This window comes from Podarcis bocagei (assembly GCF_964188305.1).
Source record: "Podarcis bocagei genome assembly, chromosome: 2".
NCBI classification, from domain to species: Eukaryota; Metazoa; Chordata; class Lepidosauria; order Squamata; family Lacertidae; genus Podarcis; species Podarcis bocagei.
The window spans coordinates 45,594,317-45,655,264 of NC_138126.1; the positions used below are offsets into that span (position 1 = coordinate 45,594,317).

Below are 60,948 nucleotides of genomic sequence, written 5' to 3' on the forward strand. Positions count from 1 at the left end.
ATGCCCTGTATACTTATTCACCCCAAGAGAGACAGCAGAGCTTATTTCTGATAAGACCTGCATAGAATTGGGAATTCTAATCTGAGGTAGCCATGGTGCAGGGCAATCTTTATTTTAGATTAGTTAATCCAGAACACCTTTGTCTCCGATTCTGCACTCTGCAGCATCCTCCACACCACCACCCCAACAGATTACTCTTGAGGGAGCATGGCCCTTGAGGGGAAAAGAAGGTTGTCAACCTACTGGTAGAGCATCACAGGTAGAAGGTCACAGGCTCAGCCACCGACATCTTCAAGTAGGGCTGGGAGAGGTCCCTTGTGTGGAAACCTGGGAACTGCTGTCTGTCACTATAGACAATACTGAGCTGGATGGATCAGTGGTTTAACTCATTATAAGGCAGCTGCCTATGTCCCCTGCTGTAAGACATTCACCTACCTGCATCAGACCATTGACTTATTTCTTGGTTTGGCTTTTGATTAAGATAACCACCAGCCAGGATTGCTCCATTTGCCTCTTCTGCATTTCCAATCATTTTGCCACTTAGAGAGACATGACATCCGTCAGGTCTGACACTGCCTTTTCCCAAGCAGTTTTTACAGCCCCCCCACCCCACCCCCCCAAAAAAATAATTAAGAAGAACTAGGGAGAAAGTAGGAAATTAATTTTGATGGCTTTAAAGATTCCAGGCATACAACTTCAGAAACATCAGCAGCTGAAAGTCTGGGGCTTCATTAGCACAGGACGATAGAAGATAGAGACATTAAGGAAGGAAATGTGTGACTCACAGGGGAAAATGGGAAAAACAACACACAAAGTAGCAGCTGTTACATTTACTTCAATTAAAGAACAGCTCAAAGGGTATGTTAGGGAGGTAGAGAAAGAGTGCAGATGAAACAATCGGTACCCTAAAGCCCCACAACGACCTGACTAAGGAATGTGAACACTCAGGCAGGGTTCTTTGTCCTAAATTTCAAAATGTTTCTCGTTTTTATTTTTATTTTTTATTTTTTGCGTGAGCCCAATTTAGCAAGGGGATACTGACGGACCAAAAAAAGGCATTGGCACTGCTTGAGAGGCATGGAAAGTAATGCGAGGCAGATGGGTTGCCTTTTGTTGGAAACACTGCTGCTTCGCTTCAAAGAGGGACCCAGACAGCCTGCTACAGCATGCCATGGTATTTTAAGGCGTTCCGAGACAGATTTGCAAGAAAGATCAGCTCCTGTTTAAACTCTAGCAAAGTCCCCATAAAAGTGAGAAGGGTGCATGGAGGAAGGACTCATTGCATTGAAGGGACCGGGAAGCGGGATGAGATTCCTGTGCCCACCTCCACCCCACCCCCTTGGACTGAAGACAGGATTCGCCCTCACCACAGTTTTGCAGTGTGCATCTTTCCTTTTCCTCATAGTAATGAGTAGCAGCAGTACAACCTATAAGGGGGGAGGTTAAGCCTGATCTCTGCCAAGTGATTCATGGAGGCGTACCTGTTGTTGTTTAGTCGTTTAGTCATTTCCGACTCTTTGTGACCCCATGGACCAGAGCACGCCAGGCACTTCTGTCTTCCACTGCCTCCCGCAGCTTGGTCACAATCAAATTCAAGAGAAGCTTCCTGTCCTTGCACTGTGGCACAAAGGTGTGCAATCCCCTCCCCTTTCTCCTCATCTCACCCTTAATCCAGAAACTTTGAGTACTTGGATCACATAAAATTGTAGTAATTTCTCATGTGGCTATTGCGGCAAAGTGGTTTTTTCCCGTTGTGGGGGGTGCCGATACAGCTCCTTGCCAAGGGCAAAAGGAACCCTCGGTACACCTCTGGTGATTCCAGCCTGCCAAGAACATGGCACCATCCTCAAACTGCTTCTTGAGCCTTCTTCAGAAGTTTTATCCACACATCCACCACATGCATGAGGGAGGAGCAAACCCATTTTCCATGTGAACACTCCCACAGGCCTTGCTGCGCTGAATCCTGCAGGATTGGTGGGGGTGTTATGGGGAAGTTCAAACACACACTGCTGTACTTGTGAAGACTTCCTCTGCAAAGCTTCCTCTAAACCAGGGGTCAGCAAACTTCTTTAGCTGGGGGCCAGTCCACTGTCCCTCAGACCTTGTGGGGGCGGACTATATTGGGGGGGGATGAACGAATTCCTATGCCCCACACATAACCCAGAGATGCATTTTAAATAAAAGCACACATTCTACTCATGTAAAAACACACTGATTCCTGAACCGTCTGCGGGCCAGATTTTGAGGGCGATTGTACCAGATCTGGGCCCCGGGCCTTAGTTTGCCTACCTATGCTCTAGACTGTGCAGGAACAAGGAAGTGAAGCTGTTGAGAACATTCACTTCCCCTTTCTTACAATCGCTGAGGGCTTTGGTCATGTTGCAATGTGGTGGAATGTTGGGAGACTGGGACAGAAGGCTGAGAATTGTTTTTTTACATACGTACATTGCAGTATTCACAAACTGTAACTGGCAGCAAAGCTGGTGCTTTTGGATGTGGCAGACCTTTGAAAATTTGCTCCTGGTGTGTAAGGTGCTAGGTTTTCTTCATGAACATAAGACTTAGCAAGTCTCTGGAATCCACAAGGTTCTTCAGGCAAAAGAACCTTTTAGGCCTGCAGACTGAAATATCTGGGTCTGACAAGAGACGTCATTCTGTTGAGAACGCAACAAAATCTCGGCTGGATCAAACAAAAGTCTCTATTCCCATAGAAGCCTATGGGAAGGCTGCAAGCAGGACATGAGCAAAATAGCCTCTCCTGCTTGTGTTCCCTAGCAACTGGCATTTGGAGGCACACTATCTCTGATATTGAGGGTGATACATAATCATCATGTTTGGTAACCATTGATAGGTTTTTCTTCCCTGACCAAAAGAAATAAAGTATCTTAGAGGGAAAGCTGGTGCCTACCTGATGTTCTCAAATGTAGTTTTAAACAGTGCATCCATTCAAGCATAAGTGTTTCAAAAAAAAAAATGGTAAAGAGAGACGATAACAGTATCTCTGCAAGCGCATCACTAGAGGGCATCAATGGGGATGGAATCACTGTTCTAATTTCACAATAGAAATAGATTCATGAGAATGGCAGCAGAAAATAGGAAGAGGACAAAACAACCTTAAGGTCCAATGCAAAAACAAACTTCCGGGATCCTGAACTTCTGATTCATAAGCATAATCAGAGAGAGAGAGAGAGAGAGAGAGAGAGAAAGGAAGGAAGGAAGGAAGCCTATATAGGTGAGCCTCTACAGATTCTGCAACAGTCAGAAGTCAAACATATTTCCACCACCCTTTTTGTCCACCTGCTGCAGAATCTGCAGTGTTTTCGACAGAATTTTCCTATAGCTGGGGCAACGACCAAGCTACCAAGAGAGGGGTCTAAAAAGGAGCCAGGCAGACACATGTTTCATCTTGAGCAAGACACCCCTGCCCCAATTTGACCGGGGCTTCATACTACACATTTAGCAAAATGTTTAATGGAGCCCTTAACACCACAAGCCTGACAGCACGGCAGATTTGTCTTTTCAGCTGCTACTTTTCACCTTCACAGGCCAAGTCGTGATGCAAAGGCAGATAAATGAGAGGGGGGTGATTTCTGTAAAGCAGAATGGCTGCAAGAACTGGTTTTTGCCTCTGGCTCAGAAATCAGAATCATACCATTTAATACTGTCCCCTGACTGCAGTTTAAAATAGTGCAAAGGGCCTTACTGTCAACTCTCATCCTCTTTGCCACTTCTGTCTTAACCTTGACTTTGACCCCACCGATTCCCCACCTTGCCTTTGACCCCTCTGGTTGGTGGGATAGAGCGGTATACAGGTGAGGCAGCAGCAAGGGTGGTGCAGTTCAAGCACACAAGCAAAGCCAATCTAGTGCTCCTGCCTGCTGCCTTGCTGTTCACCCTCTGCCTCCCAGGAAGCAGCTGCAACGCAACCAGCCAGAGGCCAGGCGAGAGGCAGCACCTCACCCTCCCACCTGCTACTGTTTGAACTATGGAATTCACGCCCACAAGAGGTAATGATAACCACCAAATTGGACGCCTCTGAATTTGGCTTTCAAGTGATGATGTTCACCCCACAGTCAGTGACAGTATGGCTCTGAATGCTAGTTGTTGAGAATCACAAGTGCTGAGAGTACGGCTGCACTAAAGTCCTGCTTGTGTCTTCTCATTAGGGCATCTAGTTGCCCACTGTGAGAGCAGGATGTTAGTTTGCTATTTATGTTGTCCTGCTTCCCTCCTCCCTTTCTAGCAGTTCCTTTAATTTTTATTAAACTATTCCAAAACATGTCATTTTTTCCTTTCGAATCACAGACATTTCAAAACTGCAAATATATACAAAACGAAGCAGGTGCTACAACACTTGGACCAGCATTAAATCATCAGTTACAACTGGCTCTAACAGGTTTGTTGGTTTGTTGGTTGGTTTCAAATGTAAATAACAGCTTCTTCAGGAAGCCTCTTTTCCACCCACTTCAAACTAGGAAACATGGCCCAATCAGCTGTGTACTCGTTCCTCAAAGTCAGGCAGCTGGCCTCTCTGCAGGCCCACAGTCTACAAACAAATTGAATTTGTTTTACTGTGTAGGAATGTGAGCAAGGGATAACTGCAGGTAGGGTTCCCAACTCTTGAGATGATAATTTAAAAATGCGTTTTGGGGAGAGGAGTGCTTTAGAACCAAGCTCAACAGGATTTAACAGTTTGAGGAGAGCTCATGAGTTTTTGAATGTTCAAGGGCAGAGCCTAGAAGGGGCTCTAGGGTGAGACGCAGCAGTTTTTGCAAGGACTGTAAGCACTGCCTGATGCAAAGTTTGTTGGTTCAGAATGGCTGGTGGGAAGCAGAGGAGAGGAGAGAAGGAGACAGCCTTGCAGCTTGCTTTTTTGGCAAATGGGTAAACAGAAAGAAAGCATCCAGGTTTTGTTTTTTGTTTTTTTGGCCAGTTGGCAGTCCTACAAGTGTAGAAACTGTTCGTTGATTTTGGAGGAGATATATCATCCAACAATCCCTTTAAATTATTGCATGCCTTCCCATAAAAAGCTCACAGCAATATCTTCCAGAATGAGAGTTTAATTCAATCAAGCATCTTTACAATTACAGTAAGGGCGCACCACACAACCAAACATGGCATTAGGGGAAATCAGAGGTTAGTTCCTGCAGTGATGTTGCTCTTGACTATCTAACTACTTGAATGGAATACACCACTTCTTATGCAGGTGAGGAGAATGAACGCAGTGAATTTGACAGAGGCAGTAGCTCTTTCACATTGCAGATTTTCTCCTGCCCTGCCCCAATTTCCATGCATTATGAGTGGACATCAGAGCTGCAGAGGTCTATGCATGTGGACCTCTACATGTTCAGGGATCCCTTGCAATCTGTGCTCCAGAGTGCATGGAAACTTACATGCTTAGGTATGTAGGCTTCCCTGCTGCAGGTTCATTGTCATTGGGGCCAGTACTGTCTGGAGTGGTGGTGTGCAGCCATGGAGCTGCCCTCCCAACACAGATGTTGTTGCAGCTTACCTAGACAGGGCTGGGGCAGAGCACTGTCAAGTTGCACAGATACACCGGCTAAAGCACCTGTGTATTCATGCAGTCCTGACCTGCTATGCTCCAGTCCTGACCAGGTAAGCTGCAGAAACATCAGTGTTGGGAAGAAAGCTCCACCCCATCTCAGCAGCCAGTACTTCGGGCTATTTTCTACCTCCACTGTTGGGTGCAGTATGCCTCTGATTACCAGCTGCTGAGAATCGCAAGTGGGGTGGGGTGAAATGTTAGTGATAGTCCCTTTCAAGGCACAGGCATCCTTTAAATAAAGCATGCTGGGAGGCTAGATATAGTCTGCTATGTCCACCTAAGCATACATTCTTAATGCAAACAATAATGAAGTATGGATGGTATTAGAGCATCGTGCTTATGGAGCCCTAATTTCCCAAGGCAGAGTCTTGATTCTTGTCAATAGAAAAGGATTCCCCTCCTCCCTGTTTCCTTTGACAGCAGATGGGGAGGAGGAAACCTTTAATCAGGTCAAATACCTTTCCAGAATATTATGAACTATACTGACAATGTGTTGCCCCATTTTGACACTCGGTGATTCAAGTGAGAAGTTGGGAGGCAGGCATAAGGTTGACAGTCAATTTCTTGACATGGCCATGAAGTTTTAACAAAGCTGTGGAGATAATCACAGCTGTCAAGAATGCTCCTCTATAGGAACATGATGACAAGGGACAGGAGTCCCCCACCTGTAAGCTGCAATGAAGACAAGTTAGTCAATAGTGCCCAAGCATTGCCATGATCTTTTGACCATTTCCTGCACAATTTTGTATGCATCTGCTCAGAAGTAGGATTGTAACCTTAGTGTTTTTGTCATTTCTCTTATTTTTTGTTTGAAATCTCAGTTTAAGAGAGCATCACAGTTTAGCATCAACCAAAAACGAAGGATTTTTCTATGAATCTAAAAGTTGATTCTCTTTCCCTTCAATGAAGCAGTTGTCTGGAATGCAGCTTTTAAACAAGGTTAGAGTTACTCAGTTCTAACGCTTAGGATTGAACCCAATGAAGTAGTCCCATTAGTGCCAGGACTTCTGTCTGTGCAATGGGACTTTCTCTCCTCTCCTTACCCCGCATGTCCCCTGAACACATACAAACACAATTTGGCTCTGGAGGTTTTGGGGGAAACCCAGAACACATTGTGAGGAAAGAACGTGGAGAACCGAACTTAATGTGTAGAACTGAACTTAAGACTGAGGAAATGAGAAATTGAGAGAAACTAAAAATGACAGGTTGGCTCCTCCCTGGCTGTTGGAACCAAGTGTTTCTGGCAGGGAGAAGGAAGTAAGCTCCCTGAGGCTGCTGCTTCTCTGGCCAGTGGCTGTGGGGATTTGTGTTTCAAAATGGCCTCCAATCCCCCTCAGGGCATGATACTGCTTTAGTGCTGTCCACAGTCCCACCCCTCAAAAAACAGCAGGTGCAGACCCTCCAAATGTCCCTATTTTCCAGGGTCAGTCCTGGATTTACAGAAATCATCCTAGTTTCTGATTTGATCTTGGAATGTCCTGCTTTTCTTTAGGATGTCCCTATTTTCATCAGAGAAATGTTGGAGGGCATGGAGTTATGCGATCCCAGAGCCAAGGAGATAAGTAACTACACAACCTTTGGAAGACACCTGAAGGCAGCCCTGTATAGGAAAGTTTTTAAATGTGTAATGCTTTATGTTTTTATGTATGTTGGAAGCAGCCTAGAGCCGCTAGGGCAAGCCAGTCAGAGGGGTGGAGTATCATCATCATTATTCATTATCATTCAAAGTCCCTATTACTATTGGAGAAACGTTGGAGGGTATTCAGATGGGAATGTGCATCCCAGATCACACTGGACAGTTTTCTTTCAGATTTGCATCACCATGTTCATCAACAGTCCATCTGTGCAAGCATGCTTTATTCCAGAAAGAAAAACTGCACACAAGAAAAGCTGTCACTCAAGCGTCTCTTTTGCTGGACCAGGACACAAAAGGAAGAGCTATAGCTAAGCATCTCTATCTCTGGTTCAGACTTCAATGATGATTCTGTTCAAATCACATCTAGTCTTAATAATTTAAATGGGGGAATCCTTATTTTAATCTTGGTTGTTATTCCATTCCCTAGCCAGAGCAGGCTTTCCCCCAATCCTTGCCGTTGTGTGAACCTTTGAAGGCTCTGTAAAACAAGCCTTGGCCCAGAATGCATCACAAAGTCCTGTGGATCCGGGGATAATTGCCTGCCTCAAAGCCTCAGATGGAACACTCCGATACAAGAAACTCCAAAACTTCTGACATTTATCACTCTAAAAAGCAGCTAGTGGAAAAGCAAGCCCTATCAGATAAGATGTGTCAGTCAAGATTTTGATGCAGTTGGCTGCGGCTTGAAAAGGGCACATCACAATAGATCTGCAGAACAAAGTGCAAAGAATGTTAGATCTCCTGCAGCCTGAGAATTTTCACAATGGGAACAATCTCTGTAATTGATAATGAGCACTCATGGTTCCCGCATGTGAACTTTAGTTGGGAGCAGCAACCGTGAGTGCACTGAGAACCAGCAATAGCTCATTCAATTTATCCCCAGAGATCAGCTTATGTTAAAATACTCGGCTGAATTATGCATGGCACACACATACAAACACACGCCAAATCAGGAATCACCATTTTCTAGATCTGACTGATAAAATGAGCAGAGTAACTTAAATGTTTGGGTAGGGGGTGGAGATGCCAACACTGAAATGCAAAGTTCAATTCTTTCCAGCTTTTGATCTTAAAATAATACTCTAATTTATATGTACAGGTGCAAACGTACAAATAATTGCTATAATTTAAGTTGAAATACACCACGGGCACAACCACATCATACGTCTAGAGCACATTTAGCTCACATTTAAAGCACATGGTTTTCCCCAAAGAATCTATGGAACCATAATTTCACCTTCAAAAACCTACAGTTCTCAGCTCTCTTAAAAAGCTACAGTTCCCAGAATTCTTTGGGGAAGTCATGTATGTGCACACAGTCTTTGTTCTGGGTTTATTGGGCCAGGCCTAGACACAGTTCTTCTGATGAGACCTTTGCTAATTTATTGCATTTATATTCCTCCTTTTCTTCCACAGGAGTTCACGGTGGCGTACATGCTTTCCCCTTTTATCCTGACAACAGTCCTGCAAGGCAGGTTAGGCTGAAAGATAGTGACTAGCTCAAAGCCACCCACTGAGCCTCATGGCCATGACAAAATTTGAACTTGGCTCTCTCCAGTTCTAGTTAAGGATGGGGGAAAGGTTTTGTTCAGTTCCCATTTCCCAAACCCACAACTCCCATTTCCTTCAAAACCTGCAAGTCTCTGAATGTTGTGGTGTATTTCTCCAACTGAAAAATAGGTACAAAGATGGGGAATAGGCAAAAGTGTGTACAAAGGGCATATATTAGTTAAAATAGCACACAAAATGCATCATATTAGTAGCAATTGCTTGCAGAAATAAGTATATTAGGAGATATATAGCCTAAAATGCTGTTGAATTTTCATGATGACATTTGTGGGTTTTTCCAATCCCAATGAATGTGGAAACATGGCCAACAACTGTATTTATGATTTGGAAAATGAAAAACTGAAACTGATGGATTCATCTGCCCCTAGTCTGAATCTGATACTCTAACCACTAGATTGCAAAGCTTTCTGCTGCAGTTATTCTTACCACCCTTGCTCCTCTGAAGTAGGGTTTTATCCTGAAAATGCATGGGAAAATTTGGACTTCCTCTGGAATCCCCATTTACTCAGCCAAGGGACAACAGTAATTAGCATAATCTTCCTGTGGTGAATGCTTTTACTTTTCAATCAAGTTTTCAAGATTTCTGTGTAAAGGTTCATCACAGATGATTCACTGTATTAATAATCACTTTTTACTGTGTTTTTGGTGACTAAATTATAATGCTACCTTTTCTTTTCCTCTTTTAATGTTGCCACAAGCCACACTGTACTGTTTGGTGGCTTAGGCACTAACAATCAATGCTCATTACTGGGAAACAGAGGCTGGCTTGGGATGCAGGCCACAGCTACATGAGGCCTTTGTTCTTTGTTCAGTCCAGGAAAGCACATGCCAAGAGGGAGGGAGTAGAAAGAGGCAATTGTGAATTTGGCCACAGAAAGAGAGAGTGGTTTAAGCTTCTTCTCTTTTTTTGCCCCCAGCAATGAGAATCTTGGAGGGCAGGAGAGATGCTGCATTCGTTGCACAAGAGATGCCAGTGCAAGACTAGCATTGACTTTGTGTTTGGTACATTTGTGTACCTTACACCAGATCAAACCATTGGTCCATTTAACTCAGTATTGCTCTCACAGACAGGCAGCAGTTTTCAATGGGTTCAGGCAGGGGACATTTGCAGCCTTACCTGGAGATGCCAGGGGTGGAAGCTGGGATCTTCTGCATCAGTGCTATTTTCCTAGAAAAAGAGGTGCCGGAACTCACTGTGTTCTCTTATATTGGCAATGGCGCCCACCTGAGAGGTGCTGGAACTGATTTCTGGTGACGTCTGGCTGAAAAAAAAGCCCTGTTCTGCATGTATTATCTCTGAACTACGGCACTATCCCCTTCTGAACACCTGCCAGATTCCCAGTTTGTTACAAAGCGTACCACACACCTGCATTTCTCTCACTCTCTCCTCATGAGGTAATGGGCTATGGTTGAAAAGGGCTGGCTCGGGAAAGTGAGGGAAGCACGAAACCACCTAATTCCCCAGCTCCCTCAGCTCCCATCATTTGCTGGCAGGTGTGAGCTTTCCCTGACAAACAAGGTGAGAGGCAGGTTTGTCAAAAGCTCCAGGTGAGCATCCCAAGGTCCAACAGCCGCTCACACCCTCTGGCTGACCTTCTTTGTTTTCCTGGCACCATGGTGCCAGCTGCTTTGCAAGCAGGGCTGCACAGCGGGGTTAGCGCTTAGCCTCGTGTCGGTTTCTAAAACAGTTTCCGTACACGGCGGTTTGAGTTGCCTCTGTGAAATGCAATCCCGTCCCTTTGTGGGCTCTGCGGGTTACAGAGGGTGGCGACGAGTAACCATAGAAACTATGTTGTAAAACAGCATGGGATTTGACGTGTAATAAAGTGCTACCACCATGCAAGCACCTGAGTGGAGTCCTTCAGTGTAATTATAGATGCACTTGTAACTAGCTTAAGCAGGAACAGTCCTGGGCACTGGAAGCAAAAAAAAAAAAACCAAAAAACCTTTTGGCTCACAGTATATGGCAGGACTGAGCCAAAATCTAGGTTTTCTATAGAGTTCCCCTCCTGTTTTTCCCTCCAACACCTTTTCAGAGGGAGTCATAGCAGAAGTGGAGAGCTTTCCGTGGTTTTCGTTTCTCATTTTTGGCCTGTTCGCCAGATTTTAAAAATAGTTGGGGACATTTAATGAAAAGGAACCAAGCAGCTCCGTTGAAATCTAGACCAAATAATGGTAGCTGAGTTCATTTGAAAATCAGGCCCTATTCAACAGCCAGATGGCTTTTTTTTTTTTTTTGGCCAGACATTCTATTTTCATTCCTTTCAATAAAAGAAAAAAAGCAAATAAATGTGGGGAAAACAGTACATGATAAAAATGGCTTTGTGAGACACCAGTGGAGAGTCCTTCCCAGCTCTCTAGGAATGTTATCTGACATGGGACCACAAAAAACCCCACAACATTTATTATCAGAGTGCAATCCCATGAAAATCAAGCCCATTAAGCCCCACAGATCTCAGAGGCAGGTCTGGGCTTCATTCTCTCCCACTGAAGTCAATGTGGCTTAGCTTGATCCTGCCCTCATTTTTCTCCAATTTCAGTTGTATAAACATTTGCCTTAAAAACCTGCCAAGCCTTCACTTTCAGTCAGTAGAAGAGGCTTTTGGGTGGGTGGGTGTCATTGTGAGAATATTGGCATCCATGCAGCCTAAAACTCATATCCAGCTTTGGCATCATCAGTTGGCCAACTCAGGTGACACCCCAGCCTTTAACCATGAAGACTGCAATTCTGTACGTACATGTTTACTTGGAAGCAGGTCCCACTGTGTGTAGAATCATGGGTGCAGGATTTTACAGCATCTCTTTCTCTCCCTCTTGCTTGCCCACCCCTGGACTTGGATAGAACTATAAGCTGCAGTCCTGCAAGAGATTGACTTATGAGAGTAGAAGAACACTGGAGCTGGGAACATCCGATAAACTGGAAAGTGGGCCTCTATCTCTTTGCCAAAGAGAAAGAGTGATTTTGCATGAGTCACAGTGCAATCCAATGCATGCCTAATCAGAAGTAAGTCCCAGTGAGCTCACCCAGTGAGTTACTCACAGGTAAGTGGGTGTAGGATTGCAGCAGTTCACACAAGCCAACTACTCACATTAAGGGCTATAGCTCAGTGGAATGCTGTATACTTTACATGCAGAGCATCCCAGGTCAAATCCCTGGTATTTCCAGGTATTATCATTATTATCATTATCATCATCGTCATCTTGCATTTCCAGATAAAGCTGTCTGAATCCCTGGATACCCACTGCCAGTCAGCATGAGCAGACAATACTGTTCGAGAGAAACCAATGGTCTGACTGGGTATAAGGCAACTTCCTCGGAATTGTTTATTAGTGAAAGTCAACCAACAGCTCTACCATGAGTACCAATAAGTCATAACAGAATCCATGTATTGGCACTGATATCCATTTACTGGTACTGATGATACAGGTGGCACCTGACTGTCACTAATAAACTAGACTTTGGCAGGAGTGGACAGCTTAGTGGGGCTGAGATGGGGGTATCATGGAGCCACCTTCCCTAAACAGGCCTTGCTGCTGCTTGCCAAGGTGGGTAAGGAAGTGATACCATGGCTTTGCAAGCACACTGGCAGAGCCAATGCGGCCCTTCCACCGGGACACCCACACAGCCCCAACTGTCGTCACCCTGTCCTGCCCCCACATCTTCCTAGTAAGAGGCAAAAGCACCGCAGGGTGACTCTGCAGCAAGGCTCCACCACACCAGCTAGTCCCAGCCATAGCAAGATGCCTTGTGGCTTCCATGAATGGAAGCAGTTCTTCAGGGTTTTAGGCTGCCCAGCCTGTGGCTCATGTCACCTCAGGCATGTAGTGGGGAAATTATGATTTCTCATTACCTGCACACCAGGCCAAAAGATGCAAAAGTTCCTCCGACACAGGTAAGAAATTTGTGACAGGAATGGGCTATTGAGAGTCAGAATCCAGAGGTGAAGTCATACTGCACAAAGGGACAGGATGTATGTGATGTAATGCAAGGAATCCTCATCCTCAGACAAACTTCCAAGTCAACATTCAGCTCTTCCTCAGACAAACTTCCAAGTCAACTCCAGCAGTTCTTTACTCTTCTAAATAAAGTCTTCTTTTCTGAAGCACCCCTGTGCTTGGGGGAGGGGGAGGGAGTTTCTCACCCATTAATTAATGAGAGATGAACATTAAAAAGTGGAGGACAAGCCGAGTTGCTGCTGAAAGGCTGCAAATTGCAGGAGGTGGAGCTGCAGTCACAGCTCTCTTCAAACCCTCTGCTGTTGGTTATCTCTTCCATCAACAGCAAGGATGGAAATTCAAGCCTAACCCTTTCTCACTTCAAAATTGAGAAGCACCAGAGTGGAAATGTTCTCATTTCTCAAGAGCACCACGCACACATCCACACGCACTTGTTAGCTGTTAGTTATGAATTGCCAGGGGGCACTGCTGGATTTATTAGTGTTCCTCCACTCAAAAGCTCCATTCTATACAAGGCTTAAACTGATTTCTCACTTTGACGAGATTGTTCCGTTTAAGCCCTGGCCTAGGAGATTGTACATTCTGTCTGAAGGCTTCTGTTGCTTTGGCAGGCAGCCTCTGCCTACTGCTCTATGCTTCAGATCCTATTTGCCCAGTTTCCACACACACACACCCCAAGAAAACTGAAAGAAAATCATGCTAATCTTAATTATCTCAACATGGAAACTAGCCCTATGGATTTAGTAGGCACCATTTACAAAAAAAATAGGTCCCTTTACTCCTAGGACTTTCACCTGACCTGTATTTTGAACGTATTGTGCGCCGATTAATTCTCCTAGGTCCGAGAGCTTTTTCTCATTTATGTGCTTCTCGAAAATCTGATCTTACCCACCGAATTGAAGCTCGCTTAAGCACAATCTCTCTCCGGATTTCCGGCGCATCTAATAAGATCTGATTCAGCAGGTAAGATGGGGTTTTCACAAGGCACTAACTGAATTTAAGGCTGGGGAAATGAGAAATGGAGAGAAAGTGAAATTGACAGATTCATCCACCCCTGCATGCAAGTAAAAGGAGTGACTTCAAAGATGGAAAGCTCCATCCCCCCCCTCATGTTTTATTCTGGTAGAACCCTTTCCCTTGTCACATACAAGTCAATGAAGCAAACACAATTGGCCTCGTACACAAGTCCACTGTAGTTATTAGCTTGCAAAATAAATTTACTCGCTTGCTGGGAGCTGGGAGCGAAGGAACAGAGAACTCTGTCCCTCCTGCAGCGGCCTGCTGCATTCCTGTGCAAAGAGGCAGGTTTTGCTCCTCTCACTTGGCTTGCATGCTGGATGCACAAGAGAGTCAGAGGACCCCGTCCCACTCACTTGCCTGCATAGAATTCCTTACTGCCTATGGCTGCAGTGCAGTATACAAGGCTGAAGTTTAATGTAGGAGATAGGGGGCAAGGAAAAGGAACACAAGAAGAACCTGCTGGATCAGGCCAATGGCCCATATGGCCCAGCACTCTGTTCTCACAGTAGCCAGCCAGATGCCTACAAGAAGCTCAAAGACAGAACTTGAGCACAAAACACCCTCCCCACCTGTGATTCTTGGCAGCTGAGATATACAGCCGATGATACAGGCTTAATGCCTGCATGAAAAATCCATTGGCTGCATTCAGGCCATGTTCTAGCACAGGGATGGGATGTCTGTGGGCCTCCAGGTTTCATTGGACACCAGCTCTCATAAGCCCAGTCAACAGGTTAAATCGTCAGTGATTATGAGACCTGTAGTTCCACAACATATGGAGGGCCACAGGTTCCCCATCCCTGTTCTACATTTCTCCACAAGAAGGGAGTTGCTTAGCATTGTGGCTACGATTTGCTCAGGCTTGAATGACTGACCATAAGCAACATACAACTAGCTTCTGTTTGTGTCAAATGAGAATTATTTGTGACTATATTCAGGCAGCGACCATTTTAAGCACTCCCAACTGGCATGCGACCGCTGACACGCAGGTCTTTTTGGACCCGGAAGAAGGCAGAATGGGGAGGAAAGGGGCAGCGCACGATTAAACGCGCTCCACCGACATGTGGTCACCACCTATATAGCAAAAGAGCTTTCATCAGTGCAAACAGCCCACCACAGCCAACATGGCTGAATTTGAATCAAGCAAAAAATACACAACGCTGCCCTTGTTTTCTGTTTCGTTGACTTCATTTAGCTGCTTCCTGCTAAGAAGCAAATCAATATACCGGTATCTTTTAATTTAGGCATTTTATACCATCACTCCAGAGACTCTGTGAATACTTCATACATTAAAGCGAGTTAAAGACTTACCTTGGTCAGGTTAGAGTCTCAAAATAGATTTCCTCCTGCACCAAAGAGATTGGCAGCCCTACATGGAAGTAAGTCCTGCCGCCATTGGTTGGTCTAAGTGCGACTCATAGTAGACCCATTAAAATTAATGAACACAACTAAGTTAGGTCCATTAACTTCAGCAGGTCTACTCTGGATAAAACTGTGTTGAATTCCATCCATTGTTTCTTCTAAATGAACACTAAGCTGTAAGGCTGTATTGCAATGCACATTTACTTGGAAATAGTGATGCAAGTAGGGAACTTTAGACTTAATGGTCTTTCCAGGGAGGGGCAGGTGGGCTTTAGGTGGCCATGTGTAATACTTCAGTAGCAAAGCACATCATTAACATTTCTCCCTCACCCTCATCATTCCCTGCTTTGCATCAGCTTCTGCATTCCTGAGATGTTAGAACAAAAGCAGAACAAAAAAGGTTGCAAACTCTCATTTTAAAAAAAACAAACCAGGAATAAATACTCTGAGCATGTGCGATTTTAAATTCACTTAAATCAGAGCACCATCATAACTGCAGGAATAAAATGGGTTTTGCTTCTGCTTCCCTGATGCTGAACACATTTGCTTGGGAATAAGCAACATTTTGTAGTAGAAAGGGCTAATATATTTTTAAAGTAAAAATAATAAAATGAGCATCTGTAGCCATCTACATGCCCAGCCGGCTGCTCCCTGAGTACAAAGTATTATTATTATTTTAATATGAGGAAAGGAAGCATGCTGTCCTGGCTTGGCTATACCAGCTCATATGCTGGTGCCAGGCCTGGTGGCTGCTGCCCCCATAATCTGCCACTCTCTGGGTAGTCATGGAAGGGGGGAAGCCATAACTGCATCACTGTCACATTGACTCTACCCAATATTATGTTCTTGCTTGCTGCTTTTAACCATTGTATAATTATATGCACTTCATCGTCTGTGTTTTGTTTATTGCATTCTGCTGTTGCACATTTTTATAACTGTGCTCCATATCTATTTATTGTACCCCTTTGGTCTCCACTGTTGCTTAGTTTATAACGTACAGCTGCACAGGTATTGCACTTTGCACATTACGGTTTGGGCTGCTTACATTTTGTTCAAAGAACAACATCCCCTCCTCTCAAGCCGTAACCATGTGAGTGAGATGCTAAGCTGTTGGGTGGCAAGGGGCAATGTGCCTGGGGAATCATGGGGTGGCGCTGTGGTCTAAACCACTGAGCCTCTTGGGCTTGCCGATCAGAAGGTTGGTGGTAACTCCTGCCAACCTAGCAGTTCGAAAGCACGCTTGTGCAAATAGATAAATAGGTACCACTCTGGCAGGAAGGTAAACAGCGTTTCCGTGCACTCTGCATGGTGTCCCGCTGTGCCAGAAACGGTTTAGTCATGCTGGCCACATGACCCAGAAAGCTGTCTGTGGACAAACAAGCTCCCTCGGCCTGAAAGCAAGATGAGCACCACAACCCCATAGTCTGCTTTGACTGGACTTAACCATCCAGGGGTCCTTTACCTTTTACCTTTTTTACCTGGGGAATCATTCTGTAGCTGGGGGTGTCTAGGCTGCCTTAAGTAAGATTACAGATGGTTTCAGAGATGGGACTGGCTGGGTGAGGAGGAGAAGGGAGAGTTGTTTGACAGTTGTCCCTCCTTCTGCCTCCATTGAATGAGTCCTAGGTTGCTCTGCCAGCCAGCCCTCTGACCTGCTGGTGCTCTTATTGGATGTCAAGCCAGTCATGTATGGCTTAATTGTGGGTTGAGGGGGCATCCTGGCATGTATTACTGAGACCTGGGTGGGTGAGCTGGGTGGGACGCATCTGACTCAGCTCTGTCCTCCTGGACAGAGGGCGAGGGTTGAAGGTGGAGTTGCCATCATACATAAGAATTCAATCTCCTTCACCAAGAGATCCCTCCCCACCCACTTCCCTGCTCAGCAGGCTCTCTACTTGAGCTGGTGTAAGAAAAATTGCAGGGTTTTTCTTCTGGGAGACTTTGACATCCACAGCTGGACCACCCTGACAGGCTTAGCTCAGGCCTTCATGACCGCCATGAGACTATCTCAGTACATCACTGACCCAATATATGCTGCAAGGCCACTGATGCAGGAACAATGAGACTCCTAGTCTCACGCTATTGGGGTGGGGGGCACATGTTCTCCACCCCTGCAAAAAAAAAGTCCACACAATGAGAAAATGCACACAGGTAAGAACATTGCGCGCGCATACCCCTACCCCTACTAAGTTTTCAGAAAAGAGGCACTCAAGCAACATTCACTTTAAAAACAAATTTAAAAAAGAATAAAGGAGAGAGTGCAGTGAAATTGACAGTAAAACTGAAACTTTTAACACTTGAAATCTCTATTTAGAAGTTCCTGTACAGGTTGTGTAAAGACTGCAGGGTGTCTGGAGAGCATCAAACATAATTGACTATTTCTGGGCTCCTTTTTAATTTACTCTAAAATGGGGAACCTCCATCCTGTTATTCTGAAATTTGACACCTCTGATCTTCCAAGGGTGTAGTAGAAAGCCAGAAAGTTCCATGCCATTTTTGGATGAGGGTGGAAAGTGAAATTACAGGCAGTTGACTGGATGTCTCATTGAAAATTGGCTCAGGGTCCCAATGAAGTCAGTGGAAAAGCTAAAGGAATTGGGAGATATCTATTTATTCATTAAACGTATACCTTGCCCTTTGTCCCTGAAGGATACCCAGGACACCCAAAATAAAATGTGATGAAACTGTATCCATTATACAATAGTTAAAATGTCTTTATACAATGCCTAAATATACCTACTCCATATCTGAAATAACGGTGGATGAAAAACAAAATGAATGCAAATCAAATTAATGCATTTTTTAAATAAAAAAGGTAAAGTGAAAAGAAATGGGAAAACAAAATGGAAGGTCTGTCTCTCTTCTGGCCTTTCAGCATTATATTAAGACTCTTTTTTTATTTCAGAAGTCTTTTGGTATAGCTCCAGCTTCGTTGCTATGTTATCTCTCACTGCTTTTGTGTTTCTTTGTTTCTTTGTTTGTTTCTTTGTTTGTTTGTTTGTTTGTTTGTTTGTTTGTGTGTTGCTATTTTTCTCCCTATATTATATCATGTGGTTGTTTTTGAATTTATTTGACTATTTTGTTTCTAAGTTTTTTTGTTAGCCATTGAGTGTGTGTGTGTGTTTTAAGACATATTATTTAAAACTCATTCTCAGTCAGTTCTCCATCCAAAGACCAATTATCACATTAGAATATTTTAAGACATAGCATGTTTCCCATGTCACTTTGATGAGAATAATGTTTTATTATTTATTAAGGATTAATTATTACCATTCTCATCCTGCATACAGCACCTTACGGAGTTAGAAACAACAGAGGCCAAAGCGGTAGGTCTCTGCCCCCTAGGAGCTTACAGCTGAGGGCAGGCAATGGGGAAAACGGCAGAGGAGGGGAGAGGCAGAGACAAGGTTAGGAAAGAAATAACACGGGGAAATGCAATCACCTGCACTTGACTGGTTCTTCAACAGGCTTGCAAAAATTTATAATACAATTCAAAGGCTTGTTTTTTTCAAGGAGCAATTCAGCTTCATGTCATATTCACAAAACACATTTGCGCATAGGTCTGGGAGGAAGAAGAAGAAGAAGAAGAAGAAGAAGAAGAAGAAGAAGAAGAAGAAGAAGAAGAAGAAGGGTAGTTTGGATTTGATATCCCGCTTTATCACTACCCGAAGGAGTCTCAAAGCGGCTCACATTCTCCTTTCCCTTCCTCCCCCACAACGAACACTCTGTGAGGTGAGTGGGGCTGAGAGACTTCAGAGAAGTGTGCCTGGTCCAAGGTCACCCAGCAGCTGCATGTGGAGGAGCGGGGACGCGAACCCAGTTCACCAGATGACGAATCCACCACTCTTAACAACTACACTAAATAGCACCCAAGAATAATCCTGTTTCTGGAAAGCATAGTAGATCAGAACCCCACCCCCACCCCGCACTTTAACATTGCCTTCTAATGTTCCAGTTCCCCTTGCGCCATTTCTCTGTCCCTCTTCTTCCCTCCCCCCTTTTTCTCAACAGGATCTGCCTCCATGCAAGCAGGCAGGCCTAGATACACATGCAGTCCTAGGCTGGCATTGCCCTGTCTCTCTCTTCCTCCACCACCACCCCACCCTCCTGCTGTCTTGGAGGTGCGTCAATCTCTACAGAACCTTTCCAAGCCTCTCCTCTGGATGATTCGTTTGCGAAAGAATGAGGCATAAATCACAGCCATGTCACTTCTTTTTCCCCTTAAAGGGTAGCTGAGGACAAGCACATCTCAGCATCCATCCAAGGAGGCCTTTCTCTCCCCACTCCTACCACCCTGAGGAGCTGTACAAAGGAAGTTTAAAAAATCTAACCCCAACCTGCCCCCCTTTCAGAGCCCGCCTGGCCCTTTCAAGCAAGGCACAGGAGGAGTTTTTCATTTTTTTTAGTATTAAAATCCCACAACGTTATTAAAAGGAATTGTTCAATCCCTTTAATTGGCTCGGAAGATAAATTCTTTCCTCAGCCCAGGGGTCACGGCCATCAGCAGCTATTTATTAGCTGCATTGATTGAGAAGAACAGCCTTTAAATGGAAATAAATTGAATTCTATGGCAAAGAGGATTCCATACAGGCTACTAATGTAAGACAGGAAAGCTTAGCAATCACTCAGAGGGAGTTTGTATTCTACATATATATTTTCCTTCTTTCTTTTCAATTTCTTGACAGCCCCAACTATTCTGCTCCCAACCACACACACACACACACACACACACACACACACACACCAGCATGTATACCACACACACCCCTTAAAGAAAGCAGGACCCAGAAACAATATATAGAATGACAGGATAGCTTGCCGAGCAGATTCCCCCGCCCAGTTGGTTGTCTGGTTTGTTCTTCACTTGCCACTCAGGCAAGAGTGGATGGAATTTGTGGGTAGAATGAGGAAAAGAGGTTAAAATAATTGAAGAAGATATTTGTTTCAAGCCACCCCCCATTAAACCAGCAACAAGTAGCACTTGTTCAGAAGGAGAGCAGGTTGGGGTAAGGTGAAGGATATAAAACCTACAACTACAGACAAATGTATCAATACCACAGATGGAGAAACTAATTTGACAAGTCAGAGCACGGAAAGATATAATAATAATAATAATAATAATAATAATAATAATAATAATAATAATAATAATAATAATACAATAGCCACCACAGACACATTTCATGAACGGTGGGGGAGGGGTTATGTTTGATTTAGTTTGCATTTAAAGGCCAGCTTAACTTAATTCACATTTGCTTTGTGAACTGAAACAGAGTCATCTTTCTCACAAAGGAGAAGGCTGTCAATGGCTACTAGCCATGATGACCACACACGGCCTCCACATCTGGAGGCAATCATGCTGGAAACAGAGGGCTCTTGTGCTCATCTTCTGCTCCCTGGTTTCCCACTTGGAGGACAGGAAGCTGGACTAGATGGGCCACTGGGCTGATCCAGCAGGCTCTTCTTGGGTTCAGAAATTGTGGCATCTGAATATAGACTGCATTTTTAATCAAGGCATATATTGGCTTATATCTTGATCAGGTTCCTATATTAAAGAGAGAGCTTAAAGATTTTCAAAAGTTTCATGCCAGGCAGACCAGCTGCTTAAGAAAACACTGGCAATGTTTTCCTCCTAGACAAGGGGGCCCCTTGATTTATAGCAGAAAACAATTCTCAAAGTCGTAAAAGCTGGAATTACAGACTGAGTGAGGACACTGACCCTACATGTTATAGAAGATAAAAAAGGGCAGAGATAAACATAATTAGGAATGAGTAAATAGTAAAATAATACCAATGTGCCTCCCAGTAAAATGAGCTAGATCTTCTTTCTAAGGTTAAAGACCAAATGGAGAAGCATCTAGCTGACAGAAAGTTAGAGGGCAATAAATGTTGGGAAGAGCTAATGGGAAAAGCAACTGGCTGGAGAAGGGGGGGGGAGTGTAAACTGAAGAGGCTTCTTTTGAAACTGCTTTTTTTACTGAGTTCCCTTTTCTACTTTACAAAGACCTTATTCCTTTTAAGAGGCTACCTGTGTTGTGTATTAAGTGTATTGGCATAGATGTAATTATGCAAAGGATTTAACAAATGCTAGATTCTTATTTCATATAGTTGTAAGAGTTGTATTTTGAAATTAAGTCAGCCACCAGTCTAGCCCCCCTGCCAGACAAGAGACGCCATCCAAGCAGTCCTGATATATTAGTTGTCAGACATTTGTTTAGAAACCTTCAAATGAAGGAGATCTTTCAATGTTGATGTGAAACTCAAGATCCTTGACATATGTTTAAGATAAAAATTTAAGATTAACCATTTGTTTTAGAAGGCAATAGGGCAAGGAGGGCAAGAGGTGAGCTGGTAATTAAGATTTCTTGTTGAGACACATGTAAGATATATTACTACTTATTTGTCATTTATAGATGTAACAATATATAGCTCTTTGTGTTCCATATAAGGACAGGAGGATATGGGTGTATCTTTTAGAATTGGTTATAGCAATCAGCCAATAGGAAATTCAACCAGGCTGATTGAACAGAGGCAGCCACAGGAGGAGCAAAGGGGGCTGGATTAAGGGAATATAAGTGCTGACCATAATGGCAGGAGACCAGGCCAGAGCTTGGTAACCATATACCACTGTGCCTCTCATTTATTTGTCTGACAAATAAATAATTATTTTAATTTCTCTATTGCTGCGTTGAATATTTCATTCCAGCTAAGCGTTAACCACAAGCAGGGTGCTACAAAATCACACTTCTCCAAATTATGCAGCCAAGCTGCATACACTACAACATGGGAAGAAATGCATATATTAGTAAAAACAGCATGCCGAAAGGCATTGGACTAGGGGAAGCTACTTTGCAAAATGTGTACATTAAGTAAACTTACATACTGTAACACAAAAATTCTGGGGATTTTTCAACAACAAAAAGGAATCAGAAACTGCTGCGGAAATGTGAGGCACCAAACACAAGGCGGGAAAAAGGAGGAATTGGTGGAAACTGAAATAGATTTGTCCATCCCTAATGGTGGTGTTACTTTATTGCTCAGCTATCCCATAAGGAACATGACTGGAGGCCCCACCCCCCATCACATGGCTCACTCTTGGGCTATATCATTGTGCGCTGGCCTATAGCCTGGATGATATCATTACATTTCTTGACAGGCCGACTAGCTTGAAAATATGATGTAAGCTCTGTTATTTGTTACTGTTGCCTCAACAAATAAATAAATGTGCTTATGTATTCATTTAAAATGATTTAAAGCTTGAAAAATGGAGGACTGTCCTTCTCTTTTTTAAAAAAAGAAAAAAGGAAGAATAATATTTTGCCTTCCAAACGACACATTTTTATTTTGCCTTTGCCACCATCCACCGAGTGCCGAATACATTTCATGGTGCTCGCCTTCATCTGGGAGTTTAATTGCTTGAGATTGTTACTCGTAGGCTGTTAATTTATTAAAACCAGATCCCTTGTATTACTCCGGAGCCCAGAAGAATCATTGCATTCCATTAAGGGCAGCCGCGCGTGCCGGCTTTGCTTTGTCTCCGGCCACCTCTGTAATTGCACCCCTCTGCTAAGCTGGAAAAAGCTCCCCAGATGCCAGGCCAGGCAACTGGCTTCTCATCAGGGCGGATTATGCTGAGAAACATACGGATTCGTCGCAGGAGGAGAGGAGGGAGCTGGGAAGGCAGCGTGCAGCAGGGTTTTGTTTCAGGAAAAAGAGAGGGGGAAGTTGCCAAGTCTCATCTGCACAGAAGTAAGGATGGAAGAGAAGTTCCATTCAGCTCACATTTATAGGTGAGCTTCGCCTAATTCACTGTTTCCGAAACAATATGCAAACTGAGATGTGGCCATCCTTTGACATCGTCAGGGAAGTTTTTAATGTGTGACATTTTAATGTATTTTTTCATCTTTGTTGGAAGCCGCCCAGAGTGGCTGGGGAAACCAAATTATTATTATTATTATTATTATTATTATTATTATTATTATTATTATTATTATCTGCGCTTGCCTAAATTTTGCAACGCACTTCGCCAGGCAAGTCATGTGTACAGAAAATGCATATTGCAGGGTAAAGTGAGAATAACATACAGAAATTAATCGTTACAGATAGGTAGCCGTGTTGGTCTGCCAACCCACCACCCTTCTGAGTAATACCCCTACCCACCACCCTTCTGAGTAATACCCCTCCCCACCTTCTCACTATATAGAAGGATCTGGCAACTTCTGTTTCAGTGTATCTGAAGAAGTGTGCATGCACACGAAAGCTCATACCAAGAACTAACTTAGTTGGTCTTTAAGGTGCTACTGGAAGGAATTTTTTTATTTAGAAATTAATCATGTTTGCAAAAATTGCTTTGCCAAAATGTGGGTATCAGCCAAAACTGCATTTCAAATGTTGGATCGGTCAATACCACTCAGCCTAGCTACCAAACTAGGTTGTTTTGAGGAAATAATGTGGGGGGCTCTACCCTGAAGTCCACGGAATAAGGATAGAATTAAAATGCAATCACAGAATCAGAGAGTTGGGTGGAACCTTGGAAGTCATCTGGTCCAAAAATTAAATATAGCACCTCTCATCAAGCTCTCCTGTTGCTTCTCTCACTTTGCACCTCTTCCTCTAATAGATGCTTTCAACTCCTTCTGTGCTTTTTTTATGGAAACCTTCTCTGAGTGCTTGTTAATTTGTGACCTTTATCCAAATTAATTACAGTGAAGTAGTTCTCACAATCGCTAGCATGGATTAGAAGAGCTTCCAAGTGCTCCTTGGAAGAATGAAAAGCCTTTGTGCCATTCTTCAACCACTCCGATTGTGTGAACAGAAGGTGTTGATAGATAAGTAAGGCACTTGGTGAAACCTTGGGAATGTCTCCTTAATTTTTCTTTGCCATATTTAAAATGAGGTTCACACGAAGGATGGCTGCAGAAAACTTCTTAGTGTGCGTTGGCAGAAAGGTGGCGTAAGCAGGTAACAAGGAAAGAAATGTTGCCTGCTGAAAATACAGGATTTATACAGACTTGGGGCTAGGTCTCTCATCTCTTCATTAATCAACCCCTAATGAATTGCCTCCATTGAAAACGATGGTGCTTTGAGTGGGTATCAGGTGTTATGAAAGTTTTAGCTGTGTTGTTAGACATTCACAGATGCAATTAATGCTCTAGTTGACAAGTGATGAGTAGGCATGTGAGAACTGGCCCTACACCTCATGGCAAAGCGGCCATGTGGTTGCTTCAGCCGAAGGAGAGCTGTACTGACTTGGAGAATTATCAGAAGATAAATCATGCAAAGGTGCAGCTATATAGTATGATAAGTGTGGGGCTGCTGCAAAAAACGACTACAGTGGTACCTCAGGTTAAGTACTTAATTCGTTCCGGAGGTCCGTTCTAAACCTGAAACTGTTCTTAACCTGAAGCACCACTTTAGCTAATGGGGCCTCCTGCTGCTGCCACCATGCCACCCGAGCACGATTTCTGTTCTCATCTTGAAGCAAAGTTCTTAACCTGAAGCACTATTTCTGGGTTAGCGGAGTCTGTAACCTGAAGCGTATGTAACCCGAGGTACCACTGTAGTCCCATGTCTGATTCCTTATTTCTTGATTTCATTTATTTCATGAAATTTACATACCGCTTGACTGTATAACCTCAAGTACAACTTGCCATGTGCTCAGGCATCCTAACACTATGTGTTTCCAATCACCTCGTCCTCTCCTGAACATCAATAGCAGTGTCAGCTGCTACAGTTGATAAAGGAAGTTCACTATATGAGCTTCCTTTGTCAACTGTATCAAGCCAAGGGTAGCCTTACTGCATATAATGGAGGAAGAAGAACTCAGTGGTAGAGGGCACGCTCTGTATACAAAGGCTCCCATGTTCAATCTCCACCTTGTCCAGGCAGGACTGGGAAAGACCAACACCATCAGAGAGACAATACTAAACCAGATGGACCAAAGGTCTGATGTGATATAAGAAATGCTCTTGCATTCTGAAGATAGGGCTGCCATTTTTAAAATGTCTGTCCATCTAAAGACAGTTTACTAAGAAGGCACTTTCCAAAATTTTCCATGTGAGTGGTTGACCGCATGCCCTTGGAATTCAAGCCATTATTTCCCAGCCTACCCACTTTTGGCAGGTTTTGAGTGGCTTGGGGTGCCGTCTCTGGACACATGGCGATATGATCACACAATGGCTTTGCCATGTGCCAAACTCTGAATGGACCCACTATGCTCACATTCACAGTGCTCCAATTTGGACACACCTGTTGGACTCAAGAGTTTCTTTGTCTCCTAGAGAATCTGGTAAGCAAGAACCGAGTTCCACAGCAGCCAACTTCTCTCCAGCAGAGACTGCTTATTTCTAATATGTGATTTATTTTAGCCACAGGTTGGCCAAACCTCATCAAAGCTCTCTTTAAAGCCGTAAAACCAAGTAAAGAAAGGCTACAATGTAAGGCTCCCAGAAACCCATTTCATTTAGATTAAACTAGGCAGTTATTGTGTTTTAATACCAGAATTGATTATTATAAGTATGTTTATTGAGCTTTAGTAGCCTAGATTTGTATCTATTTCATAGTTGTTAATCTGCGATAAATATGTTTTTAATAATCTTGCACTATTTATTGAGCATAAAGCTGTCTACTGAAATGGAGAGTGAGATCGCTAAAAGATACTTATTGTATGTTACTCTGCCACAAATTCATTGCTGCATCCCTTTTTGCAGAGATTTACTTTTAACTAGGGGTAAAAGGGATGTAGCTCTTGGGCAATAAATATATTTTTAATAAGCTATTGATATTTAACCTGTTATCACCAGCTTAACAAACGCATGGCATTAAACGGCTATCGGCAAACCGCTCTTCGTAATTTCTTCTTCGGGATTTGATGAAAGTGGCGCTGGCAAACGTAAAATCTAGAAATAGGAGCAGTGTGGGCCTTATAGGACAAGTTGTACCTACACAGCTCTACTGATGCGTCTATGTCTTGCTATGCCACATTCCAGCTATTCTTCTCCCATATGCCCACCTACAGATCAGCCAATACATCTATGCCTTAATAGGCTGCACTTCTGCTATTCTGGTCCACATGCCCACCTACAGCTCTAGCAAGGCATCTCATTCCTGGCATAGAGCACATTCTTCTATTTCAGTAAACCTTGTGATTGCCAGTGCAATTTACTTTGGACTAGAGCTGATGGGCAATCCATTAAGTTTATCTCATTTTGGCTGAAGGTAAGAAAATTGAAATAATAAACAAAACTAACAAAGTACCTTCAAACACAAATTCCAGTTGCACTAACAGGAGCAGTGTTTTTTTCTGGGGGGACGCAGGGGTACGCATACCCCTAAACCAGGCACAGGCAAACTCGGCCCTCCAGACGTTTTGGGACTACAACTCCCATCATCCCTAGCTAACAGGACCAGTGGTCAGGGATGGTGGGAATTGTCAAAAAGGGCCGAGTTTGCCTATGCCTGCCCTAAACATTTTGTGAATCTAACAGGAGAAGAAACTAATAGATAGATAGATAGATAGATAGATAGATAGATAGATAGATAGATGATAGATAGATAGATAGATAGTTTCTTCTCTAGCACGGTGAATCGTCAGTTCCATTGAATAGCACAGTGAATCATCACTCCGTTGCTGCCCCCGATGGCAGCCTCATTTCCTTTCCCAATGTTTCCTAAGTCTCAGATGGAAGCGAGCATTTAATGTTTGAAGCAGTGTGGAATGTGGATATGATAATATAAGGTAATGCATGTTCTTTATACTTTTGTCCATTTACTGTATTGATTTTTCCTGATTTGAACTATAAAATGATGGCTTTCTTGAGTCAAAATAAGAGTACCCTTAAACATTTTTTTAGGGAAAAAAAGCACTGAACAGGACTGAGCCTCGCCCATGTTTAGGGCCCTTGAGGTGGAGTGAAGCAGCCGCCCTGAGCAGGAAGAATCTCATGGGGAACTCGTGAGACCTCACAGAGCTCTCACAACATCTGACAAGAGCTCCATCATGTCTTCATCATGAAATGTCGGTGGAATCTGCTGCCAAGACACTTTCCCATTTCACCTCAGGCGGCAAAACAGGATGGGCCACCCCTGCCCACATTGGCCTTTAAGGGGGGGGGAGCCACTGTCTGTATTAGGGTGATACCTTGGTTAGGCCATCCGAAATGTCACAAAATACTTTGCATACTCTCAAGTTCTCTCTACTTGGCTGGAACCTCTGCATGCAAAGCACTAAATCCCAAAGATTTCACTGGAGTCAGAGCATGCTTAACTCTGCTGGATTGTGGCCAATGTCTTTTAACTGTCTAAGTACCAGAAAGAGAGGGAGACACAGCTAAGGGCTTCTCCACACTTCCTCTTGCCCCATTGCTTTCCCCAGGGGGAAAACTACTCTTTGGCACTCAATCGGAGCAAACAGCAATTTGGGTTTTCTCAAGATTCGGGTTTTGCACTAAAAAAGCACATGTCGAGCAAAAAAAGCCCTGCTCTGACCCATGCTTTCTAGGGCAAGGGCAAGCAGTAGTGTGGACAAGGCCTTACCCTCTCTTTACTTCACTTAATGGAGTGAGTGAGTGAATGAAGAAAGATTAAAACCACCTCTTCCTTTCTTTTCTCATGGTCCCATCTTGTTTGTTACACATCCACTTATTAGCCTTTCAAATCCTTCCTTTTGAGCTCCGGTCTGATTCCGCCATATGCCACACAACGAGGCAGCGATCCAAACATGGCAACTTTTAATTGAGCCATATCATCAGCTCCGGATCAAATGTAAAATTAACGATCCTGAATCATAATAATCATAAACTCACACATAACCCCGCGCGCTGGCAAATAACTATTTGCCGTGAGTCTAGAGTGTTAAGCTGATTTGCAAGAAGTGCACACGCTACCCAGGAATTCTAATTAACCAAATTAACACTATCACTTGAAATCATGTCTCGGCGGCAGGACACTTCTGAACGGCCTCGGGCTGGCAGCAAAGGAGCCAGATAAATAGCTGTTTCCATCTACAGGGCTTCAGAGGATTCTGCTTCTCAATGAGAACAAAGATAGCCACACACTGGATATGTTCTATTGAACTGATCCAGCAGGGGAGACTCATGTATGGAAGTATGTTTACACACTAGGTGCACATCTACATATGTACCGCAGTGCTCATTGGGACTCATTCAACTGTTTGAATGAGGGTGATTTCTTTTGAAGAGGATGGGAATGCAGGTAACACGAGCTGGATTGGGGCCTGTGTGTAAATTGGGGCAGAGTGAGTGGGACACATGCCAAGGCAAAGCAGTGATTGTGAGAATGTGGCAAAAACTTGTCGTGACCCGACAAAACACAAAGAGCAGGAAAAGACCACTGATCCATGGCTTTTGCCCGTAACTGGTTTCCACTATAACCAGCTAGTTCTCAGAAGCAATGACCAGTGCCAACAACCCACTGAAATGGAGTAACCAGCAACAAACTCCCACCACTCCCTTAAAGTCAGTACAGTGGTACCTTGGGTTAAGTACTTAATTCGTTCCAGAGGTCCGTTCTTAACCTGAAACTGTTCTTAACCTGAAGCACCACTTTAGCTAATGGGGCCTCCCGCTGCTGCCGCTCCGCCAGAGCATGATTTCTGTTCTCATCCTCTTGCAAAGTTCTTAACCCGAGGTATTTCTGGGTTAGTGGAGTCTGTAACCTGAAGCATCTGTAACCCGAGATACCACTGTAGTAAAAAAAAAAGGGAAGAATCAGGAGAGAGTCAGCCTTTCTCTCCCCACATACTGTCAATCATCCCCAAATGACCAAAGGAGGACTATCAAAAACACTGTGGAAACTTTTGTACAAGGTGATCTGAAATCCCACTGTCTCCTTCTTGGGTGGTTATTTAGACTCTTCTCCAGTGTAAATGTGGATAGGATTTTAATTCTGACCCAAGTGCTTCACTTTGTACTTCTCTCAGCTTCAGCCTTTCTGATGCCCAGTCAGTTTGTTGGCAAATATCCTTTTGTGACTCTTTCACCATCTCGTTCTGAATAATTTCATGCCATCAGCAAACCTTGCAATTCAACCCTGACCCAGACAGTTTTGGATAAATTAAAACCACTGGTCTAAATGCAAATCCTTGGAGGACCCCACTGTTTACTTCGCTCCACTGTGAAACAGTTGATTTATTTCACTTTATGCTTCCCTGATAAGACCATTCTTTGTTCTTGTAACCTCCCATCATCTCTTATCTCCCCCCTCCAACACCACCCTCATGTATAGGAATAGTCTTGTTTATATTCTGCCATCTTCTCAGATTCACCCTATCTAAGCATGAAGGAAACTAACATTTAAAAAAAAATCCAGTTCTCCAACAACCATGAAATTATCACAATTTTTTAAAAATGAAAAATATGTTCATACTTGTGCATCCATGTGGAAGTACCCCCCTCCCCAATCTAGTCTAACTGTGCACTTGCAAACGAAGGATGCACTTCTAAGATGGTATCACTGGAAAGAGTAACTATCAGCATGTTCAGGTGTTCTAGAGGGTGCAGAAATCCGAATGCAAAGATGCAGTAGAAATCCAACCAATATCAGACTGCATGAAAGATGCATTAATACAATCACTGCAAATTTGGTCAAGTCTTGTTAGCAAAGCAGTAGAGATTGTGGTGAAATGACATCCTATTTATGTAAGGATCGTTGTCGGAAGAAACAGCAAAGAATATCTCAGCAGGAACTGAGTAGTTGTTTGTGTTGAAATGCTCTAGACCAGCCTTCCCTAACCTGGTGATGTTCTAGACTATAACTTCCAGCAGCCCCAGCCAGCATGGCCAAAGGCCATGGAGCTTAAGGCAAAACCTTCTGGAGGGCATCAGGTTGGGAAAAGCTGCTCTAGGCCAATGCATGTCAGGTAGAAACTGTACTCTGTGTGTCTAGGAGATGCACAAATGGACAGATCTGGGCAAAAAATGGGATGCTTCTGAAGACTTTCTGCCCAAAGTACACTGGGCTACAGCATTCATCATAACTTCCTAGCACCTGTAGAGATCCTCGCCCTTTCTGTTTGTTGTAATCATTGCTATTGCCTTCCATTTTTATTTATTTTTTACTTCCCATGGTGATTGCCACCATGAGGAAAGGCCCATTAAATTCAGCATCCTTTCAACGGCACCCCAGAGGAAGCTTCCTTTCTTCACCCAGAAAGAAGGACCATTTCCCCCCAATATTCTCTCTTTCCCACCGTTGCTCCCAGATTAATTGCAATCAGCTTTCTGAATTGTGCATTTTACAAAGGCAGCCTAATAGTGAGCACCTGCGGGAGCCCCTAGTTAATGCCCAGTGGGGGAGCTGCTCGCTGCAGAACCCGTGTTAATGCCCGGCAGAGTCATTATAATGAAGGGTGTTGTGGCAAGATAGCACCAGCGGAATCCGTTCCTAATGAGAGACTTCAAAGCAGTAATGAGCTTGCAAAGCAATCCTTTTCATTTACTGAACTGGCCCCATATGCTCGGCGTTTAGACAGGGGTCACACATCAGGCAGAGAGAATGTGTGTGCATGTGGGCGGATATAATATATTTGTCATTCTCTAAAAAGCACAGATTAATAATTGCCCTCACTGAAACGAGACCTTTTACCATGAAGTGAGCCGGGGAGAAGGGAGACATGCCAGCCAGGGTGCCAGTGGCTCCCACAGGTCAGATCCTGGACGCACTAAGAGCTGAAGTAAATGTTTCTAATTAACTCTTTTGATTCCCTAAAAAGCGACTTGGCGGTAACCAACTCTCTGGTCAGCAAGTTCTAGGCGCGATTAGACTATGGCTGGGCAAATTGCTCCGCCCTGAGAGCAAACATTTTGTGGCTGTCAGTTGCAGGGAGAATTCACACACATATGTGATTTCTAGCACCATCTTACCTGTCTGCATTCAGACAGGCCAACTCTCCATCATCTGCCCTATGCCAGAAGCTAAATTTACCTCCCCTCTGGCTCCAAAGGGAGAGGAGGTGTGTGTGTGTTTGGAAAGAGATGCAGTGAATCACGGGGACTTGGAAACAGGTCATCTGATTTGCACAATTCACCCCTGCCTCAAACACCCTGTGGTGAGGAATGCTGACTTATCAAAAAGAGAGGTGGGAAACTGCAGATATCCTATTAATAATTTGCTTGCTAAGTTGGGTCACTATTGGCAAAACATTTTGCAAGCCTCGGTGTTAGTCAATCAATGCATTTTTTAAAAGCATCCCATAGTTGTGGAATAAGAAATATTTGCATTAGTATCCAAAGAGCTTCATTGCTCTTTATGGCTGAGATCCAAAGGCCACCTTTCAAGACATCCACACCCCTTGGTAGCCATACCAGCACATTTCTCTTCTTTCTAGCTTTTTAGTCGTAGCTTGCCGTACCGCATCCAATGCTTCTTCTGACATTCTCATAAATTTTGGTGGTGGCCTGTTTGTCAGCACCCCAGAAGTCTGCAAAGTCTCATGCTGTTTTGCTTTTCTGTCCCTTTTGTTCTCCTTTATCTCTATATTTTTCAGGGTCCATTGACTTTTCTAGATGTTGCCTATGGATCACTGAATAGCTCTGGATTTTCAAAATTATTATCTTGTTAAAACACAGCAACAGAGGATTTTTTAAAAAGTGAAAAGCTTTGTTTAATTATTTTTTAAAACACACACAATAACAACGACCTAAAGCTCTTCAGAGCTCCATAGGCAGCATTCTAGACACCCTCGTATTATAACGCCTATCAGAGAACAAGCCCCACAAAAGCTCTGGAGGTGTTTTTTTTAATGCAATGCAAGAGAATCCACCCTACTAAAAATGTTTAATTTAATTTATTGTTTTCTTTTAAGATATGAAAAAGCAAGGTACTCTTGCTTCTGCTCCTCGTGGTGTGGGTGGGTGTTTTTAAAACTATACTTGCATATTTTGTATCCGGGGTGGTCTATAAATATTTTAAAAATAAGGAATGGATTTTGGAGGAAACTGAATTATTTTTACTTCCTGCACATAAAGTTCCTGGGCCTATCGGTTTGTAATTTGGCAAGCTTAATCCACTTGGGAGGTGGAACTCCTGTGCCTGTAAATTTAATCCACTTAAACCAAAAGGGGGAAAATGTTAGAGCCATTGTTAGATTCCATTACTGTGCATGGGGAACACACATATTATGTGTACAGAGCCGGTCAGATCCTGAATTACAGATCAAAGCACAAAGTGACTCAGAAACAGAATGGAATTTTTAAAAGCACCTAGATGCAAGATGAGACTTGGGGCGTTCGGGGGGGGGCCTCCATGCGCCTATTAAACAGTCCTGTCCTGGCTCCCACCCTCAAACACAGCACTCAGCTTAGATATCCCTGAAGACTTGATTCCACAAGTCAGTACATGGCTTAAACACAGATCAGGTCTACACAGTTTCTAAGTTCAAAAGCTCTGAGACGTATGCCTAGGCCCAAGCTACGGTGTTGTCTTGACACTTGAGACACGCCTCGGGCTCGTCTTCTGAAGGGCAGGGCAGGCACAGTCATTCTGATGGTTCTCGCCACAAGCAATGGGACTGGCCAAGCGAGCGGAGACCCCTGTGAGTCGGCCACATCTGCTCATGCTGGTGCCAGGGGCTGGATTGACTCAGCCAGCTCACTGGCCAACTCAGGCTCAGGCAATCTCCTCAGTCACCTGAGAAACCTTGTTGACAGGAGGCAGGGTGGGAGCTGGAAATGGTGGTGCTGTCTCCTCCTCTGGGACATCCTCACTAATGGGGTAGAGCTAGGCTGTCTCCCGATGCAATACTTGATCTCATCCCAATCCTCCTCCCCCTCTGGCCAATTATGTGCCCACGAGACTTAATGCTGGCAAAGTTCCCTGTGGCCTGACCATAACGTCAACGTTTCCCTTTTTTAAGGGAAATTCCCTTATTCTGAATAGGATTCCTCGCAAGAAAAGGGAAAAGTTGACAGCTATGGGCCTGACAGCCAGTCCCCAGTAGGCACTAAGCTCAAATACCAGCCTTTCCCACCAGCACGGATCTTTGGGTCAGGATTACCCCATCCTCACAAAGCACCATAGAGAGGGGCTTTAGGGGAGGCCAGAGAGGGCATTTCAGGCAACACTGACCTCTTCCTCTTCCTTTAAGGAATGGAATGTGCCCCTTGAGGAAGTTAGCCACAGAGAGGAGAGCAAATCCACTACTATGCACGTGTCCTTCACAGCCACTAAGGGGAGCCAGACTATATTGGCAACATAGGAAGCTGCCATATACCAATTCAAACCATCTAGCTCAGTATTCTCAACACTGAAAGGCAGCAGCTCTTGAGGTTTTCAGGCAGGCGGTATTCTCATTCCTACCTGAAGATGCTGAGGATTGAACCTGGGACCTTATGCATTCAAAACAGATGCTCTCCCGCTCCTCAGATATTTACCTTACTCTCTCTGGATGGTATCCAGACTCCTGTGTAAGGGCTGGTCTTGACCCTGAGAGGGAAGGGGAAGATTCTTCTGCAGAGAAAGGAGAGTTAAAAATCAAGGATGTTTGGTTTCCTGCTAAATGTTTTGCTGGACACAGACCCTTGACTGACTAGCAGTCGTCGTTTTATTCCATTTGAGACTTAAGCCTCCCCCCCCCCTTCGAAAGACTCTGTAACATGCTGTAACATACTACCAGTACAGTGGTACCTCGGGTTACATACGCTTCAGGTTACGGACTCCGCTAACCCAGAAATAGTACCTTGGGTTAAGAACTTTGCTTCAGGATGAGAACAGAAATCGTGCTCCGGCGGCGCAGCAGCAGCAGAAGGCCCCATTAGCTAAAGTGGTGCTTCAGGTTAAGAACAGTTTCAGGTTAAGAACGGACCTCCGGAACGAATTAAGGACTTAACCCGAGGTACCACTGTAAAGAGTATTTGTACCCAGCTGATGTTCTTCTCTTGAGCTGTAGCCCGAGTCAGCCAGAGGAATCCATCGAACAAAGTTCTCTCGAGGTAGTCCCTCTCCTCGTCGTACCCACATGGCTCAGCAAATGATCCCAAAGACTTTCGCATGCCATTAATAGAAAAGAGTCCAATCAAAGTTACCAGGGTATCTGTGTGGGATGCCCTCAACAAAATGCAGTATCTGTCATAGGATCGCAAATCATCAGCGACTGTAGCTGTACAGCCCTCCTTAAAAATTACTCTCACAAAATGAAGCAACTGAGCACGAAGTGAGCATAAAGGCTTCCCTTTTTCCCCCTTTATACTTTTCCGAGCTTTCCTTAAATTCTTGTGTTGCCGTTTCAGAAGGGCTACACAAAGAGCAGTCAATTTAAATAGCACAAGCAGAGCAGGGGGGCAATTTTCTTCCTGTTTTCTCTCGTACACGTACAGTCTTTTTTCAGCAACATCAGTAACAGATCACAGCGGGGCGTTGCACATAATCTGCATCCGTCTTAGGCAACGCATGGCACTAGGAAGATGTGTCAGTTTTAATGGTATGCAGCACGCAAGGATTTGATGAGGCCAGCCTCCTGTCCGACAATGCTGATTGCGCCTGCCGTTTGTTGCCACCAGCAGCGCAGCCTAGCTGCCCTCTGCATCACTGCCCCTATGTCAAGATCACAGCCACGTTGCTGCCAGGTTGCATCATCGCATGCGCATCTAGGTCTTTGGCATATACACTAGTCATACACGGTGTTCCTACTCTTATTCTGGGAGGTACATGAAATCCTAGGCGGTGGTGGCTTGTGAGGGGGGAGGGAGGTAGCAATGTTCTCCCAGCCGCAGTGCTGTGCTCGTTGCGATGGGGCAAGGGAACAGCAAGCTCAAAGTAACTCTGGGACAGTTTTACTCCCATCAGAAATACCACGCTGCCTCTCTGCCCCTCCCCAACACACCTCATGGATCAAAGGGGACATTTCTTCCAAAAGTATAGAATATTCCAGCCTTCTGTCTATATTCAGGGATGGCAGCCACAGCACTGAATGCATATGTGAACAGAGGCAACCTGGAAAGCAAACCGCTACAGCATTAGCTTAGGTTTGGGATGGGTTTTTGGAAGACACCTGTGCATGAATTTGTTTCATGTGTGTAGATCAGTGCATGCTAACCCAGAAATAGTGCTTCAGGTTAAGAACTTTGCTTCAGGATAAGAACAGAAATCATGCTCCGGTGGCACAGCGGCAGCAGGAGGCCCCATTAGCTAAAGTGGTGCTTCAGGTTAAGAACAGTTTCAGGTTAAGAACAGACCTCCGGAATGAATTAAGTACTTAACCCGAGGTACCAGTATATTCTGATGGCATGAGTGTCACAACGACTGGTAGATTCTTATCTGTTACAGCCTTCATCTGCCTTCACAGCCATTGTAACATACCACTTGTTATCTTCCGCCTGCTCTGCTGTTGAGGACTTTTTTGATCATTCTTTGTCTAGCTCCTCCCCTTTGACCTTACTGCCTTGGGTGACCCTGCTGGGAGTACAAGACTCCCGATGGCTTCACTCACAAGGGTCATAGGAATGTGCAAGCTCACTCAAGACGACAAGGTGGTGATCCAGCGAGTGAGATCATCTACTCTATTCCAAACCTAAAAATGGAAGGTGAAATGCTGGTGGTCAACAGAAGAGGTTTAAAGACTCTCTCAAGGCAAATCTTTAAAAATGTAGTATAAACACTGACAAGTGGGGAACACCGGCCTGCGAGTGCTCCAATTGGAGAACAGCCTTTACAAAAGGTGTCATGGACTTTGAAGACACTTGAACTCAGGACGAAAGGTGGACACAAGCTAAGAGGAAGGCACATTTGGCAAACCCTCATCATGATCAACTCCTATCTAGAAACCTTTGAACACATGTGGAAGGACATGTGGATCCAGAATTGGCCTCCACAGTCACTTACGGACACACTGTTAAGACCATGTTCATGGAAGACAATCTTACTCAGCTACTAGTGATCACCAAAGAAGAAGAACAGCATTAGCACCAGAAACAAATGTTTCCGTTTGGGGGAGGGAGTTAAAGAACAGGCTCCTCTCTTTCCCAGTATTGCCCACCCTAGCTGCAAGGGCAAACATAAACCAGCACACACACACACACCATCCCCAACATCGAAACTCTGCAGAAATTCATGCAAGCACAAACCTGTCAACCCAACACTCACCAGTTTCCTTTATCTCTGTGTGTCACTTCCCAGTTTTCTCTCTCCTAAATACGAAACCACAGCACACACGTTCATGGAGCCAGTTGCCAGCAGGGTGCAATCCTCTCAGACCAATGAGCAAAGCAGCAGCTGCTTGTCACCAGCTTCTTCTGCCTGAGTGGACGTCCAAAACAGTGGCAGCATCAGCAGGGATTTTCAGCCCAGCTCAGCATACCTTGGCCCAGCGCTCCAAGACCAGAAGACAACAAGAATATGCAGCGGCCATCCTGCAGAGAACCTAAGAGCCTTAAAAAGAAAAGAAAAAGATGCTACTCCTACTTTGTTTGGTGATTTAGACCCTCCTCCAATTCATACATCAAATACATAGAATAAAGTGGTTACAGAGCACCCCATATTAAATTTTGGGAAATGCTCGGGAACAAAAGACATGCTTGAACAAAAAAATGCATGATGTCACCGAAACAAGGTGAAAAGAAATTCCAGCAAATTACAGGCTTGGAAAGTAAGCGCTCATGTAAAGTGGTTTTGAGAGTTTTTCCTCTTTGATGTCTAGAAACTTTTCATTTCCATACATCATATTGAAAAACAAAGCCTCCCTAGATTTTGATGCGGCAGTCCATTGTTTTTTCACAAAGCCTTCATAGAATTGTAGAGCTGGAAGTGGCCACAAGGGGCGTCTAGTCCAACTCCTTGAAATGCAGGAATCCTTTGCCCAACATGGGAACTAAATACCTAAGGGATTGGAAAAGCAGTTCGTGGTTAAAATTTCCCAAGGAAAGACTTCCTGAAAAGATGAGGGTGCTGATCATTTGCTAAGGCATCAGAGTTCTCACTTTTATTCTTGCTATAGCTTTTGGATTAATAATAATAGTTTTAAAAAGTTGAAACCTTGAAATGGGGAAAGAAGCTGTTTGCACCAAAGGGAAACAATGTATTCTTTGTATGTTGATTTTCTCCAAAAAGACAAAGCAGCGCAGTTATTAGAGCTGAGCAAATTATTTTGAACAAATTATTTAGTTGTCCATATTTTTCTGTTCATAAGTTATCTGCCACCTGTTTGCAATTTTCTCAAAGCTGTTGGGATCCTCTGTAATCTGCCAAAAAACGTCTGCAAAAAGAAAGGCTTTGATCTGTAGATTGTTATTCACATAGTTCCTTGTAAGTTTTTGAAATAGAATCACAAAGTAGGAAAGGGGCCCAGGGGTTGACTAATCCAATATTCTGCTTTCAGGCAAGAAAATTTTAAAAGCACTCCTGGCAGACATGCAAGAGACAACCAGCTTTTCCTTAAGGCCAGTTCTCATAAACCCTGCCTAGTAGCAACCTGCCGGTCAGAGCGGTCCTTATTAAAGCTAACAGTGCAGCAACACAATTGCTTGGAACCTTCACCACTCAGGGTCTCTACTTCACACCTATTTCAGACACAGAGCGTCATGTGTGAATTGGCCACCTTTCTGCTTGCAATGCCATTGAGCTGAGCAAGTCAACACACCTATAGGTTTACTTGCAAGGGTTGCCCTGTGTTACAAAATACTTACCTGTGTTCTTACAAAGTGATTTATTTTGACTTGGCAAGCTCAGCTCTTAGCCAATGCATAACATTTGTTGTTTAACATTGTTTAAGAAACCTCAGCAAAGCCCTTTCAAAACTGCTGAACAGAAGAGGTGGGGAATCTACATTCACAATCAGTTGTTTGGACTTCACTCCCAGTTGTTTGGAATAGGCTGCATGTTACACTCCATTGAATGTCCATTCGGGTCTCTTCAGACCTGCTGCTGAATACACAAGGCTTGGGGCATGAACATCCCTCACACCCTCTAATACACAGGCATCTAGCCTAGACAATTCCATGGGTCTAAACAGAGTTGTAATGGTGCCTTCTTCCACCCTCACAGCATCGTTCAGCCTGGACACTGAGGTCCAGCGCGGAGGGCCTGGCAGAAGGCCTTCTCGGTAGTGGCGCCCGCCCTGTGGAACGCCCTCCCATCAGATGTCAAGGAAACAAACAGCTATCTGACTTTTAGAAGACATCTGAAGGCAGCCCTGTTTAGGGAAGTTTTTAATGTTTGATGTTTTATCGTGTTTTTAATATTCTATTGGGTGGGAATATTCCCAGAGTGGCTGAGAAAACCCAGTCATTTATTATTTAAATAATACCCATTTATTATTTAAATAATAAATGATTATTATTATTACAGTGGTACCTCGGTTCTCGAACGTAATCCATTCTGTTTGACTTCCAAAACGTTCAAAAACTGAGTCGCAAAGGGCTAGCCACAAGTTCAATTGGAAAAATTGGAAAACATGCAGCGGAAGCCGTTTGACTTCTGAGGCGCATTTGAAAATGGAAGCAATTACTTCCGGGTTTTCAGTGTTTGAAAACCGAAACATTCGGCTTCCGGTATGCTCAAAAACCAAGGTACCACTGTATAAGATAGTCTTTATCCTGCTAGAGAGATTCAAGCCCATACCAGAAATTTAGGTTTGCAGAATTAATGTCGATTAAAGCGCACATGAAGTCCTCGCCAACCTGGTGCCTTGTGGATCTGTTAGACCTCAACTTGCGTCAGCCCCAAGAGAAAGAGGGAGGAAGAGACAGGAGGGGGTTACATGGAAGGCCTGTAGCCAAGAGGTAGCACATCTGATCTGATGCAGAAGGTCCCATGTTCAATCCCTGGCATCTCCAGATGGGGCTGGAAAGGACGCTTGCCTGAAACCCTGGAGAGCCGCTGCCAGTCAATGTCAACTGCAATGGGCTTGATGGAACAATGCTCTGACTTGGTACGAGGCAACTTGCTATCTGCCTGAAGCTTGCCAACACTGATGATTAAGACGGTGCTACTGGAAAACAGCTCCATGCATTTAGCCACTGCTTTTGCAATTAACCTTCATGCTAGGTTCAAAGGCTGATAAGAAGCAGAACAGTGGAAAACCCGCATTTCATCCCAGCTGCTTCCTCCACAGTGCGCACTAGTATTTGGCAGAAAGAGAGAGACCGAGATAGTGTGAGTTATGCAGGTGTCATAATAAACCCAGGATGTCAAGGTATGTGTTGCATGAGTTCCTAATGTGACATGTGTTCTTTAGCCCAGAGCCTGGCTCCAGGCTAAGAGCTAAATTTTGATATTCTCTGAGGCTAATACTTCTTCAAACCCCTTTCCGGGTTAATTAGGGAAGGGAAATTTTGGATGCATCTCGCTGTGAAACAGGAGTAGCTCTGGGAATGCTATGAAAGTCAGGTTTGAGAGACCAAAACAGATGGGGCTGCTGCGGGTATATTTAAGGGGCTCTTGCAGCTAACTTTAGAAAAGTGAAGAACTTTACGGGGGAAATGAAACAGTGTCTCTCAAAAGCAGAAAGACCCCCGAAGAACCCCCGTTGACTCAGCCACTCGCAAAACAGCTCCTGTCTCATATCTTCAAATTGTTTTATATTTAGAATTTTCCTACTCATCTTTAATTCTGTCTCTCTCTCTTCCCTTTTGTGCAAGCACGTCGGACGGGCTGTGCTGTCAAATTATAATTACATTAGAGGAAATTTAGAATTCGCTGCGTTAAAAAGGCCTTTGTGCTCGACAAGACAATGGGTATAGGGAATGATGGGATGCCGTCTCGTTTCAAGCGGTGCACATTTGCCACTCTTTCTTAGCACACACCTGTGGCTGTCATTGCATACACCTGTGCTCAAGTGATTGGGAGCCGGGAGCCTGGATGCAGACGCACCTGCGTTAGATCACTTCCCCAGGGTTGCGCAATCACCACAGGCCTGTTTGAATAACTCCACCAGTTTTAGCAGAATGCACACAAAGGACCATGACTTCATTTATGCAAATGACCTATTAAGAAAAACACCCTGGCAAAATGCAAGTGCGTTCATGGGGTTCTCCTGCCTTGGAGATGAACGGAAAACACACGGTCGGTTTGGATTAGAGGGACTTTTGAAGAAGACAAGCTCCAACGAGGTGTCCACTTCTGTACACATATTGGACTCACAGCCTTGGCTTCACACTGAAACACTAGAAGTTGACTTATTCCAAGTCAGACCATCTCACCCACCTGGACCAGAATTCCCTGCATTGACCTGCAGCCCTCCAGGTCTTAGGCACAGAGCATGGTTAGAGACTTTCCCTTGCAGGTGGGGTAACTGGTCAGGTGCTGCGTGTCAGTGGTGGGCAGGGCCAGAGCAAAAGTAGGTGGGGACATCCATCTCTCTTTCTCTTTCTGACTCTCCATTCTGTCTCTCCCTCCCTCTCTTCCTAGTGGGCTGTTGGGGAGCAGGGTGGACAGACTGCTCCTGCCAGAGGCCTGAAAGTATTTTTTTCTTTTGTAGGAGGCTTTGAAATCAACCCAAGGGCTGCAGGTTACCCACTCTGGCACAGATACTTTTAACTGGAGAAACCAAAGATTGGGGGGGGGTCTACTGTGTTGTTCCACGGAGACAAACTATTTTGGTGCAGTGGGAGATGCCGTATTATAATTTAAAAATTGCATTAGCTGCACCATACACTAAAATGTCTCGTGCTGAAATTGTACACTACCACAGAATTCAAAACGTCACCGTGAGGTTCATCTGGAACCACTAAGAGAATATGCCTATTGTGCCAAGATGCTCCCTAAATTAACAAGGCATGCCCAGGTGTTTCAGGTGATTTGCATCCTTTTTTGACAATTGCATTTAATGATAATTGGTTAATAGTTTCCATATTTTGATGAGGAGAATATCAAAAGTAAGCTTTCAATAGACAGATGGGGTTGGGTCAGAGGGCACTTCCACCTCTATACAGGAAAGAAATTTGATTCAGTTTGCATTTAAAGGCAAGCCTACCTAATGCCCACTTTCAAAACTATACAGTGGTACCCTTGGTTGCAAACAGGATCCATTCCGGAGGCCCGTTCGCAACATGAAAAGAACGCACCCCACAGCAGCATGTCTGCGCACACGTGGGTTGCGATTCGCCACTTCTGCGCGTGTGCGTGATATCGTTTTGCTCTTCTGCGCATGCACGAGTGGCAAAACCCGGAAGTAACCCTTTTCGGTACTTTTGGGTCGCCGCGGGATGTAACGTGAAAGAACGTAACATGAAGCAGACGTAACATGATGTATGACTGTATGTGGACTTCAACACAGTCACCTCTGGAAATTCACTTTTCTCCTGAATTTTGCAATGCTTCTCCAGCCAAGTAATGTGTAGGGGGCATGGAATGCATGTGCTTACGTAAAATGCATATAGAAGCAAAAATAACACACAAATATGCATTATATTTGGGGAAATTGCTTTGCAAACAAATGTATAAGGAGAAAATTGTACTAAAATGCTGGCACGACTTTAAAAGTTCACAAACTGATATGGAAATGTGGAAAACTGAAATCAAGATTGGAAAAATGAGAGACTGAGAAAAGCTGACTGAAATTGGCTGATACATCCATCCCTGCTTTTGTCTTCCCTTGCCCGGTAAATGCATCAAGGAGATCCTACCTGAGGGCAAAGGAAACAGGTGCCCTAAAGGAACAAACCTCAGCACAGTCATGGGAGCCACATGGGCAGGTCTGCCGGTCTGCCTGCCCAGTAGCTAATGCTGGAGAAGGGGAAACTATCCAGCTTTCAATATTATTTGCACCTGAAATAGTTTGGGGGCAGACATACTGCTTCATTTCCAACTGATGCATGTCCTGTAATGTCCTGCATTAACATTTCATATAAAAAAGGTCTTCTGGTGGGTTGTTTTTTTGTGTGTGTGGAGGGATTTGTCCTGCTTTTCTTGTGCTATGGTTTTGTTGTGCCCACCCACTCCAAGACAGCACTGGGGGAAGCACCAGAAAAGAACTAATAAAGCAAGATAAATCCACCAGTAACACTTTATCAAGGACATGGTGCAGAATACACCTGCAATAAAGAACCATTCAGGGAGGGGAGTTTAAGTGTGTTACCTGCATTTCTAATCTATTATTTCCCATCCCAAACCTCTACTGAAAAGGGTAAATAAATAAAACATTGAACAGGACCATAGAAAATCATCACCAGGAAGGCCACACTGTACCCAGGACACTGAAGAGATAAAAATGAGTCAATTTCCTGCCAGCGCGCCAATGTGCCGTCCTCCGCAGCAACATCTCGCAACCTGGAGGGAAAAGGCTTGGCTGGAAAGAAGCCACAAGACAGCATGTCAGCGCTGCTGGTCTACAGCTATGTAGTGGCCCTAGGCCAGAATTTCTGAGGGCTAATGAGCTGCCTGACTCTGAAGAGACACTGACAGTCATTTTAAGGAAGCAAGGAGTGCGAGCAAATGACAGTGATGAAGAGCCTGCTGTTCGTTAGGTTCCTGCAGGCAAGAGGAGTTGAGAGGGAGGAAGCAGCTTGAAGCGCTGCGTTCCCACGGAGATGTTTTCTGCCCTACCATGGTCCGCAGGAACAGGCAGCTGGATGTCAGCAACATGTGGGGGCAGACTTTTATCCGCAAAGCAAACGAGACAGGCAGCCCAAAATACAGGCCGCAGCAGCCAGAGAAAAATATTTGTGTTTACCACATTCTCCAGAAAAACCTCTGGCAATTATTTCAAAATAATCAGACTCCGGAGTCGCTCTAGCAGCTGGAGGATGGTCTTGGGGAACCTGCAGAAGGAAAAAGGCATAGAAAGTATTTAAAAATAAAGCCCTCACAAATGGAACAGGAGCAGACTGAGGTACAGTCATACCTCAGGTTGCGAACGTGATCCATGCGGGAGGCACGTCCACAACCCGCAGCGCCGCATCTGCGCAAGCACATGACGCAATTCAGGGCTTCTGTGCATGCATTGACATAATTTTGTGCTTCTGCACATGCACCAAAACCCAGAAGTAACCCATTCCGGTACTTCCGGGTTCGGTGTGTTCCACATCCCGGAAACGCGCAACTCGCAGCATTTGTAACCCAAGGTATGACTGTAGTTGCTTCAGCTGGCAGAGTTTGGCTGCTTTCATTTATTATAGGTAGGTAGCCATGCTGGTCTGCCGTAGTTAAAACAAAATAAAAAAATTCCTTCTAGTAGCACCTTAGAGACCAACTAAGTTTGTTATTGATATGAGCTTTCATGTGCATGCACACTTCTTCAGATGCACTGAAACAGAAGTCACCAGACCCTTATATATAGTGAGAGGGTGGGGAGGGGTATTATTCAAAAGGGTGGTGGGAATGGGTGATTGGCTGATAGGTGTGGTAAACCTGTTGATGACTGTTAACGACTGCAATTGGTCTTACATTTATTATGTCAATGTGTTTTTATTTTTTGTCTTCTGCTGGTTTAAAATTTGTTGATTGTTTTGTTTGGGTGTTGTTGTTTTAACAAATGATCCTACTGTTTTTTTCTTTTTGTACACCCCTTTGAGGTTTCCTACTATCAAGCGGTATATAAACTTCATGAAATAAATAAATAATATTATATCTTCAAAATGAAGATAAATAACTGATTTTCATGCACACCCTTACATGCCATCTTGCAAAAGGGAAGGCTCTTAAGTGATGCAAACCAATTTTATTGGTGTGCTAATCAGACAGAGGGGGGTGGGCTGGGCAAAATAAAATAAGGACTGTGTGTTTTGTCACAGCAAACGCTATGTAAGGATTTGAGCGTCCTACCAGTTTCACCATTAAGACCGAATGCTAACTGAGAAGTAATCAAAGAAGTAGATGACTTTGGTCATTTAAGCCATTGGTTCATGTTCCACCTGGATCATGGGAAGAGACTGAGAGTTCGGTCTGCCTGAGTGTGGGGACTGAGTCAAGGGAAATCTCTTTTTTTCAAAGCTGGCTGGAAGAAGCTGAACGGATGGATGCTGCTGCTGTCAGCTTCAGAATGTTCATGCTGTGAATTTGGTACTGTCTGCTTTCTGTTAGCTTCTGTAGACACACACTCACAATACCTTTTCAATTCTACGTCTTGGAGATAAACAGACTATTGCAATGCACTCTAAGTCTCTAGCGCTCTCTCCTTGCCAAAGGAACTGACCCCGTAAAGCTGCCCTGGAATCTCCTCCCGCCCCCCCAGCACTTGGGGAAGTGGGGAAAGTGACGCACTATTACGCTAAAACGTCCTTCATTTTTTCAACTCGTGAATAAGAAGAGAGGAGAAACAAATCTAAGTTTCAGTCCACTGCATTGGCTGTTTGTGGGCAGGATATACACAGGATGTGCAATTGAATATCCTCTTCCAAGAAGAAAGAAACATGAAATCGCAGGCTTGGGCTAAAAAGGAAAAGCAGAAGACAGGAGATTTTTAAGAATGCTCTACATGCTCATGGGTGGGTAGGTATGCACGCACACACGCACGCGCACACACACACACAGCAGCACCAAAGTGTGTTTGTCCTGCAGGGCAACCAGCAAGGCTATGGCGATAAGACAGCAACAGGGGTAGAGCACACATATTGCTCTTGCAATAAAATTTTACAGCAATTACCATTTTATAGAAAATATGTTTACTTTTTCTTCTCCATATGGGTTCCCAGCTGGATTTCTGCACTACCTTGAAAAAGAACAATTTGCTAGAAACATCAACCGTGATCAGGTACAATATTCAGCTAATTAAATGCAACTGTCTCAGGAAGCGAGGGCAGCAGGGGAACCGTCTCTCGTGCTGGAGGGCATCCCGCTTTTCTGTGGAGTGGCTTTTTGTCGCATATTTATCTCTCTCTCTTTTTTTTTCTGCTGTTGCATCACTGGTTTGAAGTGATATAACATGCCTGATTGTGATTGGGTGCACGCGCGTTAAGGAAACGAAGAACTGAAATGAGAACAAAAATTCCCAACTCGAGCAAGAGTACTAACAGGAAGAAGGCGATCTGTGCATCGTAGTATGTCTGCTGGCTATGCCTAAGCACAACGATATATGCAGAGTTAAGGCCAATGACACCAATGAGCTGTCTCTGAGTTGGACTGTGACCTCTACACAAAATGTCCCCCAAGCTACTCCAGCTTTAGATCCCCACAATATTTTTGACTATGGTGTGTGCATGACATAAATCCATGCAACACCAGTCAGGAAGGGCTGGAAAATACCCTGGACTGAGAGATCCTTGTAGAGTCACTGCCACTTAGTGTAGACTAGGGGTGGGAGACTGAAGGCCACTTTCTCTCCTGGGTGTCATGGTCCGGTTCACGGGCGATCAAAGTCCTGGCAGGGGATGTCAGGACTGGGGGCAAGATGGTGGGGTGGGAGAAGGAACGGGGGTCCTGAAGCCAAGAAGCCAAGAGTCCAAAGGTCAGGAAGCAAGGAGTCACAAAGTCAAGGGTCCAAGGATCAAAAAGCAAGGAGTTACAAAGTCAGGGGTCCAAGGATCAAGAAGCAGGAAGTCAAGAAGCCGAGGTTCAAGGATCAGGAGTCAAGAAGCCAAACACAGCAAGGCAGGAAGCATGTTGCTGTGGCAAAGAACAGAAGGGAAATGCTGACCTTTTATCCCTTCCCAGCTCTTGCCACCAGGTGCTGTGAGTTACCAATTGGCCTCACCTGTGAGGCCGCGCCTTGCCTCTTCAGAACAAACTTAGGAAGGCCCCAGTCCTGCAAAGTCCTGTTGGTCACAGGGCCTGGCTCCTGCATGCACACCTGACACTGGACAACCTTCCAGGGACCATGTGCCAGTGGTGGGCAAGGCCAGAGGCAAAAGTGGGTGGAGCAACGAGTATATATTTTGCACTTGTATGTTGGCATCAGTTTGTCTCGGAAGGAGTGCACTTTTGGAGAGATCAAGCCGTTGGAAGGTTACAGCGCCTCCTGTGGCTGCAGAGACCAATATGGGGGAGTCATGTTTTGTTGCAGCTGGGGTGGATGAAGGCATCCAGTTGTGCTGATGCAAACTACACAAACTCCATCCAGGCAAAAAACACTTAAGGAGGATTTGAAGCAAGGCTGATGAATGGTTAGTTGCTTTATACTGAATCAGATCCTTGGATCTATCTTGCTCAACATTGTCTACACCAGCAAACTTTTTCAGCAGGGGGCTGATCCACTGTCCCTCAGACCTTGTGGGGGGCCGGACTATATTTTTTTTGGGGGGGAGAACGAATGAATTCCTATGCCCCACAAATAACCCAGAGATGCATTTTAAATAAAAGGACACATTCTACTCATGTAAAAACACGCTGATTCCCGGACCATCCACGGGCCCGATTGAGAAGGCAAATGGGCCGGATGCGTCCCCCTGGCCTTAGTTTGCCTACCCATGGTCTACATAGACCGGCAGCAGCTCTCCAGGGTTTCAGGAACGAGTCTCTCCCCCAGTCCTACCTGGAGATGCTGGGGATTGGACCTGTGACCTTCTGCAAGCAAAGCAAGTGCTCTACCCCTGAAGTATGGCCCTTTCCCACAGGTGTACTCTGGGGAAAGAGGATGCAGGTGGTCATGGTGGATGGTGAGAGGGTGGGCATCCAATCTCAAGGACCAGACAGAGAGGCCTAGAGCGTCAACTTGGTCCCCCAGGCTTGAGGTTCCCCACCTCTGGTGTAAATAATATTCAGCTATTGTCGGTATGTTGCAAGGAACCAGAAGGCCATCTCAACTGCTTCTGGGCAAATAGCTCAGGCTAGGGTTGGGGCACTGCAGAAAAGGTTTCCAGCTTTGGTTTAATAAATTCTAGCATCTGGCAGGTATACCAGGGTTGTGACATGGAGGCAACTGAGTGGGGACCCCAGGAAGTAGAAGTGAGCACAACCCCTGGGTGCTGGTTGCTCCATTTCAACAATAAAACATGAGTTTTCTCAGGGAAAGTGCCAGGACAAAAGAAAAAAAGAAAAACGCCCACTCAGACATGGACCTGGAAAGCCCAGGTATGTGCCTAGAAATGTGGCAGAAAAGAAAGTATGGGTGAGCCCTATGTCACAATACAGTGGTACCTCGGTTTATGAACTTAATCTGTTCTGGAAGTCTGTTCTTAAACCAAAACTGTTCTTAAACCGAGGCACACTTTCCCTAAAGAGGCCTCCCACCACTGGTGCACTTCAACTGTTCAGATTCTGTTCTTAGACCGAGGTAAAGTTCTCAAACCAGGACACTATTCCCAGTTTTGCGGAGTTTGTAAGCCAAATCGTTCTTAAACTGGACTGTTCTTAAACTGAGGTACCACCATATTTGCTAAGCCTGTCTCTTGGTGAGACACAGCCATGCATTTTAGCTATATTGACACTCGCTTCATATATACTTCTGCTCTGTCTGACATAATACCCTTCAGTCCTGAGCTCTACACTTGCAAGCCAGAGCCTGGGCTCTTCTTCAACCTTGACCTGGTTAGGTGTCACTTCTGCAATCATACAGGGGGGAACTCTTGCATCAGCCAAATCATACACTGCAGTTCTACTACCCAGCCTCCTGCCCTTTGAAAACCTCAAGAAAATATACTCTCTCACTCTCTCTCTCTCTCTCTCTCTCTCTCTCTCTCTCTCTCTCTCTCTCTGTGTGTGTGTGTTGTTTATCATTCCTCTCCTCCGCCCCTGCTCCCTCAGAATAGAAATCAGTGTAAATAAATATTCTCAACTCCTTCTCGAGGAGCTGACCTTTTGCTGCCCACTCTTCTGCAGAGTATTTCCCACTCTCAAATGCCTAAATAGAGAGCCTCCTTCCCCCAGACTTGCCTGTTCTCATGTTCCCTACCAGTGTGGGCACTTGTTAGCTGGAAACAGCTTCCCAAAAACATGTGCTTGCACTGAAAAAGCATGAGCGGTGCTGCAGTTCCACCACTCTGTGCAGATCAGATGAGCACCTGTTAGTCAATAAGTCAAGGTGAACATTAACTAAGGATCATTCTTGCATTATGGTCCGCCCCACCCCCCACCCCACACACAAGATATGGGGTAAGCCTTACAAGTCACAGTCTGACATGTCTGAACACATTAAAGAAAACCAGGAGTAGTCCATGCTACTTTGTTTTTTTTTTTTTTATAAAATTTTTATTGGTTTTACGAAATTTTTTAAAATAACAAACAAACACTTAAGAAAACAAACATACACGTATAATTTCATAACATATTTTCATAAACCTCTTTTCTAAGACTTCCCCATACCCCCCCTTTCTGCATCCCAATGTCCATAATTTTAAAGCAACTCCCAATTGTTACTTTCCAACCTTAATCATCTTAATCATCTCTATATTCTAACCTTATGTCACTGTATCCCTTTGTTCCTAAAAACCAAAACACTCTAACATTCATTAAGTTTATAATAGTCCTTAAGATATCTTTTGAATTTTCTCCATTCTTCTTCCGCTGTCTCTTTTCCTTGATCACGGATTCTGCCTGTCATCTCTGCCAATGTCATATAGTCCATCACTTTCATCTGCCATTCTTCCAGAGTGGGTAGATCTTGTGTCTTCCAGTACTTTGCGATGAGTATTCTTGCTGCTGTTGTAGCGTACATGAAAAAAGCTCTGTCCTTCTTTGGCACCAATTGGCCGACAATGCCCAAGAGAAAGGCCTCTGGTTTTTTAGGAAAAGTACATTTAAGTACCTTTTTCATTTCATTATAAATCATTTCCCAGAAAGCCTTAATCTTCGGGCATGTCCACCAAAGGTGGTAGAAGGTACCTTCAGTCTCTTTGCATTTCCAACATTTGTTATCGGGCAAATGATAAATTTTTGCCAGCTTGACTGGGGTCATGTACCACCTGTATACCATTTTCATAATGTTTTCCTTTAAGGCATTACATGCCGTAAATTTGATACCGGTGTTCCATAACCATTCCCAGTCGTCTGACATAATGTTATGACCAACATCCTGTGCCCACTTAATCATGGCTGATTTGACTGTTTCCTCCTCTGTATTCCACTTCAGCAACAAGTTATACATTCTAGATAAATTCTTAGTGGTAGGTTCTAGCAATTCGGTTTCTAATTTTGATTTTTCCACCTGGAAGCCGACTTTCCTGTCCTGTTTAAAAAATTCCATTATTTGACGGTATTGAAACCAATTTTCCACTTTATGTTTCAATTTTTCCTGGCTTTGTAATTTAAACTTATCTCCATCCTGTTCTAAGATTTCCCAATACTTCGGCCATCCGACCTCCATATTGAGTTTTTTCACAGCATTAGCCTCCACTGGTGACACCCATCTAGGGGTTTTATTTTCCAATAGATCTTTATATCTTATCCAAACATTAAACAATGCTTTTCTAACAATGTGATTTTTGAAGGCACTGTTAACTTTATCATACCAAAGATATGCATGCCAACCAAAAGCATTGTTGAAACCTTCCAGATCCAAAATGTCTGTATTCTCGAGGAGCATCCATTCTTTGAGCCAGCAAAAAGCTGCTGCCTCATAGTACAATTTTAGGTCCGGCAGGGCAAAACCCCCTCTTTCTTTAGCATCTGTCAGTATTTTAAATTTAATTCGGGGCTTTTTGCCCTGCCAGACAAATTTCGAAATATCTTTATGCCACCTCTTAAAACATTCCATCTTGTCAATAATCTGTAAGGTCTGAAACAAAAATAGCATTCTAGGCAATACATTCATTTTAATTACTGCAATTCGGCCTAACATTGACAGTTTCAAATTTGACCATATTTCTAAGTCTTTTTTGATTTCTGACCAACATTTCTCATAGTTATCCTTATACAAATTCTGATTCTTGGATGTTAGATAAACCCCTAGGTATTTGACCTTTTTGACCACAGTCAAACCTGTTTCCTCTTGAAATTTCTCCTTTTCCATATCTGTTAGGTTTTTCCCTAAAACTTTGGTTTTTAGCTTGTTCAACTTAAATCCAGCTACCTGGCCAAACTGTTGTATTATTTCTAATACCTTTTTCGTACTAGTGTTTGGCTCTTGCAAAGTCAATACTAAGTCATCTGCGAACGCTCTTAATTTATAATGTTTAGCTCCGACCTGCACACCTTTAACCTGCTGGTCATTTCTTATCATATTCAGCAAGACCTCCAGAACTGTAATAAAGAGTAATGGGGAGATCGGGCACCCCTGTCGTGTTCCTTTTTCTATCTTAAGCTCCTCAGTCACCACATTATTTACAATCAGTTTGGCCTTTTGTTCAGAGTATATTGCAGCCATACCATTCTCAAAACCCGAACCTACCCCCATCCTATGCAGATTCTTCTTCATAAAACTCCAAGAAATATTGTCAAAGGCTTTCTCCGCGTCTACAAATATCAATACTGCTTTAGTATTTATATTCACCTCTAGCTTTTCCAGAATGTCTATAACATTCCTTACATTATCCGCCAGGTGTCTTTTAGGAAGAAAGCCTGCTTGGTCCTTATGAATCATCTCCATCAAAACTCTTTTAAGTCTTTTTGCCAAAATGTCTGCAAAAATTTTGTAATCCACATTGAGCAATGATATTGGGCGGTAGTTCTTGAGTTGGGTCTTTTCAGTCTCTGACTTTGGTATGAGTGAAATGTAAGCCTCTTTCCACGATTCAGGTGCCCTTTTTCCCTCAAGGATCTCATTGCAAACTTCTCTTAATGGTTGAATCAACCATTCCTTCAGCGATTTGTAGTATCTAGAAGTCAATCCATCTGGTCCCGGAGATTTGCCCAGTTGCATGTTCTGAATGGCAGCCTCTATCTCTTGTTCTGAGATTCTCTGGTTCAAGTCCATCTTACTTTGCTGAGAGATGTTTTGTAATCCATATCTTCCAAGGAATTTGTCTATATCTTCTTCATTTTGCGGGCCTTGAGTATAGAGTTTTTTGAAATAACTTAAAAAGCAATTTCTAATTTCATTGGGTTTAGATATGTTCTTTCCATCCACCTCTAGGCTTGTAACTGTATTCAGTTTCTGCCTTTTCTTCAATTGCCAAGCCAAAAGTTTACCACATTTATTTGCTGATTCAAAAGTTTTTTGCTTCATTTGCTTTATCTTCCATTCAATCTCTTGGTTCATCAATTCCATATATTGGGTTTGATATAACTTGATCTCTCTTAAAATGTCCTGAGACTTTGGTTTTGTTCTTAATTTCCTCTCTCCTTCTTTTATCATTTCCAAGATCTTCTCTTTTTTCTCATTTTGTTTTTTCCTCTTTATTGAGTTTTGTTGAATCAAAAGTCCTCTCATAACCGCTTTACTTGCATCCCAGATCACTCTTTTCTCGACGTCGGTCCTCAAGTTTATTTCAAAATAGTCTTTTAGGGTCTTTTGGGCCTTCGTGAGAATCTCCTTATCTCGAAAGAGGGTGTCATTCATTCTCCATCTAAATTGACCAGTTATTGTGGGTTTCATCTCCATCTTCACGGCGTTATGGTCGGAGCAAGTTTTTGGGCAGATTTCCACTTTCTTAATCTTTGGAGCCAGTCCACTAGTAACCCAAATTTGGTCAATTCTGGTCCAGGTCATCATTGCTTGGGAGAAAAAGGTTCCCTCTCTCTCCAGAGGGTTCCTTGTTCTCCAAATGTCTATCAAGTCCATATTTTCTGTCATTTCGAAAAAAGTCTTAGGGAGTCTCCCTTCTTTAGTGACTGTTAATCTTTGTGCCTTGTCCATATTAGTGGAGACCACGCCATTCATGTCTCCCATGATTATCATATTGTAATCCAAATAGTCCGTCAAGGTTTCATGAAGTCTCTTAAAGAAGTCAGATTTGCCTTCATTTGGTGCATAAATTCCAACAACTAAGAATTTTTCTCCATGTACTTGTATCTCCACAGCCAGATATCTCCCTTGTTCATCTTTGAATATCATTTTTGGAGCCCATTTCTCCTTCACATATATTACAACTCCTCTCTTCTTAACTTTATCTGATGAGATAAATTCTTGTCCTAGCCTTTTATTTGAAAGTAATCTCCTATGGGCTCTGGTTATGTGAGTTTCTTGTAAGCATATCAAGTCCAATTGTTCTTTATTCAATATATGAAATACTTGTCTTCTCTTCAAAGGCCCATTGAGCCCATTACAATTCCAACTAAGGAATTGCAGAGCCATCTTGTTATTTTCTTAAGACTCCTCCAACAGCTCCAAGTTGTTGCTCTTCTTCTGATGGTAATGATTTTTGTCCAGGCAAGAGATTCAAGATGTCCAATGCTCTCCTCTGTTCTGCAAGTACGTCCACAGTCCCCTTCTGTAAATCCTCCTGATATCTTGCCAAAAATTTGTCTTTGTCTTGAATTGTCTTTATTTTCACTTTCTTTGCCTTGTAGTCAAATGACAGTCCTTGTGGGAACTCCCACCTAAAGCGAATAGTGTTCTTCTTTAGCAAGAGAACCAGGTCCTTGTAAAAGTTTCTTAAGTCCAGAATGTATTTTGGGATGTCTTTAAAGATCTGTACAGCTGAGTTTCCAATTTGCAGGGCCTTTTCGAAGTGTAATCCTAATATTTTGTCTCTTTCCTCCTTGGATCTGAGTGTAATCAAACAATCTCTCGGTGTCTTTCTATCTTGCTTTTTACCCAATCTGAAGGCAGTCGTAATTTTAAATTCGTCTTCCTCAAGGTCCCAACAATTCACAAACTCCCGTGTCAAGTATTCCACAAGGCTGTCTCTTTCGTTCTCCGGAATCAGTCTTAATTTTAAATTTCTCTCTTTCCTCTGTAAGTCCCACAAGGCCAATGTTGCATCATGCTCATAGACCTTCTTGGCAAGGGGTTCTAGCTTCTCCTGTGTCTCTCCGGCAGTGGCTTTGGCCTCCTCGGCAATTTGGCGCGTGGTGGCGTTCTCCTCTACCAATCTATTTATAGATTCTGTATTCTGATTCAATCTTGCTGATATTTCTGTTAATTTTTGTGTGTTCTCTGAAGTCTGTTTTGTCAAAGACTCCAGGGTTTGGTTTATCTTGAGCAAGGCCTCTGTCACAGCTTCCATAGAGACGGCTGCTCCTTTGTCTTGACCTGTTGTTCCTGCTGATCCGGCTGTTGCGCCTGAAATTGAACCTCTTTTCTTTGCCTGTTGCAGCTGCAGCTGTTGTTGTTGCTGTTGTTGCTTGATCTTGGCTCTTGTCACTATCTCTTCTTGTGGGCCACTCATGTCAAGGTCAATTCCCACGGGATTTGTTCTCCCTTGGAAAATTCCACTGTCTTAAGCCGTGCCGAACTTTACTTTATCCTCTAGAGGGAGCAAATCAAGATGGCCATAGAACAAAATTTCCAAGTACCAAAACGAAGGAGACAGTCCAAAAAGTGAGAAAAAGGGGAAATTAACACAGTCCAAGCCAATGTTACTAAATCAAATTGCCACAGTTGCCCAATTTATACTGTTTCTTCTTGTGATATACAATAGTCAGGCAGTGTAAAAACTTTGTATCAAAGTATCACTTCACAGGGAAAAGTCAGTTCAGTGTACTAAGAAGGCAGACCGTTTCGTAAAATCAAACAGATGAGACAGCAGATGTTTTTTTCCTCCAAATAAGTCATGCAGTTAATGGTCAGATTCGCCTCCCCTCTGCCCTGCTTGCTAGAGGGGAGATCAAAGGTTTAAATGTCCGGTTTAGCTGATCAAAGGACAGATTTAAGCGGATGCAGGTTTAAAGTTCCGTTGCTTTCGCTTTCATGCAGTCGGGGGGAGGCAGACTTCCTTTGTTTAAATCTCCCCCGTTTTTAGCCCAATTTTTAAAAATAAAAGAGTCCCAGTTATTTTTCAGTTCTTACTCACGGGGAATCAGTCCGAATTTCTTTTCAGGAAGGAATCGGCGCTCTCCGCTTATGGCGACGCGGCTTCACTTCGCAGGCTGGGTAGCGACTCTCAGCACCGCGCTCACTCCCGATGTCGATCCGTAGCCTTTAAAAAGGCTCTTTCACGGTACCGGGGGGCGCAAAGGTGCCCACCGAGTCTCCTTGTTCTCAGGCTTCTGCGCCTGGGATTTTAGGGGTCCCCCGCTTGCCGTAGCGGGTAAGACCCGAACTTGCGAAGCAGTCCTTCTCCGGAGCTCGGAGCTAGGACCGCCATTAAGCGCTGGCACCGACCGGAAGTCCCAGTCCATGCTACTTTGGGCCAGTTCTATCATTAGGCAGAGTGAGGAAGCTGTCTCAGGACACTGATTTTGGGTGTCAGCAATTTGTTTCCTTATTATTAATGCAGCTGTATTGCCCAAGAATGGAGCTTAGGGTTTTTCTGCTTTATATGCCAAAACTACAGGACCAGCCTTGGGTACTATAGGCACCATGAACTGTGAAACAGAGTCGAAATATATATATATATATAATTAGAAATTGTCCAGTAGCACCTTAGAGACCAGCTAAGTTTGTTCTTGGTATAAGCTTTCGTGTGCACGCACACTTCTTCAGATACGGCTACCTATGTGAAATAGAGGCACCTCAGGTGGAAAAATGACTTTGGCTGACACAGATCGCATTGTTCTGCCACTCCCAATGAACTGCAGCACAGAGAAGGAGGGGACTCACATGCATACCTTTGGGATGCTGCTGGATGGCGGCAGACTCCAGTATGTGCCATAGATTCCAACAAGCAGTGCTAACTTATGGTCAACAAGAGCCCTCTCCCCTGCTGCTGCCTCAACCACCATGTTCTGCTTTGCTCTTGTGGTTGTTCTGTGGAAGAAGCCAAGGAGAGCAGACTGCTGGTCCAGACTCCTCACTACTAACCCCAGTTAAGAGCCCCATATCCACAGTGATGGGGCCATGGAGCTCCTGGGATGTGTGTGTGTGCAGGGTTGAATGGGGTTATCCACACGACAACTGCACACTCAGCTCTTTCCTTTCCACTAAAATAAATAGCTCCTTTCAACTGTCATCCATGCGTGATGCGCAATTCTTGCCTGCCACCAAACAATCGCAAAGAGGAGGAAAGGGTGCCGGTTTTGACCTATAAAGACTTCAGACCCCAATTCCTCAAGAACAGCTGCTCCCCACATGAATCAATCCAGAGCCTGCAGTCGTCATCTGAGATCTTCCTCCACGAGAGGTCTAGAGGGTGGCAACACAAGAATGGGCCTTTTCGGTGGTGGCTCCCCACTTGCGGAGTGCTCTCCCCAGGGAAGCTCACCTGGTGCCACCTTTAACTATTTTTAGGCACTAGGAGGGGAAACTTTCCTTTTTGCCCAGGCTTTTCAGTCTTAATTTAAAGGATTTCAAGTTCTCATGGCCTCTTTGAGTGGGGGAGGTTCTGTAAGAACTGTCTTTTATTATTCTTATTCTACTATTCTACTATTATTTTACTACTACTACTACTATTATTATTATTATTATTATTATTATTATTATTATTATTATTATTATTATTATTTTATTCTACTACTTTATTGGTTTATTTGTTGCAATTCACTTCTGGTGAATGGGCTGCACCTGACACCTTTGCAGGTGAGGGAGAGCTCTATGTGCAGTAAAGGATTGCACCACTGGGGGGGAAAGCTACAGGCTAGACCAGGGGTCAGCAAAGTTTTTCAGCACTGTCCCTCAGACCTTGTGAAGGGCCAGACTATATTTTTTTGGGGGGGGGGGAATGAACGAATTCCTATGCCCCACAAATAACCCAGAGATGCATTTTAAATAAAAGCATGCATTCTACTCAGTAAAAACACCAGGCAGGCCCCGCAAATAACCCAGAGATGCATTTTAAATAAAAGGACACATTCTACTCATGTAAAAACATGCTGATTCCCGGACCGTCCGCAGGCTGGATTGAGAAGGCGATTGGGCTGGATCTGGCCCCTGGGCCTTAGTTTGCCTACCCATGGGCTAGACCTTGGAATGTGCAGTTCACAGATGAGTGAAGGAGACAATTACATGCTTCTTTCATTCACGTGAGACATTTGAGCTTGTTTACAGGTACAGGAATAAATGATTAAGGTCTGTGTGGAGATAAACTTTAACCAAAAGTATGCTTTATGGAGATCAAGAAGCAATAAGAGCTTTTGGAATGGCGCAGCATTTAATTCGGAGTCGCCATCTTGCCAAAGGATTTATAGCCGAGAGAAGGAACGGACTTGTTTTCAGACTGCATTCCTGGTGAATCTCCTCAGAGGTTTTGAGAAAGGAGGCAGATTGGTGAAGATTAATGACGCTAAGACTGTTTTGATGTATGGAAGTAATGTTACATGGAAAATGTCTGGATATGGCTACTGGATAAAAAATAATAATATCCACACAGGATTACAAACTGTCTAACCAGCTTGTGGAGACTATCAGAGGTCACAAAGAGAAAGGAAAAATATATGAAAATAACAACAAGAGATATGGAAAAACAAGAAGAAAGGACTGGATAGTACTGTGAACATCATAAGGTTAGATTTGTGGACATTAAAACAGCAGTAAGAAGCAAGAAGTTGATTGGATCCCCTTCAGAACTTGAAATATGGGTACCCCCAACAAAAATTTAAAATTCGGCTGTGTAATTTGGAATTTATGTAATTTGGTTTGATTTGATGTGATTGGTCGTTAATAAAAAATTATTCTTAAAAAATAAAAAGGAATAAATTATGGGCATCACTCCCTGCCTGGGAAAACAAAAAGAGAGTGAAGTTAAATCATGTATGGATTCTCCTCAGCTCTTCATTTAGACTTTCATTAGCTACCCTTTTCTTTGGCCAAATCTGAAGTTTTTTCTAAGAAGAAACAGGACATCCGTGCCACACTCCCTTGGACTCGATTGCCTAATTCCCACACATCTTTTCGAGAATCCCAGACCCAAAACAACAAGCCCACAATCAAAAAAACAACCCCCGCCAGCCACTCTGCACGCCTCATTTGGTCTCCTTATTTCTTTAAATAAGACACACATTCTTTCTTCTGGGATTTGCAGACTGATTTCAGAATAATTAGACAAAATAAACCATGTGTTAAGTTGTTTCTTTTTTAAATGATCTGCTCTAAATGTAGAGGGCTTTTTGGAAAGTAGACAATGAAATTATTATTATTTTGTCGCACAGCTGTGCTGAAGGCACAGGGGAGACAGTAGGAGGAGGCAAGGATTTGTTTATTTGACTTTCTATGGCTATGACAAAGCAAATAAAAGCTTTGGTCTTGGTCCACAATTGAACTAATTGGTAACACTCAAATTGCCTGCCCTAAACACTTCTAATTAGTCACCACACATGACGCAAAAGAGGTGCTATTGCCACCCTCACACTCCAACCCCACCCGAGGACTAGAATTTTGTAACCTTGTGAAAAGCCAGTCAGACTACATGTGGATACGTAAGATATAGATATATATCTCAGCATTTATATAGCACTTCAGAGAGCTCAAGGCATATTACATGAGTGAGGTGGTCAGAAGATTTTGACCAGGGTTTCCCAAACTTGGATCACCATCTTTTCTTTTGACTACAATTCCCAACATCCCTGACCACTGGCCCTGCTAACTAGGGATGATGGGAGTTGTAGTCCCAAAAAAGCTGGAGACCCAAGTTTGGGAAACCCTGATTTAGATCCTGCCTGCTGAGCCAGTGGGAGGCACCATCCCAAGCTGCAGAATGCCCCCCAGAAACTACTGGGGAATTGACAAATTCCTGGAGAAGGAGGCTCTCCGTGGCTACTAGCTACAAGGACTATGTTCTGTCCCCACTGTTAGAGGCAACTATTCCCCTGAATACAAAGTGCTTGGGAGCAGAAGTATAAAAAGTGCTGTTGTGCTGATACCTTGCTTGCAAGCTTCCCATAGGCATGTGGCTGGCCACAGTGAAAACAGAGTGCTGGACTCCATGGGCCTTTGGCCTGATCCAGCAGCCTTTTCTTATGTTATAATCCACCCCTGAGGTTGCACACACTTGGTTGCCTCACTCATGTCCACGGACATGCACAAGGTGAACATTTGCAGGGAGGAAGCTATCACACAGGGCTGGCCCTACAAAGAGGCAGAGTGAGGCAGCTGCCTCAGGTAGCAGATGCTGAGGTGCGGGAAGTGGCCAGAGCTGTGAGTGTCATGTGGCATGCACTGTACACCTGCTGCCTTCAAGTGCACTGGAAGGCATTGTCCTTTCACCAGTCCAATTGGCTTCTGTATGTGTCTTGAGGGAGGGCCATCTTGTTCTTTGCCTCAGGCAGCAAAATGTATTGAGTTGGCCTTGCCTCCACATACAGAATTGTCTGTGCAAAGGCATCCATGCAATCTGGAACCAACTGTGCAGTATTCCAGATTATGTGGGTGCCTTTGAGCACACATGGGACGCAGGTGGCGCTGTGGGTTAAACCACAGAGCCTAGGACTTGCCGATCAGAAGGTCGGCAGTTCGAATCCCCACGACAGGGTGAGCTCCCATTGCTCGGTCCCTGCTCCTGCCAACCTAGCAGTTCAACAGCCCGTCAAAGTGCAGGTAGATAAATAGGTACCGCTCCAGCGGGAAGGTAAACGGCATTTCCATACGCTGCTCTGGTTCGCCAGAAGAGACTTAGTCATGCTGGCCATATGACTCGGAAGCTTTACGCCGGCTCCCTTGGCCAATAAAGCGAGGTGAGCGCCGCAACCCCAGAGTCAGTCACGACTGGACCTAATGGTCAGGGGTCCCTTTACCTTTACCTTGAGCACACAGCTATAGGCTAGGGAACTTACTCACCAAAGAGGTGCACCTTCACTAGACAGTTTTTGGCAAAGACTGAAGATGTATCTCTGTGCCTTGGCGCTTGACATTTGAGATACATGTTTTCAGGACCCACCCTATGCCTGTGATTTCAGTTTCTGAATTCTGAATTGCTGCAACCCACCCTGGGATCTGCTGGTGGAGGGGCAGTAATATATTCCAACATCCTCCTTGTGGAGATGTGGCTTAAGGATAGGGCACGCCATGATGTGTGGTGGTACCGAGGACAGGGCTAATCAGCACAGCCTTGCTCACACACTGATTTCACCTGAAAGGGGCTTAGCCAATCACAGCCCATCAATGTTTTATTAGTTCCAACCTGAAAACAGAGAAGTCATATATCAATACGTGGCCCACCACATTCTGCCTTGGTCAGACCACATCTGGAATACTGTGTCCAGTTATTGGCACAACAATTTAAGAAGGATGTTGACAAGATGGAACAAGGAGAGTGACCAAAATGATCAAGGGTCTGGAAGCCAAGCCTTATGAGGAACAGTTGAAGGAGCTGGGTATGTTTAGCCTGGAAAAGAGGAGACTGAGAGGAGATAGGATAGCCATCTTCAAATATTTTAAGGACTGTCACATGGAAGATGGAACAAACTTGTTTTCTCCTGCTCAGCAATATTCTATGAAATAAAAGCTTCTTCTAAAAGGTAAGCAAAAGATAGAGGCTAGCATGTGTGTTGCAGATATATGTTGGAGAAATTCAGGATGAAATCCTAACGACATGCACATGTGAGATGATTCAGGATTCCAAGAAGAAGCTGGCAAGATCCATTAGGAACTTCATCTACATACACATTGCATTTGTCAGCAATAAGGTTTTCTGCTCACACGCAGAGAAGATCTGGTGAAAGAAAGAAAAGGAACATCAGTGTGTTGTTACCTATTCAGTAAGGACAGCAAGTAGAATGTGGGGAAAACCCTTGATCAACGCACTCTGTGTGGTTAAACTGATATGTCTAGTAAGATTTCACAAAGAAAGGGAGAGGTCAAATGAGATTAGAATCTATTATGACAATGGAATTGGCTTGTAACCTATTGGAACAAATGATTTAATAAGAATGTACCCTTGAAAATATTAGCATTTTGATTGGAATAAAAAACCTTCTTCTTGACAGATTGAAATGTATATATTCAATTACATAAAGCTTAAATGCTATTCCTAATATTGACCTTGTTGCGGGTGTCTTTATTCTGTGCTGATATTTTTTCCCCTTTTCTTGAATATGAAATTGCTCTTTTTAGCAATGATTAAATTATCTAACAAGAAAAGAAGAACTGAATAGATTTAATGCTTACTGATGAATGGATTTAATTATTAGCTGCATATATTTAGTTTAACAGGATATTATGCATTATATATAATAATAATGCTTGTGTTTAGATTTTAATGTATTTTTATGAAATGTTGTTAGTGGGATATACATTTTTTTGAAAAAAATAAATAGAAAACACTCATTTTTTGTTAACAATGCAAAAACAAACAAAGCTCGAAACTCAAACAAAAGAGATTGTGTTTTTAAAAAAAAATAAAAAGGGGTTGCAGCCTTGAGGCTGCACATATGAATTAAATGAAGTTTCACATAAATTTTTTACTCTGTTCTATTTAAAAAGATATGAAATAACTTTGAGCACTTTAAAGAAAGTTTGAGCTTATCTGTATTTATCTTGGTGCAGCAAAAGATGTCAATGTAGTTACAGCAATTCGAGACTGTAATTCACCAAGTGTCTCCTAGTGTACCAGACAGACCAGTATTTCCAACACCATCTCGGATAGTACTGTATCCCCTTGCTTCTATTTGGTAAAATTCTGGGAAACTGCACACTCAGGGAGTAGGGTGTGGTATTCCAATGGTGGATAGTTCCCCCTTTTTAAACAAATTTCAACAAATCTAACAGCTAAGCAGCTGCTAGGAGCCACTGCTCTCCCTACAAAGCAGCAGCGCTGAATGCAGCTTGAGCTTGTTGTGACTGCGTGCGGAAGGAGGCAAAGACATTTAAGTACACCCTGCCAGAGAAAATGCATACAAAATGTGTTAGCATTCAATTCTGTGCCCGACCGCACAACCTTCGCAAGGAACAGGGATCAGGAATAGGAGCAGCTCAGCACCAAACGCATTAGCCCCAGAAGCAAAAGGAACAGCTTTCATGGGTGCTGGTGATGGAGGAGGAAGGGGAGGTATACCAAACAAAACCAGAGCAAAAATAGAGAGCAAAGAAGGGAGCGAGAGAGAGAAAAAAGAGGAAGCAACTGGTTTGGGGTGGTCTGGGAATGGAGTGCAAATTAGCTGCATTTATTTGAGG

At 43.8% G+C, this 60,948-nt stretch overlaps 1 long non-coding RNA gene across 1 annotated transcript; it reads right to left on the reverse strand.

Moving 5' to 3' along the window:
* Positions 1-7,270: 7,270 nt before the first annotated feature.
* Positions 7,271-41,776, reverse strand: LOC308581721. Its single transcript, XR_014005213.1, has 4 exons — positions 41,681-41,776; positions 38,676-38,750; positions 9,889-10,033; positions 7,271-7,910 (listed from the first exon to the last, which is right to left on the reverse strand). It is a non-coding gene; the product is annotated as an uncharacterized lncRNA (long non-coding RNA).
* Positions 41,777-60,948: the final 19,172 nt, after the last annotated feature.